This window comes from Manis pentadactyla, chromosome 8 (genome assembly GCF_030020395.1).
Source record: "Manis pentadactyla isolate mManPen7 chromosome 8, mManPen7.hap1, whole genome shotgun sequence".
Taxonomy (NCBI): Eukaryota; Metazoa; Chordata; class Mammalia; order Pholidota; family Manidae; genus Manis; species Manis pentadactyla.
The window spans coordinates 111,232,169-111,304,257 of record NC_080026.1 but is presented as its reverse complement, the minus strand read 5'-3'; the positions used below and the strand labels follow the sequence as shown (position 1 = coordinate 111,304,257).

General features: G+C 46.8%; 2 long non-coding RNA genes across 2 annotated transcripts; both read right to left on the bottom strand.

Moving 5' to 3' along the window:
* Positions 1–28,815: 28,815 nt before the first annotated feature.
* On the bottom strand, positions 28,816–34,244 carry LOC118919147 (uncharacterized). The gene is made up of 3 exons (XR_005027380.2): positions 31,638–34,244; positions 30,175–30,263; positions 28,816–29,078 (listed from the first exon to the last, which is right to left on the bottom strand). It is a non-coding gene; the product is annotated as an uncharacterized LOC118919147 (long non-coding RNA).
* Positions 34,245–37,823: 3,579 nt separating this feature from the next.
* LOC118919153 (uncharacterized) lies at positions 37,824–70,932 on the bottom strand. Its single transcript, XR_005027383.2, has 3 exons — positions 70,087–70,932; positions 69,155–69,276; positions 37,824–37,869 (listed from the first exon to the last, which is right to left on the bottom strand). It is a non-coding gene; the product is annotated as an uncharacterized LOC118919153 (long non-coding RNA).
* Between the last annotated feature and the right edge of the window lie 1,157 nt (positions 70,933–72,089).

Below are 72,089 nucleotides of genomic sequence, written 5' to 3'. Positions count from 1 at the left end.
GCAACAAAGTGCCAAATGGTCCCAGGATGGCACAATGTGTGGGAGCACATACATATGGGCTGTTGGAGGGCAGAGCATGAGAGCTGGAGAGAAGCAGGCTTTGATTGACAGGTTAATGAAGCGCTTTATACTGGTGGTGTAACTGCAGAGGCAGGCTGTGAGCAGGCGGGTGCGTGCGCGCACACACACACACACACAAATATATACACCCTGACACAGGCAACACCCAGCAGGGCAGAAGCCAGGCTGGCCTACCCCCCAAGTGGTCTCCCCACATCCAGAAGGATGCCCTCCCTGCACCTTCTCCCCTTACTTTCCAGGGCTCATGTGGGTTTGATGCAGTCCTGCAGTCAGATCGACTGAGTTCAGGCTATGGTCATGCATGGATGCAGAGGTGGTGGAACCAACAGAGACCTGGGACCCCTGGTTCTCTGTTCTCAGTGTTGAGGTGACATCACCCACAGAGGGAGTAAGGGCAAGTCTCAGACTCCCTGCAAGACTGAGCCAAACACACAGGCAGGCTCCTTGGTGGGAATGGGGATGGGATGGGCTTAGTTAACTTCTGGATGGTTATGCAGGTCCTCAGCCTATGTTGCGTTGACCCACAGGACCACACAGCCTACCCTCCTCCCACCTTCGCCCTTCTTTTGACCCCGCCCCCCTTGGAGCCAACACTGATTGGCTGCCATGCAGGCAATGCCGGCCAACCAGCCCCCACAGCGCCAAGAAAAGTTAATTTGGAGTTCTGGTCTCCTCCCAGGATGCATTTGGGCGGCCGCCCGTAATGAGATGCATAATTGCAGAGGCCTGCCAACAAAAGCAGGCTGGATTTAATTGAGTCAACGCATGGCCATTAATAATCTGACGGCAGTCCTCCCCCACCCCACCCCACCCCACCCCCATCCACCATCATCCCATGCTCTGCAGGCCCCTCTGGGCACACTGGGCTCCTTTCCCCAGCCGGCCCCAGTTGCTTAGAGGCTGAAGGGATAACCCAAACTCCCCTAGAAAGTGATAAATCTGCCCACCCCTCCTCCAGGGTTGCAACACCTTGGACAGCACCTGTCCCCCACCAATCCTTTTCCCCATCCAGTCATTATTAGCAAATACATCCTGATCTCCTACCGTGTGCCAGGCCCTGAACTTGAAATACAGCAGCCAACACTGACACAGCCAGCCTCTTGGAGCTTAGTGTCACCATTCACCTGTCCTCTCCTATCCTCTTCATGTTCCTGGCCCTCATACCTGTCCTCATGTACCCACGCCCGTACTTGACTCCACACACCAGCCTGCATACACCTTCTCCATTAGTCTGTCCTCTAACACCTGTCTTCATGCTCTTTTCCCACACCTGTGCCTTACGGGTCTTATTTAGACTCTTATCCACAGTATGCCCTTCCCAGTGATCCTGTCCCCAGCACCAACCCCCATACCACATGCCCTGCATACACAATCCCCATAGAGAACCCTGTCCACACCCTGCCATACGTCTGCTCCTCCTTTCACCCAGGACAGGCTTTCAGTAACCCCATCATGACTGCTTTGCTTCACTGGTGGCTCTCTTGCCATTTATCCCTCTCCCTCCCCCACCCAGCCATCCCTACCTCAGTCAGCCTCCCCTCACAGGCCCACGAACCTTATCAAACTCTCCAAGTGGGTCTGTCTCGTAGAGCTGTTCTTGCATCTGTAAAATGGGAATAATTAATACTAGTAAGTGCCTCATGTGGTCGTTGAAATGATGATTGCCAAAGGCGATCCAGGCAAAGGGCACCTGGAAGAACTTCCCAGTGCTGAGTGACCTTTTAGGGTAATCTGTTTTTTAATAAGATTAACCTGGAGTGGGCCTGGCCTAACCCCAAGGGTTGAAGCTCAAGAAGGCGTGTCCATATGCATCCTCACCTGTTCCACATACACCTATTTATCCCCAGTTTCCCCGGGGCAGTGCAGAGCCTTACTCTCTCTCAGAGTGGGTATGGAGGTTGCAGGAGGAGAGAGGCGGACACTCCTCTCCAGCCACTCTCCTCTTTTCAGTGAGTCTCAGTAGGGTGGGGAGGGGTCAGGCTGGCTTGGGAACCTGGCATGGGTTGAGTCTAGGGGCACTGGGAGGCAGAGTTTATTCTAAAAAGACAAAAAGAAGGCTCCCCTTTCCAGATACTCCTCAGTTTCCGCTGTGAGGTCAGAGGAGGCAAAACAAGGTAAAAGAGCCCCTGCTTGGGGAGAGGGGGTGATACAGGGAGAACTGGATCTGGAGCCCTCCCCCCCCCAACTTTCCAGGCAGTGGTGGTGGGCTGGGGTCGGTTCCTGGGTGTGAGTGCTGAGGAAAGAAAGATACCCTCCGCCCTCTGGCCCTGAGCTTTTCCTCCCAAACCAGAGTCAGGCCCAGAGGCTTCCCGGAGGTGGTGTCGGGGCCGCGCTTAGCTGGAGCTGACAGGCGGGAGCGCGCGGGCACGCGACTCCTCAGAGAATCCCCGTCACCGCCGAAATCGCCTAAATTGGCTGCAACTAGTAAAGATGCCAGGAATTTGCACCTTGCTCTGTGACCTAAAGCAAAAATGACATGAACATTGACAAATTTGACAAGGAAATTTGTGCAAAAAACAACTTCTATTTGGCTAGCCAAGCAGCAAATATGCCGGATGATACGCTTTATTAAGCAATCCATTTCTCAGCAATAGCGGCGCCATCTGCAAAGGTTACCGCGCATCAGGCTCGGCACAGAATTTCATCTGCGTCTGCAGTCGGGGCCGCACGCGGACACATTTTTCATGTACATGCGATTCCGGATGCAAATAGAATCCGTGATGAAGGAGGTGACCTTCTGGGCCGAGCTGCGCGCGCTAAAGTCACGCGCGGGCCCGCGGGCGGCGGGCTGGGTAAGCAAGTGCGAGGCTCCGCGTGGGGCTGGGCTGGGGCTGAGGGTTGGACGTGGAGCGGGTGTGGGAGGGGTCAGGGAGCTGGGGGTCTGTAGAGGAGGAATCACAGATTGTCCTGCTTTGGGTGGGGAAGAGGTTCAGGAGAGTGTTGGCCCAGTGCTCTCACTTTACAGATGTGGAAACTGAGGCCCGGATCTGGGAAGGGTCTTGGCCCAGGTCTTACTGCATGGTGGTGGTAAGACTGGAGCTAGGCCCTGGTGCCTAGTTGGCAGTGGTGGGGGGTCCCAGTGCAAGGAGTAAGAGGATCCAATGGGTTTACCACTGTTAACTGTGTGACCTGAGCAAATTAACTAAGCTCTCTGTGCCTCAGTTTCCTGTTTGTAAAATGGAGATATGCTATTTATCCATCTCACAGACTTGTTACGGAGGATTGAGTTAAGATGCAAAAAGTGCTTGAAATAGTGACTTGTGTAGAGTAAGCGCTACAAAACATTCCTTGATTAGATAAATTTGTGTTTCCATCTTTCCTGAGCTGATGGGGGTGGAGGACAGGCCTGGAAGGGAAAGCTCTTGTGGAGACAGAATGGATGTGGATGGAGAAACGAATGGGTGAGCTAGCACCCTTCTCACAATAGGGTTGAGGCATATGTCTCATCCCTCTCAAAGAGAGGTCCCCTGCTCCCTTCATCCCTCCTTTCTATCACCCCGTTTTCCTGACCTCCACGCCCCCTTCCCCACAAGAAAGGTCATCTTCATGTTCTGCTTGTTATCCACTGGGACCCAAGGGTCTGTCTTACAGGATTTTCTGTCACACTTATGCCCTCAGTTATGCTCATTCCCTTCTGCTTTCTATTGGGTGAGGGGTTACTTAGGGAGGAGCTATACTTCTCATTGATAAAGTTGTGCTAATGAAGTCTGTCTGCCACCGAGTGACCTCACCCTCACACCCTTGGCACTTAATGCTTAGTCTCTGAAGAAAAAGCTTTACCTCTTTCACTGGGCTACATCCTTCACCCCCATTTCTCCTTCTCCTGAAGTCTCCTCCACTCCCCCAAGCTGCACTGATAGCAGCACCTGTAGAAACCATCGTGATCAGTTTATTTTCTAGTAGACCCCCACATGTTCACATACATTGGACATAGTCCCTTCTCTACAGTGTCTGAACCCCTAGGGAAGTTTCAAGCACCAGGTCTGTTTCCTTTTCTGTCTCCACACCACCACTCTCCAGATCTCGAACCCACAGGAGTCTCCCCCAAGGCCCACAAATATGGGAGAGGTTTGTAGTATGACACCCCTGGCATCAAAGTTAGGGGCTTCCCAACCGACAACCCTGTGATTTGAGTTAATCACTTAACCTCTGGAACCTTGATTTTCTCATCTGCAAAATGGTGGCCATTAGTCGTAATAACCTCCCTAGATTGTCAGATGGATTCTTTGAGATAAAATATGCTAAGTCAATTATTAAATACATGGTTTTCTTTTTTCCTCCATTTCCCTTTGGGTCCCCTCACTCACAAGGGCTGCTCAATTTCTCCATTCTTTTGCCATCCCAGCCCCCATTCGGGGTGTATTCCTTCCAAAGGGCCAACTAAAAATCCAGTCCTGCCCCAAACTCTCACCCGGGGCTCTGAGCCTGGATTAATTACAGAGCAGAAGTCAGAAGCTATGTTTGTTGGTATTTTAAACCTGTAATGAGCACCTATGACGTCCAAGTTGAGCTCAGCTCCCTGAGTACTGTCTGAAGAGGCTCTTATTTCCCCTGCCTGGGGAGGAAGTGATATTGCAGTGCCCTGCATTCCTCCATGTACGCCCAAAGCTGGCAACTGAGGCCTTGCCTCCGTAAGAGAATGACTGGGCAAGGAACCACCCTAAAGCATTCTCAAGGCAGGAGAGACCCCATCCGCTACCTTTACTGTCCTTTCCCCTCCTCACCTCCTCTTACCCCTCACCCATAGTCCCTGTCCTGGGGTATGTCCAGTTACAGGAGTCCTTGACCGCCGAATGCAGCTGTTCCCAGGGTCGGAAGATGGCAGGCCCACCTTGGGGTGCTGATGCATAAGGAGGTGCCCTGTGCTGCAAAACGACCCCCAGCGGAACCTCCTGGATAAGAACCAGCCCCCCAGCCCTGGGAAGTTTCTGGCCTAGCCTAGAGGCCACAGGGGCGGGGCCTGGGCCGAGGGGTGGAACCATCCCGACTCTGCCCGCCCCCCTCCACGCTCCACCCCGCCCTTCATGGCCCTCGCAGGCCGGCCCGCCCCTTCCCCCGGCCCCGGCACGCTACAGTAATCCAGAATGTGTATTTCTGTAGATGATTAAATCAATACAATCCTGACAGGACTTGTTGGAACATGCTTCTTTATTTTGCGCAATTCCTTCCCCGCGTCGCCGGCATTTATCACCCGCTCGGCTGTCAGCGCCGAGATTGTGCGGGGCGAAGGCGGGGTGGGGTAGAGGAGGGCACCCTGGGTCGGGGGGCGGCCCTTAGGCAGCCGAGCGACCCGCTGCCACCCTACACTAACACAAATAAACTTAGGGGTCGGACTGCACCCCTACCCACACGCGGCCCGGGCCGTTTACCACCGTTCGGGTTGGTGGGGGTGGGGAATAGGGGGCTTTGGGATGGGGCTTTGAGATAGGGGAGGCCGCAGGAACAGACGTGAGGACCTCAGCACCCACACTCCCGTTTGCACACCGAGCCCGGCCTGTAGGTCACAGCCCCAATGCGTGGGGCTCCCTCAAGGCCTCTCACTCCTCTGACCTCGGTCCTGGCAGCTGGGGACCCTCCATGGTGGGATGGGGGAGGGTGGGAAGCAGGGACCGTGGCCCTACCGCAGGCCGGGGGAGGAGGGGAGAGACGGCTGGGAGCAAGGAGGAGGAGGAGGGGGGAGAGAAGGTGGGGGACGAGGAGGATGAGTGGGGTGAAAAAGAGCAGGAGGAAGGTGAGGCGGAGGGAAGGGGAAGCTCGGAGGGGGAGGAAGGCTCAGGCGGTGGCGGCCGGTGACAGGTGCCTCGCGGTGGCGGCCCTCGGCAGACGTGATTGCCGCCGTGGCTGCGCGCCGGAGCGTGACTTTACAACTAATCCTGTTTGTAAGTTATTATTTATCTTCAGGAAAGTTTGTCAAACTTGGGCTTTGATTTTTCGCCCTGATTTCCCTCTTGTGGCGCGCTCTCGCACGCGCTCCCATATAATTTATGACTGCCTCTGGTCCTGATGACAGATTATTAAAAGTAGAATTAGTTTTTCGCGCAGAATTTTTCCACTGGGAATTGGGAAGGCAGCGCTCTCCGCGGAAGGTCTCCGGCGAGGTCTCCATTACTAATAGAAGTTTTTTGATGGGGTGAGGAGACTAATGATTTGAATTTACTGTGGCAGCAGTCACGTGGGCGGGAAGGCATCAGCCGAAGAGACAAGAGGTTAACTTTCTCCCTGTGGAGAGGTTTATTGGATTGTTTAGCAGCAGAAGGATAATGTTTTTGTCATAGACTGCTGGTGCCGCGCTGCAGTGCGGTGGCCGCCAGCGCCGGGAGAAGGGAGAGGGGAGAGGGGGAGCCAGGGGAGCCAGGGGGACCGTGAGAGACGGACAGACAGACAGACGCAGCCGGGGAGAGCCAGAGAGGGAGGGGCACACACAGGGACACAACGAAGCGGGGAGAGCGAGAGAGGCAGGGAAAGACTCGAGAAAGGAGATGCAGAGTGACAGACAGAAAGAGAAGAGCCCCAAGAAATACGACAGAAAGAGAGGAGGGTTGAAAAGAGAACCAGGGCGAGAAGCCCAGCGAAACGGGAAGGACTGAGAGGCGGGAGGGTGCTCCCAGCTCCCAGGGCGGAGAGGCGGACCCAGGAGGGGGGCGTGCGATCCTGCCGAGCCCTGCCAGGCAGGGAGGACGAGGGTGACCCCGGGCCACCCTCCCCCGGCGGGCGCGTTTGAGCTTCTGGGAGGCGCAGGCCGCGCGGGCGCCCCCAGCCGGGCCCGGCCGGGCCTGGCGGGACCCGGGGGAGGGGTGTCGGGGGGCGCGCGGCGGCGGCGCGTTCACCTGGCCGTGCGCTCGGAACTTGTACTCCCAGCATGCCTCGACAACATGGGAACCGGAGGGGAGTCGCTGCGCAGCTGAGAGCCTCGGCTTAATCTTATGCACCATTAAGCACTCAGCAGCAAGCCCGTCCTGTTCATATACATCATCCACGCTTAATAAACATAATGATGACATAAGATGTAATTCTAGATGAATTTTCATTTTATAGGGAAATGGAGAATTCCTGTAGAAGGGAAAAAAAGTAAATTATCTGGGAAGTGCAAAATAAATGATGTTGCTCCCAGAGATGAATAGAGGTGTTAGAGGGAGAGAGGGAGAGAAGGAGGAAGGAGGGAGGAGGGAGGGAAAGAGAGCGCGCGCAGAGACCGAGAGATAGAGTAACAGAGACAGAGACCGGGACCAAGACAGCCAAGCGGGCGTGAGGGTGGGGCGGACTGCTAGATGTGGGGGAGGAACCCGAAAGGTGGAGGCGGCGGTGGGGGTGGGGGGTCTGGGTGGGAGCTGTGCGGGGTCGAAGCCGGCGTGGAGTGCAGGGGCCCAGGCTGGGGGCGCCAGTGGCCCGGGCCGAGGCGGGGTGACGGTGACGGACGGGGCCGGGCCAGGCGGCTCATTCATCAAGGGAAGGATCAGGGGCCCGCGGAGTCACTTACCGGCGGAAATTGAATTCTGATGAAAGCACGGAGAGGCGAGGGCGGGGGAGCGAGGACCAGGCTCGGGCCGAGTTCCCAGACTTGCTAAGGGGAGGGGGAAAGGGCCCACAGAGACCTTCCAGATTGAAGTCCATGCCTCCTTCCTGTCTGGAACCCACCCCGAGCGCCAACCCCTGCCCCAGGCACCTAGCGAGCTCTGCTTGGGAAGGTGGCAGGGCCTGAAGGTCTATCTAGAAATGGGGCTGGAGACCTCTCCCTGTGGATTTTGACTACACGGTGCTCTCTGCTGGCTGGGGGATGGCTGTGGGGATCGGGGCAAAGGTCTGAGGGAAGGAGGTTCCCTGAGAGAATTAGAGGGAAGAGGGGGTAAGGGTTGAAGGAGATTTGGTGGTGGCTTTTCAGTGAAAGAAAGGGTTAAATGGAGGGGGTACAGAAGAGCCAGGATGGTTAATGAACCCCTCACTGGAGAGGATGTTGGGGGTTAAAAGGATGCAGTGGTGGGGCTGGGGCTGGGCTTGGGGAATCCCGGGTGGGAGGAATGGTCTGGAAAGCTAATGTGGAAGGCAGGCCAGGAGAAGAAAAGTGGGGCTGTCATCACATTAACTACAGTGTTCCCCTATCTCTTAGGAAGGACCTCACTAATGAAAGTAGCAGCCTGACAGGCTCCCCGAGAGCAGGATTTCCCCCACCACCACCCATGGCAGCATGGAAGAGAGTCAGTTCCATCCAGGGTCTCCCTCCTGGGGATGGGAACTTCTCAGCTGGCAGAAAGCCCCCAGCCTCTCTACCAAGGGCAGGGAGTGGACAGTTCCTGCTGCCCAAGAAAGAAAAACAGAATAAAGATGGGGACCATGGAGAACTCAGGTGGGGTCTAATTCTGCTGAGTTGCAATAGGGCAAAGAGTTCCAAACATGACCTCTACCTCTGACACATGCACACAGACCCACCCTAACTCTCCACACATGCTCTGTAGTCAACCGTTAGCTCATCCACAAAGTCTTTGTAAGGAGCTTCCTACCCTTGCTCAGGGTTGTTCAAAGCCTGGCTCTCAAAGAGACTGGAGTCCAGCAGATCTGGTGCCCAGCAGGCAAGGAGAAAGGATAAGAAGTCCATTACCACGGAGACAGAGAGACCATACTCCAGAAACCGCTGACTGTAGTCATGATGAGGACTAGCATGAAAGTTTGCTTGGAGAAACTGAGCAAATCTAGCCTTGGTGATCCTCAGGATCCCACCAGTCAGAAACTGTGATGAGAATGAGACTAATGGCATTTGAAGCAGAAGGAGGAGCATGGACAAAAGTGGAGAAGAAGGGAAACATGGAAAAGGTTGGGAAAATATCTAGTTTCCTTACTTGCCTAGATGGTGCTTAGGAGGTGTATTGAGGAGGTAGGGGGGCATCACTGGGAGCCAAGGCTAGAAAAGCAGTTTGAGGGGGAAGGGAGTGACCTACTGTGAAGGGTTTGCTTTGCCTGATGACAGAAGGAATATGGGCTTTATTCTTTGGGCAATAGGGAGCCACAGATGTTTTCTGAGCTGTGGAAGCAAAAGTCAGAACTGTGCTTTGGATTGCTTTCATTGATAGAAGTGGGGAGGTCATAGCCAGAATGGCACTTTGTCCCTGTGCCTGGATGTCCCACCTCCCCAATGACATCAAAGGAGTGTGGGAGAAGAAGGCCTCTCCAAGGAGGGCAGCTCCTAATCAGTTGATCCCTCTCTCAATCTTCCCGAATTCCTTTGCCTCAGGATTTCACTGCTGAATGATTTTCTCCACCAGACTTCAGCAAACAACCTGAACCTCTTCCAATCATTTCATCAGTTTCCTTTAGTGAAATGTCGGGGAGAAGGTGGTGGTCTTAATATCTGTGAATATGAGGGTGATCATGTCATTATGGTCATGTGACTTATTTGTTCTGTCCTATTTGGGCTGAGTGGTAACCTGGAAGAAGGTGGGCAGCAGAAGATGCTTAGACTGGTCAAGGTGGTTATGTCCGCAGACTGAAGACACACAACCTCACACAGCGACACGGTATCATTCTTTTACCTCCAGAGCCTGGGCTCTCAGAATTCAGCCCTTAGTGGGGATTCCAGGGGTCACTAGGAGACTCTTGTGGATAGGAACATCTTTTCCTGCTCTCTCCTCAACCCCATTTCACCCCATTCCCATCACTCTTATAGTTGAACCAAATAAGGGCAATCTGCAATTTGCTGCAGGCTCCATGTCATAGTGACTGTGGCCATTTGGTACTGGGAAGGGGTGGAGCATTGATGGAGTGGAGCCTGCCAGTCCACTCAGGAGTACCTTTGTTCAGGTGACACACGGGAGCTGAAGCTGGTCCTCACTGGCCTCATCAAAGGCCAAAGGGCTATTAGGTGTGGAGGGGAAGGAGGAAGTTCCTCTGGGCTTGTGGTCCTAGTGCAGTCAGCTCTTGGGTAGGTGAGGGATTGACTGTGTACCTTTCAGAAATGAGTAGGGCTTAACAATAGATCTAAGTAGTCCATTCTGAGCAACTAGAGAAACTACACAAATACCACGATCTCCTCTCCTGTCCTCTCTCTTTATCTGTATCCGCTATGTAACCATCCATCTTAGATATACACGGTACACCCAACACATAAAGCTGCATACATATGCAAATCCACATACATATATAGGCAGGGATGCATATGTAAACAAACACATACTGATTTGTGTTTTTGTTGTTACACTGTGTGTTTGTTTGAATCATTGTGCTTCAGTTGTCACAACACATAATTGTATATCACAGTTTCACAAATACACATGACCATGATTGTAAATGCATATAGAGGTGCATTTACATATACATGAACAAATACATCATACCCAGTTCCTGTACCCCAGGGATTCACTTAAAGAAGGGGGAGGCAAAGGAGAGCAAGAACATGATGGGGGCAAGTGGGGGTAGGGAACACAGTGGGGGAAGATCTTGAAATTGCAAGAACTACAGGAAAGCAATGAGCTGAAAAGCCCAGGCCCGGCTCCTGCCTTCCCCCAACCCCTGCATAGGCCCTCCCCGAAGGGCCCAATGCTGCTGTCCCCTCACCTCCCTCAGAGCCTGAGTTTTAATTTGGGCGGTGTAATTTTGGTGCAAACGGTTGGGCGCCTTTCGTTGGGAAATTGGGAGGAATGCAAACAAGATTTCACTTCATTAAACAGGGGCAAACAGTAGAGAAATTGCACTTACTTATGGAAATGACTTTTAAACATGCACAGCATTTACTGGCACTGCCCGCGCTGAAATTCTGCAAGGATTATATGTGTGAATAATTCTCCTTGGGCCAATTAGAGCTCACTCTGTCCCTAACCCCCACCAGCCCCCATCCCACCCCATCTTGACTATGGCTCAGCCTCCTTCTTCTTCCAGCTTCTCCTCTTTCCCTTCAATTTGTAGTCTTTCACTTTTGAATCCATGCTGAGAAGCAGGTTGGCACACACATTTTAAGACACCTCAAGCATGCTGAAACACAGGTACTGTAACACCTCAAACATATTCAGATACACACAGACACAAGTGAGCAAACTTGAAATACTGTGAAGCCTCAACAAGGTAACACACAGATACATTCTGACAACCTAAACATGTTAATACACTCAACAATTGTGACAAACAGGCTTTGTAACACCTCAAACATGGCAATACACATTGTGACAACTTAATCATGATATTCATAGACACGTATTATGACACTGTAATATAAATTCTGATGCATAACTCATAGATGGTGATATACAATCAGACACTGTGACAACTGAAACACAATGATTCAAATAGACACACATTATAACATCGACATTTGATAATATGCTGATATGTACATTGTGCCAATTCAAACAGAGAGATACATACCATGTTGTTAACATGCAAATACATTGTCACGCAAAGATAACCTGCAACAACTCAAACTTTGAGTCACATGCAGAGATACATTGTGACCATTCAAACCTGGTGATACCTCACAATTTGACAACTAAAGGAAAGGTGACATAATTAACACATAACAACCCCAAACTGATTATATGCAGTGATACCGGGGATACAATGATACCCCCTGATAATGGGGTGTATCAACGCACACAGCCTTACAGTGTGACAATTCAAATACAATGATATACTTGTGGTGACAGTTTAAATATATTGACTCTGCCTGCTAAAATATGTTTGCTCACAAGAACACACAATGACAATTAAGCATGGAAACACACACTAGGCCTATTCAAACACAGTGAAATAGATTTAGGCACACCTTATATTATCTCAGACACCATGATACCTGCAGTGTGGCGACACCCACATTTTGACAACTCAACACTGAAAATCCCAACGTGATGATACTCACATTGTGACATATCAAGTGTTCATTTATTCATATGTTACATGAAATAGAGCATAAGGACACACATTCTGTGACAATTCAAGCAAGGCAACACACATTGGGGATATTTGAACAAGGTTAGACAGATTTAGGTACACATTATATCTGCTCAGACACCATGATAGCTCCAGTACACATTCTGACAGTTCGAACATGGTAACACACACAGAACACATTGTAAAGATTCTAACACAATGGTATTCACATTGTAACATATCAAGGATTCGTTTATTCACCTGTTTTATGAAATTAAGCATAAGGACACACATTCTGTGACAATTCAAACATGGTGACTCACAGGAGAGGGTGAGGCATGTTCGCAGAATATGACACACAGAAAGACTGTTAAATATTCTGATGTGTTGATACAGAAATGATAAACTGAAACAGCTAACACAAAAATAACCCATGGACATGCAAATAACACAATGACAGATGAATGACAAGGAAAAACACTCAGAGACATAATGCCACTCATAACAGACACACAGTAATACCTACACACAAGTACACTGCCACTGCCACACACTCTGTTGAATACACCCTGGTCCCTAACTTTCTCCACTGCACCAAACCCCAGGTCCCTCTACCCAAAGAACAGCACAGAGGCGGTCTTGGTAGGAGCTGGCCTCAGACTCTAGGCTTGAGGGCAGGCCTTAAAAAGTTAGAGAGAGAATGAGACATTGTCTGTAAGCCCAAGACAGAACTTACATGGGAAAGGAAAATAATAAGCTTCATGATGATGATAGCTATTACTTACAGGGTGCTTGTCCCAAATACTTCACAAGAACCCTTGAGGATTCATGTTGCTACCCCAGACAGACCTTTTCTCTACTTCCACTGCTCAGGGAAGAGGGGCCCACCATTGTTCTGCCTCACCCACACGGACAGGGCCCTGGGCCAGTCTGTGATGGCTGGAGTGGTAGGTGGGGACTGTGCAGGAGGTGAGGATTTGTGGAGAGCTGGTCCAAACCCGGATGGAACCTCCTGAAATGTCCCTTCATGGCTCTCACCAGCATCCAGAGTTTGGGGAACAGTTTCATGGCCAGGGTGGGCTTCCCCCCTCACTTTGGTGCATCTCACTGTAGTGGCACTTCTGTTTAGGGTGTTATGATCTTTGCTCTACTCTAGACAACACTGAGGTCAAGGCTAAGTAAACACCAGACAGAGCCTGACAGTAAAGAGAGGCATTGTTTCAGCTGGGGGTTTCCTGGACCACTCACTGAGTTTACTCCGGGAGTCAGTGAGGGTGTGTCATCACTAGGGAGCGCACCTTGTATATTCACATGTGAGGGCTGGTGTGTGTTTGGCCATGAGCATCAGCATGCATTGAATCAATGTCCCTTGGGCCTAGATGTGTCCGGGTGACAGTTTAAATATTAACGTATTGGAGTGTGCATCTGAGTGTTTGCACCTATGTAGCCTTTTTGCCAGTTCCTGGGAATAACTGGGTCCAAGTTTGGTTATCACCATGTCTATTTGTAGGGTCTTAACAATATGTTTGTGACTATGTCATCTCACACATCAATGCATGTGTCAACATGAGTGCATGAGCACCGCCATATTAAGGTTGTCATACTATGTGCCTGGGAGTGGGTCAGCAGGTTTTTACAGTCACATGGTAGATGGTGCAATTCCTTCTGCCAGGACCTCAAGACCACTAAGACAAAAAAGACAATCATATTGCCTAGTGCCACAACAGGTCACCTTGCCATGGGGCGGGGGACTGAGAAACTGAACTTTCGGAGGACCAAGCTATGCCAGGAGTCTCTGTCCCAGAAGCGAATAGCACTTTTTGGCCACTCCCATTTCACAGAAGGAGATGTTGAAGATGGTGACCAGCAAGGTCGTGCAAAGTGGGCAGGGGAGAGGGAGCACTGGAGCCAGAAAGGGGACAAGGAGAAGGTGGATGTCCTAGACCTGTCTGCCTCCTCCCACCCACGGTGGAGAGCTCCTGGACCACAGCTGCCCTGCTGCCTTCCACACCCTGCCTTCCTCTCCCCAGGCGCAAGTCCCAGGCCACCCCCATCTTTCTCCCTCCCTCAGTCCCAGTCCTAGCCTCCCTCCAGCAGCCCCTCCCCACTTTCTCCCTTGCTCTCTCTCTCTCTCCAACGGGCACATGTCAGAGAACATTATGTGCACTGCAGATTTGCATAATTCAAGAAGCATCAAATTAAATTTGCATAATTCCTTTGATTACACTTGTTATTAAATGTAAGTGACATTGATTTACAAAATGGCCCAATATAAGGTTAATAGCAAATGTCACCTTCCAACAGGGTGAGTGTGTGTGAGTGTGTGTGTGAGTGTGTGTGTGGCAGGGGCAGGGGGATTGCAGGAGGATGGCCCTGAGTCCTAGCATTTCTTTTCTGCCAGGCTCAGCCCCTCCCTGCCTACTCCTTCCTGTCCCTCCCCTTAGCTGCCACAGTCCCCAAGTCTCCCCTCTGTCAGTTCTGAGTCCTGACTCGAGAGGAACAACTGGTTGCACAGTCCCCCTTTTCTTCTCCTTTCTTCCAGGACTAAATCCAGTGAAATTAGTTGAGGAGCAGATGCTCTAAGTCAAAGGGGAGACGGTCAAGAGTTATGGGGTTAATGGTTAGGGTGGTTAGGGATTAGAAGCTGTAAAGTGTGGGGGTGCTTTGGAATTTTCCCCAAACACATTTATGCCACAGGGCAAGTCACCAAAGGATGTGGAATGACTTCTGATCTGAGTGGGACTGGGGATACGCAGCAGAGGTCGGAGGGCAGAACTTGAAAGGTTCTGGGCACAGGCAGTGAGGACCCACTGCAGATTGTGTGGACATACCTTCTGAATAACAAAGAGACCCAGGTTCAAGGCCATGAGGACTCAGGAGCCCAGCAGGGAGGGTCCCGGTGAGTAAAAACTGGAGATGGCACCAGGGATCCACAACCTGGTGCCCGAGTCACCACAACCTCATTTTGAGGTTCAAAGAAAAGGTGGGGGTCGGGGGGATGGAAGCTTCACTCACTACCCCTTCAGCAGGAGAGCCCAGCTCCTTCCCAGGATGGCAGGAAGGGCATTTAGGCCCCAGAGTAGGATGGGAAGAGAACCTCCCTTAACAACTGTGAAGGACAAGGACAAGGAAGTACAAGAGCAGATCTCAGGCACACACATCTGCATCTGCACACCCATACACACTCAGACACGGAAGTGCCCCCATGGGTGTTTGTGGGTACACACACAGGCGTGGGCGTATACAGCCACATATGATCATGGAGGGACACAGGGCCCCAAAAGGTTTATGGACTGTGTTACACATTTGGAGGCAGGGTGGTCAGTCACCAAAGCACATGAAAACAGAGACTCACAAAGACATAGAAACACCAACATGAGCACTTCCAAGTAAAGTCAATGAGAACTTGGACAGGAGTGCCCTCCCCCATCGAGGAGGGCCTCCCTCTCCAGGGGGTTTTCCCACTGTCTCCCAGAACCTGGAGGCATTGGGGAGGAGAGGATTTGGGGGAAGGTGTGGTTGGAGGGGGCCCATTCTGCCTGCAGGCCACCGCTTTTGTGAGAGCCATTAGAGAACCATAAGGAAAGGCCCTTCCTGGTCCCTGCAGAGCTTCGGTCCCCCAAAGCCCCTTGCTGAAGGGTCCCTTCGCTTCCCCTTAATCTGCCACAGAATGTGTGTGTGCCAGGGGCAGGTGCAGCACCACGACACTCACCCTCTCCCTGGTGAGAATATCGACAAGGCAGTAACTAATCATTAAACCCACTGGTTTAAACAGAAGGGGAATTATGGGCAGAACCATGGCGGGGAGGGACCCCTCCTTAGGCCCTCTGAGGGGGAGGTGGGCTCAGGGCTGAGCTCTGAACACACCTGAGAGCTGAATTCAACCATCACTGCCTCAAGCAGTAACAAACCTGGGGGTGGGATGTGGAATCGTACCTGTACTCCCAAAACCACAGGCACACCCCTCACACAGGAACACACACACACCCCTACAAATGCAAAGGACCCACACCTGTGGACACCCACAAACACGCGCAGAATAGCCCAGAACACACACAGGCTCCCCCAACCCAGATTCATATATTCCTGCAGTATGATGACCGCGGTCAAGACTGAGAGTCCCAGGGTCACACAGAACTGGGTTCAAGTCCTGCTGCTACCATTTCCTAGCTCAGTGGCCTTCAGAAATGTACTAACTCATCAAAAACTCCTATTTCTTCATCTGTCAAATGGGGACGATAATAGTACCTATTTGTGGAGCTGTGAGTATTCGATGAAAAAATAAATGTAAAGTGCCCAGCATATAGTGGGTGCTTAACTGATCTTGGTGGTGGTGATGTTGTCACTGTTACTTCCAATCACAAGTACTTACCGTGCATCATCTTTGTGATTTGGGGCTCAGGGACACAGTGCTAAACAAGACTAATGGTAGTGGGGACTCTATGTAGACTAAAGGGATGGCGCAAGGCCCTGCTCCCCTCCCCACACATGGAGGGGCAGGCAGGCACCGCAGAAACCCCACTGGACCCACCGCCTAGGGATCTGAGGGCGGGGCTGGGTGCTGTTTTCTCGTCAGCCTGGGGCTTCGCTGCCCTCCACCTTCTACCTCCCAGATTCCTCTTGCAATGAGAATTACTCTCCCTTTTCCTGAGCAGTCTCTTTGCTCCCCCCACTTCCAGTCATCTACCCGCTTACAGACTCTCCAGTCCTGACATGTGCACACCCCCACCATGTTTTTTGCTTTTGTTTTTGCTCTGTGCCTCATAGGCTGACTCAGTCCACGCAGATGTGGAGTGCAAGAGGGTGTGTGCACACATGCACACACGCATATGTACACATACTCCTTTTCTTAGGTTCTTTGCCCCAAGTGGGCACCCCTCACCTCCTGCTGCCCTAACCAGGCGGGGACACTGCTGCTGGTCTCCTAATTAGCAAATCCACAGGCTCCTCTCCGTATTTCTTCTCTCTGACCTCTGCAGCATTTGGCAGCAGCTCCACCCCTCCTCCTTGAGATGGTCTCATTCTTGACTTCCATGACATTGCACCCTCTTACTTCCCCTCCTCCATCTCTGGAGTTCCTATTCTGGTCTCCTACCAGCTACTCTGCTTTCTTGCAGTCCCTAAATGTAACTGTGCCCCAAGATTCTGCCCCCAAACCTTTTCTCTCCCCTCACTGCATTTTCTTAAGCTCTATCAATTCCAACTTGACTGTAATCTCTTTGGAAATGAATATCCAATTGAGATTTCAAACTCTAAACTCCATCTACCAAATGGCAGGCTTGAATTTCCACCTGCCTGTTTCAACTGGCATTTCAAATTCACCATGTGCAAAACAACATGTTTATTTTTCTTTAGCAAACATTTAGCAAAGCTTGATTTCACGCACTTACGATGTTCAAATGCTGTGCCAGGCACTGAGGCTCCCAAGTGAAGGACCCGGCCCCTGCCCTCCAAGAGCCTAGGGTCTAATAGGCCCTCCTCCTATTGACCTCCTTCCTCGCGCCTCCACCCTTCCAATTGTAAAGGCTCTGGATCATCTGGGCACTCCCTTCTCCCTACTTCCTCATCCTTCCCCATCCTAGCAACTGTCAGGACCTATACAATCTTCATTCCCATTGCCACTGGCCCAAATCAGGTCACCTCATTTCTTGCTTCCTGAGCAGTCTCCTTGCCATCTCCCTCTCTGGGATAGTTTGTCCCATTCCCCCCTACTCAATCAATCTATCCAAAGCATAGCTCTGACCATGTCTGTTAGGGTTGAATTGTACCTCCCCCAAACCAAAAAAACAAAAAAAAGTTTTGTCCAAATAAGCCCTAACCCCTGGTACCTGTGAATGGGACCTTACTTAGAAATAGCCTTTGCAGATGTAATTTAGAAGAGAGTGAAGATGAAGTCATCCTGGAGTAGGGTGGGCCCTGAGTTCAATATGGCTGGTGTCCTTATAAGAAGAGAATTCCGTGGGAAGACACAAGATACAGAGACACAGACGGAAGATGGGTGAAGGAGGTGGAGATCTGAGTTATGCTTCCACAAGCCAAGGAACACCTGGGGCTGCCAGACGCTGGAGGAGGCAAGGAAGGAGGCTTCAGAGTAAGCAGGGCCCTGCTGATACCCCGATTCTGGACTTTGAGGTGCCAGAACTGTAAGAGAATACATACATTTCTGTTGTTTGAAGCCACCCAGTTTGTGGTGCTTTGTTATGGCAGCCCAGGGAAATGAATGCAATGTCACAGCCCCACTTGGAAATCTTCAATGGCTCCCAATATGCATTAAAATCTAACTTACATTAGGATAATACTTCTCACTTCAAAGCATTACTTTCATATATTATTTCACTCAATTTTCACCACATTCCTAAAAAGTAGCTGTTTTTATTTCACCCTATCCTACAGATGAGGAAACTGAGATACAATGAGCCTAAATAAGTTGCCAGGATCATTTATCTTTAACCTTCTAGACAATTTTATGTCCAGTCAAGAAGGACCATAAAACTATCATTTTAGCTTCATTCCCACTTTCTTTCCTGTTGAGATGCTCAGCTTTGGCCAAATTGGTTTATTTGCTGCTCCTCAAATTCATCTCGCACTTGGGCCTATCTTGTCTCTTTGCTCACACTGGTCCCTTTGGCTGGAAATACCTCCCTGAACCCCAATATCTCCATCTGCTGAAATATCACTCACCCTTCAAGGAGCAGGTCAAATGCTACCCCTTTTGCTGATCATCTAATGAGACCCGTTTGTGATTCCTTTCTCTCTGCCTGTAACCCCTGTCTGGCCCTTCTCTGACTGCCCCACACAGCTTAGCAGAGTGCCTGGCATGCCACTAGTCTACTAGAAATATTTTTCGCATTGTCTTGGTGTTCCTTCCCTCAAGGAAGGCAGCATTATATTATGTCAAGAGCATGGGCTTTGGGGTCAAACAGTCCTGGCTTCAGATCCAGGCTCTAGCCAACTAGTTTGTATCCTGAGTCTAGTTTACTCACCTCTAAAATGGGGATGATAACAATACTTACTTCACAGACTTGTGAAGCACTGCTGTATTATAGTAGATATCTGCTACTGTTGGCCACACCCCGCTGGGAATGGTGGTCTCTTCTTTAGGAAACCAACATGTAGTCTCAGAAGAGAGTCTCCTGTCCCATCCCACCCCTGGCCAGAGTCACCAGGGCCTAGACTGAATCCCTGACCTGTGGAGACCAATCAGAGTTCTTCTCTGGGATCCTTCACACTGGAATGGAGAGAAGAGTTGATCCTTCCCTGGTGGTGGGAGCTACAGCGGAATCCCCAGCAACAGAGCATCTTGGTGTCCACGTAGGTCCTGTTGTGGATGTTCCTGAAGCTCTGTACCAACTCTGCCCTTCCTGCTCTTTGATTTTTTGTTCCTTGACTTGATTGCCCGAGATGTCTACATCCCTTCCAGTAGATTCCCTCCTCTCCCTAAACTGGTTAAAATTGGGTTTCTGCCACTTGCAACCCAATAAGTCCTGATTGACACAGCATATAAAGGGTCTGACAGATAGTAAGGGGTCCAATAATTGCTAGTTTCCTTCCCCAATGAAGAGGCCAGTGTAATCCTGAGTTCAGAGAGGGTCCTTTTGGGCTGTTCCAGAAGGAACAGAATCTCTACTCAATTTTCAGATTTTCACATCTGGACCACAAGGGAATAGCCTGGCTGGGGCCTGATGCTCAGAAGGCTCCCACCCTCATGTCACTGGGAATTCTAAAAATTTCATTCATACCTTTTGGTTACTAGTAAAAACAACTTACTAGTAAATTGTGACCAAAGACAGACAAGCTGAACTAAATTTTAAAGAGGGAGAAATTTATGAAACTCAAAACAGGGCTTAGAATTCATAGATAAAAATGGAAGATTTTAAAATAACTTAAAGAAGGTAAAGTTGGGTAGAAACAGAACCGTTCCAGATGCTTTACAACCCCGGATCCCAGGCAGAGGAGTTTTGTGTTGAGTCTTGTCCCATCCATCCTCCACAGGGCTCCCCTCCAAGGAAAGCCTGGCGTTGAAGAGAATGTGACAGGCGGCAGATCCACACGAACTTACAATAGAAAGTGACCTTTGCCTAAAAGCAAGTATTCAAAATAATTGCTTCTGAAAAAGGAAGTTGGTGGGGTTGCTGGTTATAGGGGAATTTCCATGTTTTACTCTCCATGCTTCTGTATTGTTTACTCTGTTACTTTGGGCATGTATTATGGCATAATGTTAACATATTTTGAAAAACCCAGAAGTGGTTACTGTGTACATGTGAGTGTGTGGGTGCACTCCTGGCTCCATGGCCTCCTGCGGAGTCCTCCACGAGGCACTTGCTGAACTGAGAGGTCTCTTTCTTCTGCTCCTTTTCCTGATGCAACTCTGCAGGCACAAAGTCTCCAGGCCCAGACGTTTAGACATTTAGCTGAGAGTGCTGCTTGTCGACACAGAGGCCCCAGGACCAAGGGAGGGGAGGGAGGGCGGGGTGGCTCCGTCTGCTTCCCATATGGGGACTTTGTCTGTCCCTGCCTGAGGGCCGCCCCCCTCCTGCCTCACATTGTCCCCTTGCAGTCTCCTGCTGGCCCAAACCCCAGCCTGCCTCTTCCCTTTTCATTAGCCTCCTAGTGGCAGCCCGGGGCAGGACACAGGGGGCTGTGAAGGGGGCTGGGATTCAGCCTGCTCCTCTCCAGCCTTGGAGCCCCTGGCTAGCTCACCCTGGACTCTCCCCAGCGCAGAGTCTCAGCCTCAGGCGCACACATGGGGTGTATGTGGAGGGAGCGCCTTGCTGGGCAGGGCCTGCACAGCACTTGAGAATCTGCTGGGCTTGGCTCAGGCCCCAGAGGAGGAGTGGAGAGGGGAAGGCCACAGTTTCCCTCCATTCCCCTTGTACAACACCCCTTCACTTTATGATTCTGGAACTGATGGGAATGAGGCTGGGGTCCCCTGTGGTCATTCAGGGCTGGGGGGTGTACAGTGGGAGAAGGACACCCCTAATTCTGGCAATGCTCTGACCCGCAGGAGAGGGTCCATTGGGATTTGTCTACAGAGGATAAATACCCACAGAGCAGCTTGCCAGGTAGTGAAGGTCAAGCACTTAGCTCGGTACGGTGTCCAGGAAAGACCAAAAGGCACACACTACATGGCTTTGGCCTCAGTTCCCACACATTCTCTACCTGGAACCCACACTTCAATAAGCCACGCTCCTCCCTTTCTCACCAGATAGTGTTCATTCCAACCTCTTCACAGTTCTGTCCTATAATCACTCAAGGCCCATGTCTCACCTCTCTTCTTCCAGAACCTTCCCCCTAGCCCACCTTATCTTCCTGAACTTCCATAGCACTTATTGTTGAGCCCACCCTACCCTGCAACCATTTCTGATTCAGTTATTGGAGGCAGCTAGAGAATTTGCATTTCCAACAATTCCCAGATGATGCTGGTGCTGCAGGTCCAAGACCACACTTTGAGAACTGCTGGTTTGGGCAGTTCCCTAGGGGTGGAGACTCCCTAAGGGAAGATGGGAGGGGTGAAGGAGGGTTGATAAAAAGGCAGAGAAAGCCTCTCTGGTAAACATACTTACACATGCACTCAGGGTATATGTTGCTTAGTATAAAGAAGTTGGAACTAAAAGCCAAGAGCCTTGAATTATCTACCACTCCCTTGCTCACTTGAGGGCAGGCTTTATACAAACACTCATCTCTTGTAGCCTCAGTTTCTATAAATGGAGATGATAATGATCCTAACTGAAAGTTTGTTGAGAAGATCTAATAAGATTATACATGTGAAGTACTTTGCAAATTCTAGGAGCTAGTCAAGTATTAGCTTACAGTGTTGTCAGATTTATTTGTGTTTATCAAACAGACTGTGTTTACTATGTGTCACACAGTGCTTTAAGTGCTTTATAAGCATTAATTCATTTAACCTTCATATAATCTGATTAAGGAGGAAACATTATGATCCTCATCTTATAGATGGGAAAACTGAGGTTGAGTAACTTGGCCCAAATCACATAACTAGTAAATGGCAAAGCTTGGGTTTGAACTGGCTCCTGAGTGTGTACCTAACCACAACTCTCCCACCTCTACACACTGGCCCTCTTTCAGCTGGCTCAAAAAAGACCTGAGTACTTTTTTTTTTTTTTAATTAAGGTATGATTGATATACACTCTTATGAAGGTTTCACACGAAAAAACAATGTGGTTACTACATTTACCCATATTATCAAGTCCCCGCCCATACCCCAATGCAGTCACTGTCCATCAGTGCAGCAAGAGGCCACAGATCCACTATGTGCCTTCTCTGTGATCCCCCACACCATGTGTACTAAACATAATACCCCTCAGTCCCCTTCTCCCTCCCTCCCCACCCGCCCTCCCACACCCCTCCCCTTTGGTAACCACTAGTTCATTCTTGGAGTCTCTGAGTCTGCTGCCATTTTGTTCCTTCAGTTTTGCCTCATTGTTATACTCCACAAATGAGGGAAATCATTTGGCATTTATCTTTCTCTGCCTGGCTTATTTCACTGAGCATAATGTCCTCCAGCTCCATCCATGTTGTTGCAAATGGTAAGATTTGTTTCTTTCTTATGGCTGAATAGTATTCCATTGTGTATATGTACCACATCTTCTTTATCCATTCATCTACAGATGGACACTTACTTAGGTTGCTTCCATATCTTGGCTATTGTAAAAAGTGCTGCGATGAACATAGGGGTGCATCTGTCTTTTTGAATCTGAGAAGTTGTATTCTTTGGGTATAGTCCAAGGAGTGGGATTCCAGGGTCAAATGGTATTTCTATTTTCAGTTTTTTGAGGAACCTCCATATTGCTTTCCACAATGGTTGAACTAGCTTTCATTCCCACCAGCAGTGTAGGAGGGTTCCCCCTTCTTGGCATCCTCGCCAACATTTGTTGTTCTTAGTCTTTTCGATGCTGGCCATCCTTACTGGTGTGAGGTGATATCTCATTGTGGTTTTGATTTGCATTTCCCTGATGATAAGTGATGTGGAGCATCTTTCCATGTGTCTGTTGGCCATCTGAATTTCTTCTTTGGAGAGTTGTCTCTTCATATCCTCTACCCATTTGTTAATCGGTTTATTTGCTCTTTGGGTGCTGAGGTATGTAAATTCTTTATATATTTTGGATGTTAACCCTTTGTCAGATATGTCATTTACAAATATATTCTCCCATACTGTAGGATGCCTTTTTGTTTTGTTGATGATGTCCTTTGCTGTACAAAAACTTTTTAGTTTGATGTAGTCCCATGAGTTCATTTTTGCTTTTGTTTCCCTTTCTCAAGGAGATGGGTTCAGGAAGAAGTTGCTCATGCTTATATTCAGGAGATGTTTGCCTATGTCGTCTTCTAAGAGTTTTATGGTTTCATGACTTACATTCAAGTCTTTAATCCATTTCAAGTTTACTTTTGTGTATGGGGTTAAACAATAATCCAGCTTCATTCTCTTGCATGTAGCTGTCCAGTTTTGCCAACACCAGCTGTTGAAGAGGCTGTCATTTCCCCGTTGTATGTTCATGGCTCCTTTATCATATATTAATTGACCATATATGGTTGGGTTTATATCAGGGCTCTCTAGTCTGTTCCATTGGTCTATGAAAGACCCGAGTTCTTTTCATGTGTTCCTTGAGTCTAGAGTGCCCGTGAGGGACAAAGCCCTGTCCGAGTGTGTAGGGGGCAGAGGTCTTACCCAAAAGGTTCTCATTCCCTTAACCAACCCCCACCAATGGGCAGACAAGGTACCAGATGGGCACAGGGGCACCTCATCACACTCCTCAAAGGCAAATTGGGAGCTGATCATACACCTGTCTACGTCAGTGCTCATCCAGAGACATTGGGTTCCAAATCAGTTTGTATCCTTAAGAGTGATTTCCTTCATGTTTTTCCTTAAAACTTATTAATTTGGGGGTGGTAGTAGTAAATCTGGTTTTAAACAGATAAAGGGAAAGCTGAAAGGCAGAACTGAGTTGATGTCTCAAGGAAAGTGGGACTGGTGGACAAACGAATAAAAAGCTTTGGGAGACAAGAAGGGGACAGACCAGTGTGACTAATAACTTGTTTTCTGGGGTGGGGGCTAAATCACCTGGATGTGATGGGGTGAGAATTATTTTCTATCTTGAAGAAAAATGTGTGGTTTATACTGTCTCAGAACAAATAGGCCTGTGACTGATGGATAGTTTACCATTCATGTAGCTGGTTTCATGTACCTTTGACAGCTCTATCTGGATTGCAACAGTTACAAAGAACGATTTTCTTCAAAGGAAGTTACAGGAGGGGAGCGTGTACCCCTCGCCCCTGCCTTGGGCCCACTTGGCGCTGCCCCTCTGAGTGAGGGAAGATGTGGAAGTGCAGAGCAGGACTGGCATGGAAAGCCCCCAGGTGCCCCAGAGTCTTCCTGGGTTGGACACGGGTGTCACTTCTCAGGGGCTGCCTTGGGACTCTGGCTGAACTGAGGCCCACAGAGCCATTCAGAAATGTCCATGACCCTTCACTATCTCTATGGCTGGGAAAAGGAGGGGACTGTGGACATGAGGAAGAGGAAATAAGCCCATCAGAAGCCCAGGAAAATCAGATCCAGGCAAAGACCGGCCTTGAGGCCATGTGGAACATTTGGGCTGAATGTGGCTCCTCCACCCCAGACCCAGCCTATGACTAAGACACTGTCTCAACTGACCCACTCCCTGGGCGAGAAGGGGACCCTGAAGACAAGGAGAAGGGCTGTGGTGCTCCTACCCCTCAAGTGGTGGCAGCGAAAATGACAGTGACCAATGCAGGAAGTTGGCGAGTAGGAGACAGTACTTCGCCATGTGCATGTGACACGCCGAGGAGCACTTGGGGTTTGGGTCCATCCTCTTTAAGGCTATTTCAAAGTAGAGAAGTCCAGAGTGGCGCCAAAGAGCAGCTAAAGGTTGATGAGCTGGGGAAGTTGGAAGCCTGGAAAGGCCTCAGCCAGATTGGGAGACTTTACCCACACTGGGGCAAGTGACAGGTCTGAGGGCAACCCAGGGCTAGCACTGCCCATGTATTCTGTACAGACCTGCGGCCAGAAATGTCTCCAAGCCTCTGGCCTACGACTTTGAAGGGATTAGTAAGGCCTTCAAGCTGACTTTCAAGGAGGCAGCCTCAAGGTGTAACTGGCTCTGCCCCAGGCATACATGGTTCCCCCTGAAGAGGCAGGCTGTTCCTGCTTTTTTTTTTCCCTTCAGCATTACCCACACCCCAAACAGACTCTAGAATCTGATGACCTGAGTTCAAATCCCTTCTCCTCCACTTAGCAGCTATATGATCTTGGGCAAGCCACTTAACCTCTCTGTGCCCAGTTTCCTCAATTGCAAATGGGTATATAGTAGAACAATCTCACAGGTTTGCAGAGAGAAGTCAATAAACTACTGTATCATTTAGCACAGTGTAAACACTAAGTGGTCATTGTTTCTCTTTTTCATTCTTCTCTTTTTCATAATTACCATTACATTAATATCAACTATGTGCTAGGCACAATTTAACATACATTTACTTTAAAATATATGTCAAGGACTACGGTAGGTGTTGAGGATACAGTGGTGGATGACCTTTATGATATTATCCAGCATTTATTAAGCACCTATTTTATGCCAAAGCTCTACCTAATACTCCCCACACATTACCCCATTCACGAAGGTCCTGGCCTTCATGAAGCTCACGGTTGAAAAGAGCTTTACGTACGTTATCTAATGTTGTCCTCCCAAGTACCCCATGAAGGAGATGTTGCTCCAGCTCCACAGATGAGGAAATTAAGACTGAGAAAGGTCCAAAAGATTGGAAACAATGAGACTTAGATTCAGATCCCGCTCTGTGGCTCAGAGCCCATGCAATTTCTACCATGACATGCCACTACCCGCACATTGCCAAATATTCATGAATTAATTGTCATGCCTATAGAAATGTGGGTCTCATGTCCAGGGTATGTGCTCCTGTTCGAGTGGATGTCCAAGCCTGCATGTATTTCTAAGACTGGATGCCTTCATTAATGAGTATAAGGGATCTGTGTAACTACGCCTCTGCATCTTGCGCCTGAAAGGGACTGTCTGTGTGACACTGTAGGATTGTGTGGCTCAGTGCAGCCATGGTCTGACCAAGGTCATTGGGACTCTGTGTGTGCGTCGGGGGTGTGTCTGCTCAGATGACTGAGGGTCTGTGTGGCTTGGATGGCTCATGCTGGTGATTGTATTGGTTTGAGGGGCTCTTCTGACTCCCCTGTAAAGGAAGGGAGAGAGGTGCTGGGAGCTGGGAGTGGGCAGTCTGCTGGACAGACCTTTCTGGTTGGGGGCCTCCACTGTGCCCAGGCTTGGGCCTTGCTGGCTGGTTCCTGAGCCTGGTGCTGGATTTCAGGCTGAAAGATGGAGAAGCTCATTTCCCCTTAAACACCGCAGACTAAGGGCCCGCAGTGGGCAGAGGCGGGAGGGCGCCATGTCGCTCACGTTACAAATCAATTCATTACTGGTGCTCGCAGTCGCCTCCGATCTTCAAGGATCGGGGGTTTGATGAAGAGGATTCATTTCAAGAAATAAACCTTCTAAATTAACCACGAGATGAGGGAAATTTCTTTATTTAAAAAATGCTCAGGCCCTGCCGGCTTTGTTTTCTCTCCCTTGTTAGTGTTGTTATTAATAATCCCACCCTCTCTCCAGGGGATGGTCCAGCCTCCCCTGGGAGGCAGTGAGCCACTCGGACTTGGGGACAGACCCCCAGCCCCAGGGAACCTCTGGCCAGGCCTGTCTGCTCCACCAGGTCTCAAGGTCCAACAGTGTGGCTGCACCGAGACTCCTGTGGCCCAGGTAGACTCTCAGGCAGGTGGCTGTAAACCTGATGTTGGGCAGGTTGCCTTGGGAAAGTCACCTGACCTCTCTTTCCTCAGCAGCAAAATAAACAGAATCACCACTTTTTACAACCTGACCTTAAAGGTAGGAGTGCAGCCCTTGCACATTATCAGTGGGAAACCTGGCTCATCTAGGGCAAGGGATTTATCCAAGGTCACACAAAATCTGCATAGCAGAGATGGTTTGGACATCAGCCTAATTCCTGGTTGTGCTTCTACCTGGAAACACGCATTTGGATCTGTGATCTACAAATTATAATGCACCTTGATAAACATGTACTCATGGGATGTGTGCTAATAGCTTGTCACCTGTATATTATCATCCCTGTTTCACAGGTGAGGAAATCAAGGTGCTCTGGGAATGTACCAGCCAGAGTTCTGACAGGAAACATGACATATTCTCTTGGGTCACGTGAGGCGAGCTTAGTAAAACAACTCTTTTCAAAGGTATGGGCAAGGATTAGGGAAAGTACAAGTGATGATGCAGTATCCCTGGTCTAGGGACAGTGGGACGCCATGGCCAACCCAGGGCTAAAAGGGAACAAAGATGGACAGCAAAAAATGACAGAACCAGGAGGGAGATCTGTGTGGAGAGCTGTGGCCTTCAGTGGGGAGATGCAGCCAATTGGCAGCAACCTAGACGGGAGGGAGCTGTGGAAGTAAATGCCCTGACCCCCTCTTATCTCTTGCCGGTGGCCTGCTGGTCAAACCCAAGGAGCCAGTTGATACAGACTGTGCAGGCCAGCTTCCCGGGCGCAGAGCAGAATGGAGAAGGGTGGGAGGAGGTTTGGAGGGCAGACACCCAGCATGGCAGGAAAGGAGCTTTCCAGTACATGGCAGAGAAAGGATATAACCTCAGGACCCCAGAGTCAAAGGATCTAAAGCCATAGCCTTTTCTGCCACCCTGCTCTGCCCCAGTGATACCTGGCCCCTGGCCCACAGCAGTTTTGCACAACTCAAGTGAAATGCTGGGCCTGGGATGTAATTTAGCAGGAGGAATGACATCCCTCCCTATGGCCACTCCAGGAGGAACCCAATACTGGCATTGAGCGGTGACAGGTAACAGCATCTCACCTCCAAGGGAACATGCTTACATCCAAGCCTCTGGAAACCCAAGGCTTTCAGCCAGCAGAGGGGGCCATGGGAAGACATTGGGCTCCTTTCCCCTGGGGTCCACCCTGAGGACAAAGGTCTGACCTAAATGAGCCTGCACACCACAGTGCTGGCAGAGGAGAGGTGGGGCAGATGCCACCCGCCAGCTCCAATCTCCCGCAACACACAGGACCCGTGGAGGACATCATCCACTTCCTTTGGGGTTCATTCCCCATCCAGATTAGAGCCCCCCGAAAAGGAAAGGGAGGCTGACAGATTACAGTCATAGGGAAAATCAAGGCAAGGGGACCCAGAGGATGTAGAGCTCACAGCTTTGAAGCACTGACAGCCAGGGGACCCCAGGGAGTCTGGGGCTCTGTGGCCTAGAAGCAGGAGGGGCTGGAAGCTGTTAGAGGTGAGGTACAACCAGGCTGTTTAAACCCTACTTTCCAGGTCCATCAAATTGGCATTTACAGAGTCATTTCTACTGTGGGGCCTGTTTTCCTCCTTAGAACAGGGGCTCCCCAAGGTTGGGACAATGTTTTTAATCAGACCAGGGGCCTCTGGGAGTGGGGCTTAGCTCATCCTCTGTGTGGCCTCTTAAGCTCAGCCCAGGGCTCTGATGGCAGGTGGGAGCTTCCGCTCAGCAGGACCTCCCATCCAAGAAGATGAGAACCCCACGCTCCCTCTCCCTTCTCAGACCTCTCCCCAGCCCACCCCTCTGAGACTCAGGGAAAGAAGAAGAGGAGGAGAAAAAGGTCTTCCCAGTCTAGGCATAGACCTGCCCAGGTGTGTGGGGGGGACCAGCTCACCATCTCATTAATGTGGAATTGTTTTTAGGTTAATAATCTTGCGTTAATTTTCCCTTAAAATATTGTCTTTGACCGTTAAATGCTCACACTGTTATAAAAAGAACGTAATAAATGATCTTGAAGCAAATTCTCCTGCCAAATGTCATAATTTATTTGCATAATTAGCTCTTAATTTTAATTCAATATGCAAATCCATGCTTCCTTTCCATTGCAGCCGCCTGTTTCCCAGCCGGGCTGCCATGAATTTACTGTGATGCTCTCTCCACGGCTGTCAGAGGCGGGGGTGGGGAGGCAGGCACCTTCTGGGGCTGATGCCTGGAGGAGGGGTCCAGACACCCAGATTCAGATGGACAGGCCCATGGGCCCTGCTACATAGATGCAACTGTCCATAGATAGACCTGTGTGGACACCAGAGCATCGACATACAGACGGACATGTACAGAGACGCCCCAGTGCATACCACAGGCAGAGACCTAGAGGGGAAGGCACATGAACTCAGACATATTAACTGACACATAAAGAAATCCATGGGCTCCCACGGAGACACATCACACAGGCAGAAACACTGGCACGCATCAACACATGAACACACACTTCCGTGAAGTCCCATGGTCTCACATGCACTGACATTGTGAGACATGGGCCTGCCCACATATACCTACAATGCAGACAACCACCCAGAGCCCAGCCAGTGAGCAAAGGTGTCTAGGCAGAAACGAGACACAATAGAGAGATTTATGAACTTAGATTCAGATGTGCAGAGACACACAGAGTGTGAGACCACAATTCTATATGCACACACACATAACAGCAGGCACTGTCACACACAGAAACTTAATAGCTCTTCAGAAAAGCCAGAATGCTGTGTGGACACCCACACTCTCATAGGATTTGGCTTTGAAGTCTTCATGGCAAGATTTCTGAGGCATTTCGAGCCTGTAGAAGGAGCACTGAGTTTAGGGTCAAGGGACCAAGTTCTAGGAGCAGCGCCAACTCCTGCTTGCTGGGAGATTCTGAGTGAGTCGTGTCCCTTTTTTTTAATAACAGCTTTTTCAAGATATATTTCATTTACCACACAATCCATCTATTTAAAGTGTATAACCATCACCATAAAACATATAAGTCATCTCCCCTCAAACCCCACACCCATTAGCATCACTCCTGTTTTCCCTCAACACTCTCACCCCTGCCTCTGACCTAAGCAACTTCTAACCTATTTTGTTTCTCTGCATTTTGCTTATACTGGACATTTCGTATAAAGGGTCCCAAAGACTGCATGCTCTTTTGTGTGACTGCTTTCTTTCACTTAACTCAGTGGTTTCAGTATGCATTCCTGTTGTCGCATCAATCAGTACTTCGTTCCTTTATATGGCCAAATAATATTCAGTTGTGTAGATATACCACATTTTATTTATGATTTCACCAGGTGATGGACATTTGGGTTATTTCCACTTTGGGGCCATTATGAATAATATTGGTGTGATCGTGGCTTACCCACGTTTGTGTGGGGGCCTATGTCATCATTGCTCTTGAGTTTATTTCCAGGAGTGGAACTTCATCTTTTTAGAGTTTGGGTCTCCCGCCTATAAAATGAGAGGGAATTCATTCCATTCATTCCAAAGGACTCTCACGGGCTTGTCCAGTTGCATTTGTTTATGATTAACGTGGTGCTCCCCAGCTGAGACTATGGTTCTCTTCACACAGCCAGGGACACACACATTCATACACACAATCTCCAACACAGCTCCCCCCCCCTCGCGGCACATACCATAGACACAGGCACAGATGCATCCCAAGTGGCCTAAACCCCCTCAGGGACCTGTTCCTGAGCTTGGGGCCTGGAGAAAAAGATAGAAATTCACTCAGAGAGACTGTGATAGCCATAGGGAAGAACCTCCTGATCCAGGGAGGGTCCTTCCTGGTGAAAGGTGGGAAGGCCTGGGGTTTGTGAGGAAGGAGATCTGCCCACTAAGGCGTGGTGAGAGGGTGAGGTGTCAGGGGTGGGTGACTGGGCCAGGGTTTGGTGTGAACACCAGACACTTGGGCCCCGCTCCCCCAGGGGTTTCTGCCCTACCTCCCCCTGGCCAGGCTCCCCTTGGTCTCCCTGCCCCCTCGGCCCAGAGGAAACACGACTCCTCCCCACCCTTCAGCCCCTCCTCCACCCCCAACCAGCCAAGGAGACAAAAGGGATCCTTTTCCAGGATAATTAAGCCTCAAAGACAGCAGCTCCTCCCAGGAAACTGATCGGGTTTGCCCTGAGAGAGCCCTTTAGTGTGGGAGCCGAGGGGAGAGGAGACAGGGAGAGACAGGGGACCAGCAGACAGGAAAGTGAGCTCCGGAGACCACCGGGCTGACACTGATTCCTGTGGCCATATATTGCCTGTCAGAAAAGTTTGATCTTTGATTCTCTTTCTTAGAAGAGGTGGTTTTGAAGTTGGAGCACAATTAGCTACAGACCCGTATACACTGTCTCTGCATAAAGTCCTGGGTATGGATGAGTGGAAAATGTCTGAGCATGTGTGGGCCCTGTGGATGCCCACTGTTGTTATGGATGTGTGTTTATGTTGTTGCTGCGTATCAGTGTGTGTGTGAGTGTGTCTGTCCCCAGTCCTCTCAGGCCCCCACCCCCACCCATGCCCCCCTGCAGAAGACTCACTGTGCGGCCTCAGCGGAGTTTCTAACCTGGAGTGATCGCTTTCCTGATTTGCCACTTTAGTACTCTTGTTAATGAATTTTTAATCTTCTTAATGACATTAAACACGGAAAGTAATTAAGGAAAACAAGTTTGAAACTGCTGACTTCAACCCTTTATTCACAACTATTTAATGTAGAATTAATTTGATTTTGCCCATTATTCAAATGAACGCACTACCTTCTCCTCGGCCCCAGGCCTGTCCCCTTGTTCCCTCCCCACATGCCCAGAGACCGCCTGTCTCCACCACCAAGTTACCGCTGACCGAGTGGGCGATGGTTTCTATGTGACGCGTCTGAGCTGGGGGCCCGGGTGCCATGAGCAGGCCAAGCTCCTGGAGGGTGAGGGATGAGTAGCGTCCTCTCCGGGTGGGGAGGACTGCAAGGACTCTGGAGGGAGTGGGGAAGCTGACGCTGGCCTGCTGGACTGGCGCCTGCTCCCTTCCATCCCAGACTTCCAACCCTCAACACTCAGCCATCAGCTCCTTGGTGTCCTGTGACCTATGCACACAAATGCTTGGATGTCAGGGGACATTCGGATTCACAGGTATTTGGTACTGGAATGTTTAAATCTGTAGTCTTCAAGATAGTCGGGTGTTTGGAGCCTCAGACGCTGAGGTCGTTCCCATGACCAATTTCAGTCTATTTTCCAGAATTTCAGAGAAAAACTCCTTCCCCTTAAACCCTGGGCCTCAGGCTACTATTTGGTTGAGGCTAAAATGGGCAGGTCATAGCTGTTTGAGACTGGGCTTGAAACTGATCCAGGTCCTTGGAGCAGAAGCCAGGCCGGCCCCAGGGCAGAGCCAGCCTGCCCATGAGCCTGAGTGGGTTCGGCCTCCATCCTCCAGGAGTCCTTAAACAAACCCTACGCCCTGGGTGAGGAGCTCAAGGTCCAAAGGACCCCAGGGGACACTCAGGCCCTGGGCCTCAATGTCCTCATGGCCGGGGGTAGCCAGGAGAACAGCTTCAGCAGGTCACCCTCATTCTCTTGACTCCTCCCCACTTTGGCCCTGGGTCCCAGATCTTGTTTTGGGTGGGAGTGTGTATTGTACCTGTGCAGCGGCAAGGACAGGAGAGGTGGGGTGGATGTGACCCTAGAAGGCAGTAGAGGGGAGTGGGGCAGTCTCAGCTCCTGGCTTCAAGCAGATGTGACTTAAATCCTGGCTCTGCGCTTTGGGCAAGCCCTGACCTCTCCTTCCCTCCTCTCTGAAGCAGAGAGATGATTCTTACCTCAAGGAGTTGGTATGAAGATAAAATGGGATGTCACAGGCATGACCCCAGCACAGTGCCTGTGTGCAGGGGCCTTGCCCTCAGCTCCTGGCCCATTCCCTTTAAGTCCCTTCAGTGAGAAGAAGAGACTGGGAGAATGTGCCAGAGAAGGAAAACAGGCTTCTAGGGCTAGGGGCCAAAAGAGGGTCTCAGCAAACCAAGGATTTGCCCAGATGTGCTCGAGTGGGAAGGCGAACTGTCCTTGAGGACCTTCCTCTCTCTTGTTCCTTGAACAACCTCAGAACTTTTCCTTGGAGTCATCCCCTTGAATTATATTCCCAGGAGGGCTTTTCTCTCTGCCCCTCACATCTTGCTCTTGCCTCTTCTCTCCCAACAAGCCTCCCAGGTTACTCCACTCATCTCAGCTCCTGGACGAAAACCGCCACCCCCCCCACAATCACTCTGCACTGAGCCATGACTGGGCAGGGCTGAGGCGGGAGTCTCTCGCCCCTTCCTCCCATTCCAAGGGCTTTATGGGCTGAGACTCTGCTGGCTTGCTCACTTCTCCCTCTCTCCTGTGCCTTTCCCCGGGATTCTCCATGTTTCTTTCCCCCTCTTTTTATACTCCCCAGCCGCGACCTGCCGTGCTCTTCTCTACCTGCCTTTCTCTGAGTCTGCCTCACCTCCTTTGGTCACTCTCTTTCTTGAGAGACCACGGATTCTAGAACATTTCTAGCTACAACTGATCAGGGCACCCTCTCAAGAAAGGAAAACTGGCAAGGGGTAGTAGAAGGACCCCATCTTGAGGAGGCCCCCCGGTGGGGGTGGGGGAGGCCTTGAACCCAGCTGTTCAGCTCAAGGAAGCCCAGAGTTGGCATGTCCCAGGTATCCTGTCTCCCAATTACACTGCCCACTTCCCTCCTTGTTGACATCCGGGCAGGGCCAGGAGGGCTCTGAAGCAGAGGGCCTGATCAATTTCGTGCACAGTCCCACAACTGCTCCCCCACCAGCTCTCTCACACTCATAAAGCCTCTCACAGAGAACCCTCTTTCTCTCTCATGCACACACTCATATACCTAATGAACTTGCACCTCCCTCACATACAGACACAAGCATGCGTAGGCACAGTGCACACTCACAGACACGCACCCCCCCCACAGATGCATGCGCACACACACATATATACATGCCGAAATCCCACAGGCGCCCAAAAGCACAGGGCAATGATTAATGTCCCCTCAGAAAAAGAAATTATATCGAATAAATTAAACTACTGTGGCAGCAAATTGAAAAATAAGGATGTAAATGAGGTTTGAATACTTAATATCAAAGACAAGGGGGGAACAAAAAGGGATCGCTGGGTGCCCTGAGACGGGAGAGGATGCTCCCTCCTGCCCCCCGGGTTGGACTCTAATTCTGTCTGGAGCCCTCAGAGCTGGGGGCCTGGGTGGTATGCGGGCTGCAGTTAGCACAGGGACCCTCTCCCCAGTGCCATGGCAGGGAGGTCCCAGAGCTTCTAGAAAGACTCAGGGTCGGAGGATGGGGAAGAGGTGGCGTGACCACCTGGTAGCACCTCAAAACCCACCCCCAACAGGCCCTAATATACAAACTTGCTTTCAGATACAGCACACGTTCTTTTGAAGGCCCATCCTGGCCTACCTCAGCCCACTATTCATCTTCCCCCAGGCCCTCATCCACCCAAGATACCCAGACACACCTGATCACATATGCCTTGCTGAGCGTCCACAACTCCATCCCAAAGCTGCACGTGCTCTCAGAACTCACCTGCCTCCTCACCCCCGACGTATCCTACCCCATACACACGCCCTGGGCCCGCCACACACGTTCTGCCCAACGCCAACCAACACCCCAGCACTCAGCTGGCACAGTGCCACCCACAGCAACACCCTAAACACAGCCCTGCACACACATATGCTTTCACACACCCACAAACTCTTCCCTTGGAGCACATCATGACATAACCGTGACACACACCCAGCAAACAGACCACCACACACACACATGCGCACACAGACCGGTAGCCCATCCCTGGGTCCTAGTTTTCCAGAAATCATGAGGAGGAGTGGAGGTAGGGGTGGAAAATGCTTCTCTTTCTCAACTTTGAGGGAGTTCTCCCTGCACACACACACACACACACACACACACACACACACATGTCCTGGGTGGGGCACTTCCGTTCCATTTCCATCCAGCTTCCATCTCTGCCTCTCTGCCTCCATCTCTGGTGCTGTCTCAGTTTCCCTCACTTTGCCTGTCAACTGCTTTTCCCCTGTCGCCTTTGTCTCGGATCGGACACCCCGATATATCCCTGCCCTCCTCCCCTGCAGTCGCCGGGGCTGGGCTGCTCCCCACCCCCACCCCGCGGTACCCCCACCCGGTCCCCTCCTCCGCGTCTCTCGCTGTCGTCTCTGTTCATATATATTTAGTATTTATTTACAAGGCTGGGTTTTTTCCCTGGGCGGGAAGCCAGCCGTGCACAGAAATCCTTAAGATGCTATAAAGCTGGTGAGGTATAAAATGGAAAGTGGTTAGTGCGCTGTTTGGAGATATCTCACCGGCGGCCGAGGGCCCGCGCCGCCCAGCCGCCCGCTGTAAATCTCCCGGAGTTTAGCGCGCTTGTTTGTATCCGGCCGGGAGGGGAGGGACCGGCGCGGGAGGGGGCACGGGGCGGGCAGGACGGGCGCCCCCCAGCGCTGGGACCCTTCCAGAGAGGCTGTCACTCCCTTCTCAAAGGGAGAAGTGGAAGGGGGCTGGGAAGACTCCTTTTGGAAAACAGAGGCTCCTCAGCTGTGCCTCTTCTGAACTTCCTCTTGTCCCCAAGAGGGACTGAAATAAAAGGAGTGAAAACCCGGAGCCCAGAGGTTCTCCCGTCAGTGAGTGTGAAGGGATAGGGACTTGCAATTCGCGCCGCCCATCTGTGACCCTCCTCCCCCGGAGTCCGCTTATCCTACCCCCAGTCCCCAGGGGGCTGGTGTTTGCTTGGGGAGGAGATACCTCTGCAGCAGGCCACTCAGGAACAGCGGGGAGTTTAGGCCAGGGAACCGAGGCGGTCACTGATAAACTGGGTGATTTCAACTAGTTCCCCTGAGGACCTGCAGTGGTATAATAACAGTTCCAACTCCCAGGGCTGGAGGGACGATTAAATGAGTCAGGGCAGGTGAAGGATTTAGCACAGGGCCTGGTACACAGTAGATGCTCAATAAATGCTGACTAGTATGATTTATGCCAATCTGTCCAGCACTTTGTTCATCCATATGTTTAGTTAGTTGCTCATTTACTGGCTTATTTCATCAACTATTCACTGCCTCCACCCACCCATCCATTCAGCAGCCTTAAGCTTTCTGGACTGTGTAGCCTGGAATTCTGCAGAAGGTGGTGGACCTCCCAGGGGAGCTCCATTCTGGATGGAGCAGTAAGCTGTACACCAAAAGCGTAAAGGGCCACTTCTGGATCAAGTAGTGTTTCAGGGCAACTTGGAGGACAGGGCTTGCCCCACCCATCAGTGTGCCCTTCCTGGTCTGCAGTCCTGGTCTGAAGGTGCCCTTCGAGTTCCCTGGGTCTGAGAGTCACAGGAGGAGTGAAGGAGCAACTAGACTGTGAACCCCCAGAGAGCAGGTCTCATCCCCCACTTGACCCCCAACCCCAGGAGAGCCCAGAGCTGGTTCTCAGGAGCTGTCAGCAAGTGCCCTTTGACTGATGAGTTGGGAGGGCCGAACTCTACCACACTCCCCTCTCACTCTGGAGGGAAGCCACCCCTGTCGTATATCCTGCACACCCAGATCACCCAGACACATGTCAAGAGTACTGACAAAAAATTCCTAGGTGGTCACTAACCAGAACAGGAGTCTCAGAAGAGCCACATCTCTGTCACACAGTCATGTCCAGTTTTGCTGTATTGGTTCATTTGTTCATTCATTCATTCACTCATTCATTCATTTTTCAACAAGTGTTTGCTGAGTCTCCTGGGCTAGGGGCTTAGGGGGACACAAATGAACATTACTTAGTCCTGACTCTTAAAGAGTTTATAGTCCAGGACAGCTGTAGGGCAAGCATACTAGTAAGAAGAGAATCAGGAAAGCTGTGATAGGAGCCAGGAAAGCTGTAGAGAGGACTAAAAGGTTCAAAAGGAAGAGAACCTACTTCTGCAGGTGGTGGTGGGGAATAATGATAATAATAAAAATTATTGGAGGAAGGGCTCACCCCCCCAATCAGCATGCCCATCCCCATGCCCAGCATGCCCATTCCCGTACCCAGCATGCCTATCCCTGTGCCCAAGCATGTCCATCCCCGTGCCCAGCATGCCCAACCCTGTGTCCAGCATGCCTATTCCCGTACCCAGCATGCCTATCCCTGTGCCCAGCTTGCCCAACTCTGTGCCCAGACATGCCTGAGACACCTTGCTAAGCATTTTTCAGGGCCCATTCAGAAGATGGCTTTACTTGAATGGTGTCTTCAGAGGACAGGCAGAGATGAGTTGCTGCAGCAGACCTGATGCCATTTCAGGAGGATGGCATCCAAGCTGAGGAAGAGCACCAACAGTACACAGAGGTGGGAAATTGTTAGGTGGAGAGTGTGCAGGAGAACCACTGAGCATCCAATTTGTTTGGCAAATGTGAGCATGAAGGAGAGGAATGGGAAGGCTTGGAGAGAGGGGTAGATAAGGGGCCAGATCACAAAAGGCCATGAACATCAGAGTAAGGAGTTTGTACTTTATTTAGTAGGCAATGGGGAACCATTGAGGGTTTTTGAGCAGGGGAGTGACATGATCAGAGCTGTGCTTTAGGAAAATTAATCTGGCAGCAGTGTGCAGAACAATTGGAGATGTGGAACTTAAAGGCAGAAAGCCCCGCTCAGAGGAAGATGCCTCACCTGGTGACTGGTGCATGGTCAGTGCTCAATAAGAGTTTGTCTGAAGAGACTCAGGAGAGCTGTAATAAGGGCCTTTCTGGGGGCAGTGGTGATAATAAGTCAAAGGTGTGCAAAAGACAGCAGGAAGTATCTGATTTTATAAACCGTTTGAAGGTAGAAATGAGATGAGGGTGGGAGAAGGACTAGAGGGTAAATGTGTGGGTGACAGATCTATTAACAAAGTAGGGAGTCACACATTGCTGACTCTAGGAGAGACATGCAACCTTGTTTTTTACTAATCATCCTTGATCTGCCTGGATGGTGGGCTTGGATCTCAAGAGAAGCTTAGAATTAGAGGTCAACATGTCCATTACCTGCAGGGAGGTGAGAGCTGGAAGTTCCTCAGTTGGTTGAGCTCTCCTAAGACACAATAAGGAAGAATAATGAAGAGCAGAAGCTTGTAGTTGCATTTAGGGGAGTATGCAGGAAGTGAAAGAGACAGAGGAGTGTTAGGGACATGTGCAAAGCAGGCAAGTGCAATGGACAGGGCAGTTTCTGGAGTGACCAGTATTCCAAAGGTTCTCATGGGATGGGGCCTGAGAATCAGAAGTGGGGTGTGTTGGTCAGGAGGCTGGACAGGAGGCCCTGTGCAACCTTTTGGGAGGTGTTGGTGGAGTGGAGGCTAGCAGGTGTTCCTGGGAGCAGGGAATACTCCAGGACATAGCATTCAGGGGCACTCCATCGCCTACCCATGGCTCAGACCAGCTCCCAGACTTGAGGTTCCCCCAGAGGACCTCTTGTCCTACTCCTGGATGGAGCAAAAGTGGGAATCAGTGGAGAGGGAAAGGGGTATCAGTGAGGCTGACTCGGGATCCCTGAGACCCTCAGACAACACACTTAAGGCTTGTTCGGTTGCTGCTGTATTATTTGCCTGCAAACCATACAACCGTGCTTTTCTCCCTGTGATGTAGATGACACCTTTGTCTGGTCGTCCGGCCGACAGGCTTGGCCGTCCTCTACCTCAGCATTGGAGAGCTCCCTGGTCCACAGCCTGCTCCTCGGTCCTGGGCCATATTCCAAGCTCTTGGGCTGGTGATGCTCAGGCCCCCGAGGATCCTCAGAACCGTGGGACACAGGAAGTGGCTGGGACTTGGGACAGCAGAGGGGGCAGGACCCAGAACCTTGCTTCCCATTTAGGAGGAGAAAGGCAGGGGAGGTGGTGTGGGCCCCCACCCTCCCAGAGGGGACCCACAGTCCTAAATGCCCCCGCGCCTTCTCCATATTGTGGGAAAAGCTGTCGCATCCATCACTGTCAGGCGCCGAGTTTGAATAAATTTGAATGCACTGAGCCGTGGGCTGCAGTTTCTATAATATCACTTTCCAGTTTGAATATTTCACTTACTTTTTTTTTCAGATTTCTTTTTATCCAACAGTTTCTCCTCCTTTTCATCTACCCCCTCTGCAGCCAAGCTCAGGATGTAGAGAGAGGACAGTGCCTCGAGGGTGTATGAGATGGGAAGAGGCCAGGCCTTTACCAGCTTTGGCATTTCTGTCCTCCCACCCCCCACCCCCACCCAGCACATGTGCTCCCTGGGCTGGGAGCTCCATCTATCCCAGCTCGTGTAGCTGGGGGAGCAGCAGCTGGAGAATGAGCCACCCTTCTGCATGGGCAGACCCAGAGTGCCAGGGTCCTGCTTCCCTGCAGGGGCCTGAGCCCCTCACCCACAGAGCCTCATCATAGGTACATGTGCACGTGCAAACACACACACTCCCCACCTGATATGCTAACTTATCCCTAGAGGTTAATAGCAGATTATAATTTCCCTGTGGAAAGTTTGCTCTTAAGTCCCTCCAGCCACTGTCCTGCCTTCTTCTGTAAATAGCGACCCCTCCTGGTTCTGGACCCTCTTCCGCTATCTCTCTACATCTTTTCACTCTCCATCCATCAGTGTGGTACCAATACAGCTGTGCCTTCTGCCTGAGGGCTCCTGGGAGGGAGAAAGGACTAGAGTCCTGGCAATGTGCTCCAGAGAGTCCCCAGTTCCTGGCCACAAGCCCCACTATTTGCTGGACTGTGGTCAGTGCCGTCCCCACTCCCCACCCAGAGTTCAGGGACTGGGGAGATCCAAGGTGTAGGCAGGGAAAGAGGCCATTCAAAACAAAGGAGGTCACGACTGCTTTTGAAGTTAGGTCCAGATAAGGATGGGGAGGTGAGCACGTTGAGAAGGGTATTCTGGGGTCCATTTGCATCTGTATCTTTTTATAGCGACATCTGACCACACTGCCCTTTGGACCATCCTTAAGGTATCCTCACCACGCGGACAATGTCTAGAGGGCAGTAACCACCCAGGAGGCTCAGGGACACTGACCATCAATGAAGACACTCTTCTTTATGGAGCACACTAACTGGCCAGGGGGGCACAAAGTGCCCCGTCCATCTGAGGAGGACTCACATCGACCACATGTGGGTCCCTGACCCTCCAATGAGTCACCGACCATCTAGGCTGTCTCCCACGGAGCCATTCCTGTCAGAGCACATTCTCCTCCCTGCCAGAAAGCAGCTCTTCCTTGGGATACTAGTCACCCCCCAACAAAGCCCACATGTACCACACAGGAGGTAGGGGTGCAGGGGGAGGCAGGAGGGGAAGCAGGAGCCAGAGGCTCAGTGGGTCTGACTTCTGGAGGTGATGGGCAGTGTCCCGTTCTGTGCCAGGTCCTGTGTACTCACAGCACAAGAGGCAGGAGATGGGGAGGAAGTGGTCAGACTTTGGGGAGCTCTCCATGTGGTTGGGGAGATGAAATTGTCATTAAGAATAATATTTATTTCTACTTAAATTTTGCCTGCTTTAAGAGGGTTTGAGCAGATTTAGGACACACACACACACACACACACACACACACACACACACACACATACACACAAGCACAGGGACCAAAGCAGTTAAAGAAAAGGAGAGAGGACAATTGGAAACCATTTAAGGCAGGAGAAGGATAAATGGACAGGAGATCTGGTCCGAATGAGTGCCTGTGGTTAGCATGGCCATGGCAGGAGGGGCCCGTGCTGTATTTGTCCACCTCTCAGGGGCTCACTCTCTATGGGTTCAGGTAGCCAGGGAAGGCTTTGGAAGGAGGTGGAGCCAATCTGGGGTCTGACAGGTAGCAGAAGTCCTGAACAGGAAATACAAACAGGAGCAGCATTCCTGTGGCAGGACTGCGGGGAGGAGAGTCCAGAGAAATGCAGCTATGAGGGCGAAGGCTGGGTCAGGGAGGGGTTAGCAATGGGAGTGTGAGGCACCGTGAGCAGGTGGGAAGAAACAACACGTCCAGGGGACAATGAAGAGATGACAGTCCTTGTGGGCCACTGATGGAGAGGTGGTCAGTGTGCAGGGAGCTCTTAGAGGTGCCCCAGACTAGCTTGGCTTCACCCCAATATATCCTAAGTCTAATTCAGGCCCCTCAGCACCCTCTTTTCACAGCTCCTATTCCCCCAAGAGCTAAAACTCAATATCCCAGCAAAGACAGACCTCACCAAGGGAGGGCCCCCGCTAAGGAGGGGGCACACACCCCTTGAGGGTGGAAGCCCTGAGCCTCCCCTCCCCTCAGTGTGCCCTGGCTGGGCCTGCAGTGGGAGGGAGTGTGGTGTGAAGGGAGAGGCTCTCCTGCCGCACCATGACAGATGATTGACTCGAAACAATATCTAAGGCGATCAGGATAAAGTGCTGGCCATTTCAAGGCTCAGCAGAATTCAGATTCTAATTAGACTTCTCACCACATTCCAAATAAAAATGGTTCCCCTGGTATCCTCTTTGCCTATCAGGTGTCTCTCCCTGATCGCTGGAACAAAACGCATAAAGAAAGTGATTAAAGCCATAACAAAGGCATAAAATTGGAATTATCGCTGCCACCACATCTGGGAGCACGGAGTGTCACCACCCCACCCCCTCCTCCCCAAACCTGCACACACACGGAAACGCTGTCCCACCTTGGCTCCTGGCCAGGCACCCTGCAATGACAGCCATCAGGAGGTGGGGGGTGGGAGTTCAGGGGGGCAGGGTTGGGACTAGGGGGGGTCCAAGGAGCCCTCAGGGGTTGGGGAATGGGAGGCAAGTAAAGTGGACAAGTGAGGAGCTCCAGGCCTGGGGACCAAGAGAGCGTGAGTGGACCAGGGAGTGAGGGCTAGGCAGACAACAGTCACGGTCTCTAGTGATTAGATACGCACTAGTGAGGAGGGGCCTTGGGCCTCTTGCCTTGATGACCTCACCACCCCCAGGACATACATGCTCATGTTCACACACATGCAGGCAGGACTCACAAAGTGCTATATTTGTCCCATGCACTCCACACGTTGTCCATCTCTGCTGGGGGATGCCCCTCTCCCAGCCAACTGACCACCAGCCCCCTGACTAACCTACTGGCCAGGCCACTGGGCCCAGTGTTGGTTTTCTGTCCCCTTTCCCAGCCTACTTCCAATAGGGGCACCCTCTTGGAGAAACTACTAAGCCCCCATTGGTCCCCAGCATGTGTGCACAGCCAACATGCAATCCAGAGACCTTAGTCCCCAATGTCACATATCTGCACACATGCACACACGCACATGTATACCATGCCTATAACAATACCCTCACACAGTGCACCACCCTCTGGGTCTGTAGGAAAGGCCCCTCATCTTAGTGGGGTGCCCTGGCCACAGAGGCATCTCTGGCCTCTCCAGCTCCTTGGCCTCCCTGACTGCAGCCGCTGTTGCCCCTCACAGCTAGCCTGGTACCTGGAACTGGGCAGCCTTGTTCCCTGCGTGGGGTGGGTAGACAGGTGGGAGGTCCAGAGGAGGGTGAGGGAGTGGGAGCAGGGCTCTGAGCGGGGACGATATAAAATTAAAAGGTAAAAAGCAGGAACGCAAATGGAGGGTGCTTTCAGCTTTCACATTATTAATGACTCTTCAAAAAATCGGCGAGTTTTCCAATCTTCTCTGAGAAGCGCTTGAAGGAGCTCACAGATGAAACTGACCTTCAAAATGTTCTTTGGTCTTTAGTTAAGAAATTCGCTCGCCATTATGGCATCATTAGGGAAACAAGGATAAAATTACTCCATGGTTAATGACCTATAGTATCTCCCCACCAAAATTTGTTTCAGATCTAATAAAACTGTGCTTAACACACTCGGATGAGTTATGAGGACTGTTCTGCAGGGTATTAAAATGTGGAAAATAGATTTTCCGAAGCTGGGGGGACTGGACTTTTTGAATCAGATAGCAGAATGGAATTTTCTGGGCAATAAATTCTTCCATGTCTCAATTTCATCTCGCGCTCTCTCTCTCCTGCCTGCCTCTGCCCCTCTCTCTCCCTCACTCTCTCTCTCTCCCCCACTCTCTCTCTTTCTCTGTCTCCCTCTCTGTCTTTCATCTTTTCCTAAAATACTGAAGCAACACAAAAAGCTTTAGAATTTGAAGACTATGTAAACTTTGAAAAAAACAGAGTGATAAGTGTTGGCTGTGTGTGACAGTGGGAGACTTTGTGTGTGCGTGTGTATGTTTGTGGGTCCCACCGGCCTCACACAAGTGGAGACAACGCCCTCCATCACCTCACCCCCGTGGCTCTATGCACCCCCAGGGTAGGGAGGGATACCCTCCATCTGTCTATTGCCAGCCAAGTGGTAGATCTTGCCCTCTAGGCCCAAACTGGAGGGCACACCCATGCTAAGTACCCTTCCTACTTCACCCCCTACCCACATACCCAGGGCCTCGACACACACCAATGCCAGGTGTCAGCCTGCAAGAGAACGTACCTGTCCCTGTCCATCCCAAACTGCACAGTGATGGGAAGGGGGCTGCTTTGGCCTTGTGAAGGGTCAGAGCTGCCCTGTTTTGCACACGTGCGTGCACAGCAGCTCATGCTAGCTCTCTTCATGGGGCACACCCAGATGCCCCAGTCAGTAGGACTGGAGGCTGAGACCTGAGCCCCGGCCCAAGCACTGGCCGAAGGTTTTCGGGGGCTGGATACTGCCGCGGAGAGAGGTGGCTGGCGAGGTAATGGCATTTTGCTCTCTTTAAACTTTAATCTTTCCTATTAATTCCCTGCAACTGGAGAATGTGTGAGAGTTAATGTTCCGTGAACGTGTTTCGCACTCGGCAGTCTCTTCGAGCTAATTACCTTCAGGTGCTAAATGGAGGGAAATTGCAATCCATTTGGATGTGAAAAAATTTCGCCTTCCCGTCCCCTGTGAGACATCCTTTTTCCTGAGTGCTGCAGAAAGAATGCTCTCTGGGTGGGAGTTTTTTTCCTAATGTTTTTTTTCTTCGGCCCTCTCCTCCGCCCCCTTTCTCCAAGAGTCTGGCTTTTGCAGGACGCTGGTGGTTGGAGACTGGAGGAGGCTTAGGCCTTGGTATGAAGGCCAAGCCTGGGGTGGGGCCAGGTGGGAAGAGACTTACATGCAGGGGAGACACCCAGGCTGAGAATCTGGCCCCTGCCCCTTGGAGGCCCTGGAGTGGAAGTGTATTTACACGCTTAATATCATGCTTATTACCAGTGTTCCTCAGCTGCTAGGTTTTGAATACAGATATAATAGAATTTTACAAGCCACAATAAAAGCTGTCCTTCTCTTGGACCCTGAGCTGAGGTATCTGGTAGGGTGGAGGACAGGGAATGGAGAACAGAGATGAGGAGGGGGCTTGAGGAGGGAGGGAATGAAAATGGGCCCGAGAATTATATGGAAAGGAAAGAAGAATGGGTGGGATGGAGACGGGCCAAGGGATGAGTGGAGAGAGATGAGTGGTCAGGACCTGTGTCTCCATCCCAGACAAGACCTGGAGCACCGAGAGGGAAGGAGGCCAGGAGAGCCCGCTCTTGAGGCCCATTATGTGTCAGCAGAGCACACCTGCTTGAGGGATGCCTCCAGCCCTCCAGCCCTGTCCCTGATCTCTGATCTCAGACCTCAACAAAGGCTCACAAAAAGAGACATCTCATTTCACCTCCTTCCTTTGCCCTGGGTCCAACCCACTAGCCTTTGCAAACCTCATTCCTTAGCCTAGGTTGGGGCAGGGAGCTTCCCAGATGTATTATTTTGTTTCTCCCACCCAACAGGGAACAAGCCTGCTTAAAAAATACACAAGACAGAGCCACCCAGAGTAAGCAGTGCTCCATTTAAGAGAAGGTATGGACCCCCAGGAGCGCCCTGAGTCTTGAGCTTGGACTTCTCTCTCTGGCCATATCTGTGCCCTACTTGTGAGGGGATAGCTGTTTTTTCTAACACTGAAGAGCCTATAATGAGAAAATATTGGAGTGGTTTGGGTTTAATTATTTGTTAAACCTTATTCTAGAGATTTAAATACATTTTAAAAAAATCCATTTACCTATCACCTAGTTTCAACAACTATCAACACATAGTCAATCTTAGGTCTTATATAACCTTTACTTCCTTCCCCAGGATTATTTGGAAGCAAATCACAGACATCAAATCAGTTCACTCAAATATTTTAATATGCATTTCTAAAAGTTAAGGACTCTTTTAACATAACTACAACACCATTATCTCACCTAAATAAAAATTAACTGTAATTCCTTACTCTCATCAAATATCCATTCAGTATTGAAATTTCCCTGAAATTTTGTGGTTGATGTGGCTCTTAAATTTCTTTCATCCCACAAGTTGCACTTTCTTCCTTTTTTTTTCTTGCAATTTATTTATTGAAAAAATTGTGGGCCACTTGTCCTGTGGAACTGCCTTCATTCTGGATTTTGCTGACAGCATCCGTGTCGTATCATGTAACATGTTTCTTTGTCCCTTTAAATTGGTAGAGTCTAGAGCTGCTTGGCTTCAGGTTAGACTTCTTGGCAAGAATACTTTACACATGGTGAGAACTTTCTATTGCATCACATCAGGACCACATAATTTCTCATCATCTTTTTTTTAATAAAATTAAGATTAATCAATGGGTTCAGTTGCTGACAGCCAGATCTATCCATTATAAAGCTCCCCTTCAGCTTTTTTCCCTCTATCAGCTTTATGTTTAATGGTATTAACACTCATTTACTATCATTGACTAGATCTATTATTTCATTAGGAGTTATATTTGTCTTTGTTTCTTTTCTCCAGCTTTTTATTTTGAACAATTTTAAACCTACAGAAAAGTTCACTGTGGCAATAAACACTCATATTCCCTGACACTGATGACCAATTTGTATCTATTTCCTACATTTTGTTTCTCTCTCCCTTTCTTTTTCTGAAACACTTGTATGTTAGTTGCTGACATAACTGACACTTCACCCCTAAATATATCAGCAGTTATCTTTTAAGAGCAAGGACATTCATCTGTACTGCACAGTGCAATGATCACTTCTAGGGAATTAAAAATTTGCCTAATGTATGAGTTCATATTCAAGACCCCTCGGTGGTACCAATGGTGTTCTTTATAACTGCCCGCACCCCCACTCCAATCCAAGGTCTTCCATTTTGTCTTTTTAATCTCCTTTATTCTGAAACTTTTTGTTTGTTTGTTTTACATGAATTCGTCAGTTTGGCAGCAGAATATTCCTCCCTAGAATTTAATGAACTGTTTGTTCATGATTATATTCAGGCTAAACATTTGGGGCAGGGATACCACATAGGTGATGTTTCAGTCTCAGTGTATCATATCAGGAGGCACATACCAGTTTCTCCCATTATTGGTAGTGATAAATTTGATCATTTTTAGGTGGCATCATCCAAATTTCTCCATTGTAAAGGTTCCCTTTGCTCTTTATGAATAATATATTATCTATGTGTGACATGCAGGATTTAAGACTGGAAATATCCTGTTCTCTAAGCATCTTTTATCTAGTGATTTTAGTATCATCTCTTGATGATTTTGCCTGAATCAATTATGACTACAGTGGTTACAAAATGGTGAAGTTTCTAATTCTATGATTCCTTCTACCTTTATTAGTTGGCACTCTTCTATAGTGGTGTTTATTTTTAATAAGGGAGGCTGTTCCCACGTAGGAAGTCTTGTTAAGAATAGGGAAGTTGTGCTGGTCAGGACCAGGTATGACCATGGTCTCTGGAGATAACATGCCCGCAGAAGCAGTGCCATTAACCAACAGCCTGGGGATACCTGTGGCTGAGGGACACCTTCCCATAGGACTAGGTATCCTTATGCTCTATAAGGGACCCCACCTCATACAACCAGACACAGCCATGGTCTCTGGACAACTACCCGCAGGATCACATATATCAATGGTCTCTGAGAAAATCACACACAGGAACAGGTAAGCCATGGTATGTGGAGAATACAGGTAGAATGCAGGGTCATGTACACCAAAAGTTTATAAGGAACACCACTGCATAGGATTAAGTATATAGCCAGTGTCATAAAGAACCCTGCCCTCGGATGCAGCTCCAGAATGCACAATAACTGTTATGGTTTCTTGCCCTGATTCCCTGCTTGGTTCTTTCAATACACTTTAAATCCTTGAGTAGTTTATTGGTTGCTTGTTCCAATGTGTTAGATGGGACACTTTGGTGTACCTACAGCCTCTGATGTAGTGGAAGGCCAAGCTGCCTGCTGGGCAGGGAAAACCCAGGTCAGAGCCTTCCAGCTTCGCTGGTGGAATGAGACAAAACAGTCCTACTCAGTGGATGAAAGGCAGACCCAGGACCTGTTCTGGAGAGGGCTCACCTGCCACCGTCTTAGAGCCTTTAGGCCATAATGAACCAGAGCTTCTGAACTGGCAGTTGTATGAGCTGCTAGGAGAAGACCCTTCCTACTGAAGAGGAAGTCCCTTCCTTAAGCCATGTTAATCAGGCTGCAAATGACAATAAAAAAACAAAACATAATTTAAAAGCCTGCAAATGGCAGAAAGAAACCTGATCCAGCTTAAGCACAAAGAGATGTTTGCTGTGAATATCCAGGAATATTACACATCCTGGCTTGGGAAGGGCAGACGCCAAAAGCAGCTCTGTGTCCTGGAAGCTGAAGCCCATTGGCCTCCTTCCTACTGCCATTACTGTGACTCTCCTTGTAAGCATCGCAGACTCTGGTTCCATCATAAATTCCCAACTCCCAAGAGCAGGAATATGATTGGTTTACTCTGTGTGAGACATCTGACCTTTCCTCAGTGAACTGTGGCCAGATGTGGCTCCTAGGAATCCACCCTGGGGTGGAGAGAGTAGTTCCTAAAGATGCTGGGAAGATACTTCCAGAAGTATATCACAGAAATAAACACATGAACTCTCCAAAGGATGGGCAAATAAAAACTCCTGAGGAGAACAACTCAATCATAAAGGACAAGGCCTTGTCCCTAGGGTGTGCTGGCCAGGGTTGCAAGATGGAGTCAACAAGGCCGCAGTGCCAAGTCCCAATAACACTGTTATAGGTCTGAGGGGACATGATATATGAGGGGAGTAATGTCTAGAAGGTGCAGTTCTGAGTGTCTGTAGATGTCTGGTCAGGTTGAGGCTGGAACCCCAGATGCTGATAGAGCTTCAGAAGTAGGGACAGACTCTGGGTCTCCAGATGATGAGCCTCATCCAGCTTCCTGCCACCTTGCTTTCCTGTCACATGATCCACTAAAAGCTGTACGCCAAACCCTCTACTTTGGTCTCAGATCCTAGAGCCTCTTAGGTTCCTCCCACTCACAGAAGTGAGCCTGAGAGAAACACCAAGGACACGTCAGTGGTATTTGGCATTTTTGAACCTCATGGAGGAGTCAGTTCTTTCCTAGCCCGGGTTGTTACCCCTGCCCACTTTGGGCAAATTCTAACTTGTGATTTCTTCTTACTCCTAGACTTTGGAAAATCCAAACACTAAAAGTTTATAATCTGCAAGTAACTAAATCATGCAACAACTATAAGCTATCCCTGAGAAAAGAGCATGTTCCCAGAAGTACCCTTTCTCCCTAGCCCAGGCAGGTGCAAGTCAAAGTAAGTGTAGTCAGAGCAGGGAGCTGTCGCTCAGCTCCCAGCCACAGCAGAGGGGCCCGCGGAAGTTGACTCCAGCTGCTCAGGCAGGACCTCCCCAGCCCGTTAACAAGCAAATCTTGTTGGGTTGTTCCCTCTATCACTAAGTAACATCCTGTTTTACTGTTTTCCCTACTACTGCTTTTGCTCTTAAATTATTGTCGGATATCCATATTGCTAGCCCAGCTTCCTTTTGGTTAATATTTGCTTAGCCTATCTTGTTCTATATTTTCATTTTTAGTCTTTCTGTGACTTTATGTTTTAGTCAAGTCTTTTGTGAACAGCCTATGCCTGGATTTTTAAAAATTCAAATTCAAAGTCTCTTTTAATGGGAAAATTTGATACATCCAGTTTAATCGTGATTAATGCATTTGGACTTAATTCTATCATCTTACTTTGTGTTTCCTAATTTCCATGCTTTTTCTTTGCTTCCCTCTTCTCCATCTTTGCTTATCCCTCTTTCTTGTCTTCCATAACATTGATAAAGTTTTATTTACTTTCTGTCTTTTATTTCCTTTTCTACTGGTTTGTAAGTTATATATTCTATTTCTAGACAAACAGAATTACTCATAATTTTTTTTATTTTTTATTTTTTAATTAATGTAGTATCATTAACACACAATTACATGAGCAACATTATGGTTACCAGACTCCCCCCATTATCAAGTTGCCACCACATACCCCATTATAGTCACTGTCCATCAGCGTAGCAAGATGCTGCAGAATCACTACTAGTCTTCTCTGTGCTATACTTGCCTTCCCCCTGTCCCCTCCTACATTATGTGTGCTAATCATAATGTCCCCTTTCCCCCTTATTCCTCCCTTCCCACCCATCCTCCCCGGTCCCTTTCCCTTTGGTAACTATTAGTCCATTCTTGGGTTCTGTGAGTCTGCTGCTGTTTTGTTCCTTCAGTTTTTTCTTTGTTCTTCTATTGCACATGATGAGTGAAATCATTTGATACTTGTCTTTCTCTACCTGGCTTATTTCACTGAGCATAATACCCTCTAGTGCCAACCATGTTGTTGCAAATGGTGGGATTTATTTTCTTCTTATGGCTGAATAATATTCCATTGTGTATATGTACCACATCTTCTTTATCCATTCATCTACTGATGGACACTTAGGTTGCTTCCATTTCTTGGCTATTGTAAATAGTGCTGTGATAAACATAGGGGTGCATATGTATTTTTGAATCTAGGATCCTGCATTCTTAGGGTAAATTCCTAGGAGTGGAATTCCTGGGTCAAATGGTATTTCTATTTTTAGTTTTTTGAGGAACCTCCATACTGCTTTCCACAATGGTTGAACTGACTGACATTCCCACCAGCAGTGTAGGAAGGTTCCCCTTTCTCCACATCCTCACTGACATTTGCTGTTGTTTATCTTTTGGATGGTGGCTATCCTAACTGGTGTGAGGTGATATCTCATTGTGGTTTTAATTTGCATTTCTCTTATGATTAGTGATGTGGAGCATCTTTTCATATACCTGTTGGTCATCTGAATTTCTTCTTTGGAGAAGTGTCTGTTCAGATCCTCTGTCCATTTTTCAATTGGATTATTTGCTTTTTGTTTGTTGAGGTGCATGAGCTCTTCATATATTTTAGATGTCAACCCCTTATTGGATGTGTCATTTATGCATATATTCTTCCATACTGTAGGATGCCTTTTTGTTCTACTGATGGTGTCCTTTGCTGTACAGAAGCTTTTTAGTTTGATACGGTCCCACTTGTTCATTTTTGCTTTTGTTTCCCTTGCCCGTGGAGATATGTTGATGAAGAAGTTGTTCATGTTTATATTCAAGAGAGTTTTGCCTATGTTTTCTTCCAAGAGTTTTATGGTTTCATGACTTACATTCAGTTCTTTGATCCATTTCAAGTTTATTTTTGTGTATGGAGTTCAACAGTAATCCAGTTTCATTCTCTTACATGTACCTGTCCAGTTTTATCCACACCAGCTGTTGAAGAGGCTGTCATTTCCCCATTGTATATCCATGGCTCCTTTATCGTATATTAATTGACCATATATGCTTAGGTTAATATCCGGACTCTCTATTCTGTTCCACTGGTTTATGGGTCTGTTCTTGTGCCAGTACCAAATTGCCTTGATTACTGTGGCTTTGTAGTAGAGCTTGAAGTTAGGTAGCAAGAATCCCCCCTGCTCTATTCTTCCTTCTCAGGATTGCTTTGGCTATTCGGGGTCTTTTGTGGTTCCACATGAATTTTAGACTATTTGTTCGAGTTCATTGAAGAATGCTGACAGTATTTTGATACGGATTACATTGAATCTGTAGATTGCTTTAGGCAGGATGGCCATTTTGACAATATTAATTCTTCCTACCCAAGAGCATGGGATGAATTTCCATTTATTAGTGTCCTCTTTAATTTCTCTTAAGAGTGTCTTGTAGTTTTCAGGGTATAGGTCTTTCACTTCCTTGGTTAGGTTTATTCCTAGGTATTTTATTCTTTTTGATGCAATTGTGAATGGAATTATTTTCCTGATTTCTCTTTCTGCTAGTTAATCATTAGTGTATAGGAATGCCACAGATTTCTGTGTATTAATTTTGTATCCTGCAACTTAGCTGAATTCAGATATTAGATCTAGTAGTTTTGGAGTGGATTCTTTAGGGTTTTTTATGTACAATATCATGTCATCTGCAAACAGGGACAGTTTGACTTCTTCCTTGCCAATCTGGATGCCTTTTATTTCTTTGTGTTGTCTGATTGCCGTGGCTAGGACCTCCAGAACTATGTTGAATAACAGTAGGGAGAGTGGGCATCTTTGTCTTGTTCCCGATCTTAAAGGAAAAGCTTTCAGCTTCTTGCTGTTAAGTATAATGTTGGCTGTGGGTTTGTCATATATGGCCTTTGTTATGTTGAGGTACTTGCCATCTATACCCATTTTGTTGAGAGTTTTTATCATGAATGGATGTTGAATTCTGTCAAATACTTTTTCAGCATCTGTGGAGATGATTATATGGTTTTTGTCCTTCTTTTTGTTGATGTGGTGAATGATGTTGATGGATTTTCGAATGTTGTACCATCCTTGCATCCCTGGGATGAATCCCACTTGGTCATGGTGTATGATCCTCTTGATGTATTTTTGAATTCAGTTTGCTAATATTTTGTTGAGTATTTTTGCATCTATGTTCATCAGGGATATTGGCCTATAGTTTTCTTTTTTTGTGGTGTCTTTGCCTGGTTTTGGTATTAGAGTGATGCTGGCTTCATAGAATGAGTTTGGAAGTATTCCCTCCTCTTCTATTTTTTGGAAGACTTTAAGGAGATACTCATAATTTTTTAACATGTATATTTTACTTAACAATGACTAAAATAATCTATATCCTGTTCTCCTCTTAAATAATAGAAGATCCTAGAATGCAAATCAACCTCTTCCATTTTTCATGTCATTTACTGATAAGTATTTTAGTTCCATCATATTTTTATACTTTTTCAAAACAATCATCATCATTATTATTATCTATGTATTTACCAATTTCTTTGCTCACTATTACTTCTACTAGCCTAGTTCTTTCTTTTGGATTCGACTGCCTTCTCTCTGAAGTCTTTTAGAAATTCCATTAGCAAAGATTTGTGAGGAGTAAAGAGTAAACTCTTTTACCTGTATCTGAAATTGTCTGTATTTCACCCTTTCTTATGTTGAATGATAATTATCTGAGTTATACTATTCTAAGTTGACAGTTGTTTTCCTTCAGCACTTTGAGGCTGCAATTATTTATCTTCTGGTTTCTACTGCTCCTAATGAGAATCTTGCTGCCTGATTGTCATTATGCTGGTAGCTTTTAAGACTTTTGTCTTTGATGTTCTGCAGTATTACTACAATGTGTTAGGTGTAAAGTTGTTGTTTTTTTTTTAAATTCTGCTCAGCAATCCAGCTGTGTTCCGTCTTACTAAGAATTCATTTTTGCATTCAATACTGGTCAATTTCCTACCATTGTATCTTCATATATTGCTTCTCTCGCTTTTCTCTCTGTTCTCCTCTTCTGGAATTTCTAACCTCATTTCATTCCTCATGTCTCTTAACTTTGCCTTTATATTTTCCATGACTGTAACTTGGTGAGCTGCATTTTGGGTACTTTCCAATTTGTCTTCCAGTTCACTAATTCTCTCTTCAGCAGTGTTATCAACTCTTTAACCCCTCCACTGAGTTGTTTTATTTAAATATTATTTTATTTCTAGAAATTTTGTTTAGTTCTTTTTCAACTCTATTTTTTCTTTTCCATTGTGTCTTATTCTTGCCTTTTGGATTTTATTCTTTCTTTTTAGGGGGTAAAATTTAAATAAATATACTTTGAAGTATTTTCCATATTATTTTGTTACCTATATAGTTATTTGAATTTTCCAATGTATTGTCTTTGCTGATTCTCTTTCTTGTAGTGGTTCATTTGTTCTTGTGGTTTGTAGTTTTTTACTGTGAACTCACCTCCAGTAGGACTTGGTTTCTGTGGGAGGATTACATGTCCTTGGCCATGGAGAAGGCATCATGTCAAGCAGTTTTGACTCTGTGGGGATTCTACAGATTTCGCCATGTCTGGGCCAGATTATTATTTTCTTGAATTGAATTTCCCACACCTTCTGGGTAGTGCAAATTTGTGCTGCACATCCATGTCTGGCACAGGCTTGGGGTTCTAATTTCACACAGACAACTCTTATTCCATCTTCAGCCCCAGATAGATGGCAAGCTTCTCTACTGAATCCTCATCAGTGAGTGGAGTTTTCTGGTTCCTGTTACATGGATAAGTAACGCTTCATGGCTCCTAACTTTAGGAAGGAAGCTCAGTTCCAGCTCCCCAAAACGCAAAGGACTAGGGCTCACTTGTCTATCCACATCACTATTAAATTCTAGCTGTTATGACATGTTACTGCCTCTTAGGCCAGTAACTACTGTGAGCAACAACTGGCCACTTTGGCTCTGAGTTTTCTTTATATTCCTGGCACTTAGGGACTTCCATTTATTGCTTTAAAATGTGGTTATATACTTTTCAATTGTTGTATTTTATATATATATATATATATATATATATATTTTTTTTTTTTATTGGTTCTTCAACTGTCTTGCCATTCAGGAATCCAGCCTTTATTTTATATATATTTTAATTTACCATATATAATAATTATAAAGTCTGTGTTTTTAGTGAGGAATATCTTCCTATATTAGCTCAGTCTGCCACATTGATCTGAAATCCCCTTATAGTCTTGTGCTTATGATCTAATCTATCTCTTCTATTAGGTTATGAACTCTTTTAAGGGCTGAGAGTATTTACTATTTATGTTTTTAGCCTGCTCAAGTACCTAGCCCAGTTCTCTGTACTGAGTAGGTTCTCAGTACATGTTGTTGTTATTTTTCTTATTGTTCTTATTTTTACTGTGTTCAACCTCAATGTTCAGAGGTGACATAAAACCGGATTCTAAATCTGCTGTGAGCATTTAAAGTATACAGTCAGTCTGTTCAGACTTTGGCATTGCTCATCTGAATTACATTATTCATGAACAACACCTTCCTCAATCACCTTCAAGTACAAGTCACCATCTATTAGACCGATGTTCTCAAAGTGCAGGTTGAAATTCATTAACAGGTCATGAAATCAATTTAATGAAATAGAATAAAATAGAAAATAAAATAATAAGGTGCATCCCATATGTAAGTATAGGTACTGCTTACTGAAACTGTTTCAGGGGTGTGTGTGGGTGTGTATGCTGGGTCACCATGTAAAATGTACTTTAAGCTGGAAGTCAAGGTGAAATATTTGGGAGTCACTGATTAGACATTTCCCTGAGGCCCCACTTAACCTACTACTCACTTCTAGTAGGCCAGTCTTCAAGAGCAAAGATTAATTGCAAAGCCAGGAAAACTCAAGGTCTATGTTTTCCATATGAAATTCTTAAGTGTATGACCTCATGCCCCAGGGAGGATTTCCGGTTCCACCAAGGTCCACACTGCCCTGGATTGGAAATCTCACAAGTAGTCAAGGATACCCAGTGAGTCCTGTGAATTACAAATATTCCCTTTGTTTCACACCCCTGTATGTCACCCCACAACCTCTATGAGCTCTCTGGGTAGGCCTTTCAGCTGATAGTTAACAGGCCTTTGAGACACTTAAATGCTGCTTCTCCAGGGTCTAGACCCCTAGACAGCCTTGAAGTGGCTCTCAAAGCCAACATGTAATATATACCTGGGAAAATGCTTGGGCAATTACTCCCCTGCACTCAGCTCTCAGGGAAATTATCATCTGAAGAACTCCCCTACCCAGTCTAAAAAGTAGAAGTGTCAGTGCTAAAGACTACTTGGAGCTCAGCATTGTTATCAAGAAAGGCCCCAGCATTTGTTCCTACTGTCTTGAATGTCTGCAAATCACACAAGGATTCAACCCATTTAATATACAATGAACCCTGGTATGAAGGGATTTGAGCCTCATTTAACTTTTACATTCAGTATATCTCAAGATTCCAAAATAAAAGAAAGAGCCAGCTATTGCTACAAAAGATAAAAAATGGTATTTGTTGAGCTCCTACTACATGTCAGACACTTTCATATGAATTATCTCTTTTATGTTTTACAGCAACCCTATGAGGTTACTATAGTTGTACCCATTATACAAAAAAGGAGTGTGAGGATCAGAGAGGTTAAGCAGCTGGCTAGAGGTCACCCAGATAATAAATAGTTGCTGAGCTAGGATTTGAACTTCTGTTTGGCCTGAGCACTTAACAACTATTCCATACAGTCCTTCAATAAGGGGGTTTCTCTGCCTGTAAGGACATGATTGCAAGGCAGACTCTTACTGAGCCAGTGCTTTGTCTACATGTCTGGCCTAAGAAGTGAAATGTGGAGGTCTGCTCTCTGTCTAGGTGATTGTGTGTCCTTCAGTGAGCTATTCACCTCTCTGAGCCTCATATTCCCCATCTATACTAATACTTGGACCATCTCTCTTAGAGGGCTGCTGTAGGGAAGAGATAAGATAATTACATAAAATATTTTGTGAAGAGATAGGATAAATACATTAAGTATAAGTGTTATGCCAATAAAATATTTTATAAAAAGCCATGTAGCTAGTTAGCTGAATGTGTCTGCATTTTCCCTGTTGGACTGGTAGCCCTTTCATTGGTTCCCACTGCTCTTAGAATAACACTCAAAATGCCAACCTGACCTGTGGGGCCTGCATGATACGGTCTTTTGCTCACTGCCCCCTTCTCAATGTGTTCCAACTTTACTGGCCCCTCTGTTCCTACCTCAGGGCCTTTGCACATGCTGTTTTTTCTGCTTGGACCATTTCCCACCTCTATCTGCACCCTCTACTCTCTACGCCCATTTTGCTTGAATAACTGCTTATCTTTTAAAAAGCAGATTAATTTCCTTAGGGCAGTCTAACATGGTTAGGTAAGGTCACCCCATCACACACTCTCATAACATATCCTGTGCCTTTCTTCCATAGCATATTGGAATCTATTTACTTTGTATGCATAGTAAGGGTAGATGTTTGTGGTTTAATATGTGTCTCCTCCATTGGAAGGCGAGCTTGATGAGAGCAAGGATCATATATATTTTAGTCTCTAGCACCTGGCATGAAGTTAGATCTCAGAAGATATTTGTTGAACACATTAAAAAAATCATTAAATGTGAGCAGAGACTGCTTTACTCATATTTTATCACCTATTAGATATGCCATAATACCTATTGTTATGCTATAATCCCTTTAGACTGGCATTTCTGAGCATGAGGCCCATAGGATAGAAATAGATGTTATGTAAGAAAATGCGTTCATTAGTCAAACAGTTTGGGAATCAGAAGGTTAAACAAACATGAACAGGATCTTGACATTTTTTTTTAACTACAGGATTTCTTAGAGCCATGATTGCATCCCTGAGAGATAACAGTACAAAGCAGAGTCCTCAGCCCAACCATGGTGCACACATGGGGTGAGTGAGAAATGAGCCTTCTTTGTTTTAAACCAGTAGGGCCGGGGGTTGTTACAGCACATAACCAAGTCTATCTTAGTTAATACATTGTCCAAATACAGTATTTTTTATATTGGAAAGTCCCTAGAAATAGGAAGCCAGAAGGTTTCTGGGAAGCTGTGAAGAATGAGTCCATTGAGGAGGTGGGTGGCTGGGTGACTACACTTGCCCATTTACCAGGGTCAAGGGGTGAGAGTCATTCTGCTCCGCACCTGGCCAGGAAGACAGAACCATCCTTATATAATAGTTGAAAGTTGATAAGTAGTAGGTTAGACTTTCAAATCAGAAGGGTTCAATCACTGATTAATACATTAAGTAAACAACACTCATTCAGCACCTACCACATGACAAACACTGTCAGGTGCTGGGACACTCTAGTGAACAAAACATAGGTTCTCAGGGTTCAGAACCCAGAGAGGGAGACATACAAGCAATGAGTCAATTTCAGTATGGTGTTCAAGAATTAAAAAAGGCACCTAAAGCAGAGAAAAGACAGGTGTGGGATTGGAGGAGCTTCTTGGAGGAGGTGACATCTGAGTTGTGATTGAGAAGATAATTAAAAAGTAGCCAGGAGAAATAACAAATGCTGGCGAAGATGCAGAGAAAAGGGAAACCTCCTACACTGTTGGTGGGAATGTAAATTGGTTCACCCATTGTGGAAAGCAATATGGAAACCCCTTATCTCAGAAAACTAAAATAGAAATACCATTCAACCCAGGAATTCCACTCCTAGGATTTACCTGAAGAAAACAAGATCCCTGATTTGAAAAGATATATGCACTCCTATGTTTATTGCTGCACTATTTACAATAACCAAGATATGGAAGCAACCTAAATGTCCATCAGTAGATGAATGGATAAAGAAGATGTGGCACATATGCACAATGGAATATTATTCATCCATAAAAAGAAAAGAAATCCTACCATTTGCAACAAGGATGGAGCTAGAGGGTATTATGCTCAGTGAAAAAAGTCAGGCAGAGAAAGACAAGTACCAAATGATTTCACTCATTTGTGGAGTATAAAAACAAAGCAAAACAGAAGGATCAAAAAAACAGTAGATTCATAGACATCAAGAAGGGACTAGTGATTACCAAAGAGGAGAGGGTGGGGAGGGCAGGTGGGGAGGGATAAGGGGATTAAGGGGCACTGTAATTTGCAATCACCACATAGGTAGGTCACTGGGACAGTAGTACAGCATGGAGAATACAATTAATGACTCTATAACATCTTACTACATTGATAGACAGTGACCGCAATGGAGGGGGTGAGGTCTTGATAATATGGATGACTGTTGAACCACTGTGTTGTCTAAGTGAAACCTTCATAAGATTGCATATCAATGATCCTTTTAAAAAAAGTAGCCAGGTAAGAAAGGAGGGAAGGGCATTCCAGGCAGAAGAAACAATTTTCAGGAGTTAAGGATTTGATGCTCCAGGCCATGGGAGGGATCCAGGAGGAGACATTGAGGTGCCAGGAGCACAGTACTGTCTCCAATGCACAAGGCAGAGGACAGACCAGACCCAAAGGCCAGCCAAGAACCTGAGTAAGGAAGAAAACTGGCTTAAATCTCAGCCAGGAGGTGTGCTCCAGATAACAGCATTTAACAGGGCAGGAAGAAATGGGCCCGGAAGTGAGAGCAGGACCTCTTCCTCTAAGGATAAGAGTCACCCAGGCAGCAGGAGAAATGTGGACAGATGAGAGGGTGCCGGGAGAGGGACTGAAATCCAACATAGGATTAGCCAGATCGTGGCTGTTCTTCCTCACTAGGATGCCAGGACCCCTGTATACCAGGGTTGGGCAGCTCTGAGGTGCAGAGGTATCCAACTGGCCAGAGGACAGATGCTCAGAGGGAAGCTAAGGAAAAGAGCTAGGGAAGAACTGAGGCTCCACAGGTCCAGCCACAGTGCCAGCCTGAATCCATTATTATTGATCCACCCGGGGCTGAAGTGAGAAATTGATATGGGAAGGTGTTCGGAAGCCTTGGCAGCCAAGCTGGTCTGTGATTCAGTTGCTTGTATGTTTGGGTCCAGACTGAGAGTATGGCTTTGTTGTTTCCCTTTTATTTTGTAGTTAAAAAATGTAAACTACCAACCAGATTCACTTTCTACACCTAAAAGATAAAAGTGCAGTAAACTCTTGAACATCAACATTAGTCAATAGTCATTTTTTCTAGATATATCTCCCCAGGCAAGGGAAATTAAAAGCAAAAATAAACAAGTAGGACTACATCAACTAAAAAGCTTCTTCACAGTAAAGGAAACTATCAACAAAATGAAAAGGCAACCTATGAGTGGGAGAAGAAATTCGCAAATGATATATCCAATAAGGGACTAATATCATATGTATATATATAGCCTCATACAACTCAACACCAAAAAAACAAAAACAAATGCCCCACAACCCCCTCTAAAATAATCTAATTAAAAATGGGCAGAAGACCTCAATAGACATTTCTCCAAAGAAGACATACAGATGGCCAACAGACACATGAAAAGATACTCAGCTCAACATGACTAATCATCAGGGAAATGCAAATCAAAACCACAATGAGATACCACCTCACATCAGTCAGAATGGCCAAAACACAAGAAAGAACTATCCAAAAGACAAGAAACAACAAATGTTGGTGAGGATGTGGAGAAAAGGGAATCCTCCTATACTGCTGGTGGAAATGTAAATTGGTGTAGCTATGGAAAACAGTATGGAGGTTTCTCAAAAAACTAAAAATAGAAATACCATACAACCTAGTAATTCTATGTTGGGGAATATATCTGAAGAAAACAAAACCACTGCAAAAAAATGCATGTACTCCTGTGTTTATTACAGCATTATTTATAATGGAAGCAACCTAACTTTCCATCAATAGATGAATGGATAAACAAGATGTGGTACATATATGTAATGGAATATTACTCAGCCATAAAAAAGAATGAAATCTTGCCATTTGCAATAACATGAATGGACCTAGAAGGTATTATAGTAAGTGAAATAAGTGAAATAGAGAAAGACAAATACCATATGATTTCACTTACATGTGGACTCTAAGAAAATAAAACAAATGAACAAACAAAACAGAAATAGACATATAAACACAGAGAACAGACTGGTGGTTGCCACAGGGGAGCAGTGTGGAGGATGGGGGAAATAGGTGAAAGGGATAAAGAGGCACAAATTTCCAATTGTAAAATAGTCACAGGGATGAAAGTACAGCATAGGGAAGATAGTAATATGTAATATCTTCGTATGATGACACAGTAACTACACTTATCTTGGTGAGCATTTGGTAATGTGTGTAATTGTTGAATCTCTATGTTGCATACCCAAAATCAATATTATATTATATATGTCAACTATACTTTAATGATAAATGTGTTAAATAACCATTAATAAAAGAAGGCAAGATTGAACTAAAGGGAGGCCAAAGCTGACGGTGGTCAGAAGTCTGGGATAGATAAAGGAGACAGGGCCAAAATGTTCTAGCACCAGGTGTAGGCTTCCTCCATCACTTTCAGTGGGCCTCCCCAATTCCCAGCCCCTCTAAGAACATCCAACCCCCTCCTTGAGAACCCCATCCACCCCAGGAAGCTGCCAAGGATGAGCCAGTTGGTCTTTAAGGGACACTTCCCTGACTAAGGAAAATGTCTCCCAATCTCCAGCCTTTCTCTATCCACTGTATATTTGCCTTCATTCATTCAATCATCCACAAGACAAATACTATAAGTTACAGTGTAGTGCATAAAAGCACAGATTTTGGAATTGGGCAGAAATTCAGCTCTGCCACCTAATAGCTATGAGAACTTGGGAGAATTACTGAACTTCACTGAGCTTCAGTTTCCTTATCTATAAAATGGGGATGATAATACTTTCTTCTGATAATGATTAAGATATGTATAGGAAGCATTTAGCATGTTGCCTGGCACAAAGCACTCAGTAAGTGTTAGCTATTATTACTGATATTATTAAAATAGACCTTTAAACAACCTGCTCTTATCTGGCTCACTGGCTTCAGTGACACCATCAATTCTTTTGTAAAACATTCCAACTTACACTCATGGCTCATCAAACCTTCATGGCTAGGACGTTGTGCACTTGCGCTTGCCCATTTGGTTGAATTGCATGCTTACCAAGAGTCGTTTGTTTTTAACTCAGCCTGTTTATGCCAGCTGTGCATATTATTCTTATTATATAATTTAACTAAATGTTATATAAACCAATAAAATATGAGTGCAAAACTATGTTGTTGTTTGGAAAAATTCCATAACAGCAAGTTGCTAAAAAAAAACTTGTTCTCAAATTATGTATTGGCGAGACAACTAAAAAAGAAGGGGAAAAATCATAACAAATCTGGGATTCCTCATTCAGATTGTTTCTCAAATGCTTTTCAGTTTTCAACCCATGTTAAAGAAATCAAAACTGAAAATGGTAGTCAATGCATTCTGGATGTAGCTCATGCAAGAAAGACAATGGTGGAATGCCAACCAGTACACCCATACACAAAGAAAGGTCTTGGTCCTGCATCTTAACACTGGAGAGTTAATAGTCTTGTATTTGTTTCACCCCAAAAATAAAACATTTAAGGTATGCAGAGGCAAACTGAGAGGTAATCCCAGCCCTCAAGAAATGTATAGTCTAGAGAGAGAGATATAAAAGCAAGTTACTTATCACAGTAGATTGCAGTACAGGTAAATGAAGCACAGGGGGGAGATACTTAACTTGAGTAACTGTGCAGAGGATTCCTGGAGAACGTGGCTCCTGAGCTGGCTCCAGCCTCCCTTACATCTGCCCCTTTCCTTGCATATCTTCCTGCAACATAAAAACCTGAAACGTGCCCTCCAGCTTTGCTGTATCATTCCCTTAACTTCAGGTCCCAGTATTGAAAAAATCCCAAAGACTGTTAGAGGGAACATGGCTGCCCTCCCTGACTTTAAGGGGGAGCCCCCCAAACTACAGAATACCTTAGAGACCTATCATACATGTATTTACTTAGACCTTCTGTGATTCTGCATATATATTTTCGGCTGTGCCCCATTTCCCAGGGTGGGGTCTATGAAGGACTTGTGTAAAGCAGTACAAATTTTCTTTGATGATTTTTAAAAATGAAACTTATTTTTGGGTAATTCACATATACTATTCTTTACCCAGTTTTACTCAGGACTACTATCTTATAAAACTATAGCACAATATCACAACCAGAATATTGACATTGATATAGGCAAGGTACAGAACATTCCCATCACCACAAGGATCTCTTATGACCCTTTTATAGCCATACCCACTTCCCTCCAGCTCCCATTCCCTCCTTAACTCCTGGCAACCACTAATATGTTCTCCAATTTTAAAATTTGTCATTTTAAGAATATTATATTAATGGAATCATACAGTATATAACCTTCGAGGATTGGCACTTTTTAAAAAAACACTTTATAATTCTCTGGAGAGTCATCCAGGTTGTGATTTCTATCAATAGTTCATTCCTTTTTTTACTGCTGAGTAGTATTCTATGGAATGGGTGTACACAGTTTATTTCCTCACAGTTCTTTTTGAAGAACATTCCCCCATTGAAGGACAACTGAGTTATTTCCAGTTTTTAGTTATTATGAATAAAGCTGCTATGAACAATTGTGTACAGGTTTTGTGTGGACATAAGTTATAGTTTCTCTGGCATAAATGCCTAGGAGTACAATTGCTGGGTCATAAGAGAAGAGTATATTTAATTTTCTAAAAGAAACTGCCAAACTATTTTCCAGAGTGACTATACATTCCTACCAGCAATGTATTAGTGATCATTTTACTGCACCCTTGCCAGTATTTGGTATTTTCACTACAATTCATTTATAATATCATTGTCTTAAATATTTCCTTTACATCATCAGACAGTGTTATAATTTTTGCTTCAGTCATCAAACATAATTTAGAAAACTCAAATGGAGAGGGTAAGTCTATTGTATTTACACATATTTTTGCTTACCATGTTCTTCCTTCCTTCCTGATGTTCCAGGGTTCCTTCTTTTATTAATTGCTTTCTCTTTGAGAATTTCCTTCAGCCATTCTTTTAGGGTAGGTCTGCTAGTGACACATCCTTAGTTCTCCTTCATCCGAAAATGTCTTGATTTTTCCCTCCATTTATGAAGGATATTTTGACTGCACTCTGGGTTGATAGTTCTTTTCTTACAGCACCTGAAAAACATGCTACTTCCTTCCTGCCTTTATGGTTTTCAACGAGAAATCCACTGCATTTTCAAATAGATTTTTTCCTATAGGTGTCATTTCTCTCCCACTACTTTATGTTTTGTCTTTATGGCTTAGAAATTTCACTATGATGTATCCAGGAGTGGATTTCTTTGGGTTTATCCTGTTCGGAATTGACTCAACTTCTTGAATCTCTAGGTTTATATCTTTTGCCAGTTTGGGGCAGTTTCTGCCATTTTGGAGTACTTTTTCAGCCCTGCTCTCTTTCTCTTCTCCTTGTGGGACTCTAGTGACAAAAATGTTAGGTCTTTTGTTATAGACCTGCAGTCTATTTTCAGTGTTTTTTTCTCCTTATTCAGATTGCATAATTTTTACTGTTCTATCTTCCAGGTCATTGATTTTTTTCTCTGTTCTTTCCATTCTGCTTTTGAGCCTGCCCATTGATGCTTTTAGTTCTTTTATTGTATTTTTGAATTCTAAAATTTCCATTTGGTTCTTCTTTGTATTTCCTACTTATTGGCTAAGACTTTCATATCTTTGCTGAGGCTTTCTATTTTTTCATTTGTTTCAGGTGGGCTCATAATTGTTTGTTGAGGTATTTTTGTTGATGGTTGCTTTACAATCTGTCAGATAATTTCTAAGATTTTTGTCGTCTCAGTGTTGGCACTTATTTATTGTATTTTTCTTTCATTCAGTTTGAGATCTTCCTGGTTTTTGGTATGATGAGTGTTTTGTTGTTGTTGTTGAAACTCGGACATTTTGGGTATTATATGACTGTTGATTTCATTTAAAACATCTGTTTTAGCTGGCTTCCTCTGACATTCCTCTAGCAGAGAAATAGGGAGAGGACTGCTTTGCTACTACAAGGTGGGGTAGAAGTTCAGATACCCCGTTTGGCCTCTCTCCTCACTACTGCTGGCTGGAGGTAAAAGTGCCAGCTCTCTACTCAGCCTCCTCTGGTGCCTCCCTGGCTGCAAGGGGCAGGAGTGCTTTGTTACTGCTACCCACATAGCTTCCATTGACACTGTTGGGGGGAGGGGTGGGGATGAAAGTCCTTACTCTCCAATAAGCCTCCTTTGATACCATCCCAACGTGTAGGAGAAGGGATGCCTCATTAGTGTTGGGTGGGGGTGGAAGTCCAGGCTCCCCATGTGGTCTCCACTGACACTGTGGGTTAGGGTTGGGGAGCTTGTTACCAATGGCAGGACAAACATCCAGTCTCCCTACTCTGCCTTCTCTGACCACTATCTTGCAGGGGTCGAGATGCCCTGTTATGCCTGGTGTGGGTTGAAATCTAGGCTCAGTGCTAGCCTGTACTGGTATGGATGGGAGTGGGGCCACAGGTTTTTCTGTGGTATTTGACTGGAGTAGAGCCATTACTGTCTAAAACCTATCTTGCTAGTCTGCCCATTTCCTAGTTCTTTGCCTAGAAAGAGAGACTTTCAATGAAACTCTTTTTTTTTTTTGTCTGCATTTATTGTTTCTGGGTTTCTGGCTTCTTCAGCTCCAGGTCTGAGGTAAGACAAAAAGAAAACTCAGGGAACTCACCACCACGTTGTTCCTTGGGTTCCAAGGTCCCTAGCTGGTCTGCCTTCCTCTCTCCACCTTTCAGAGTCTTCTGATATTTGCTTTATGTATGATGTCCAGGGCTTTTAGTTATACTTAATGGGAGGAATAGGGAAAAGAATGTTTATTCTATTTTCCTAGGATAGAAACTTCTTCTTGATCATTTTGATATCAATCAATTTGCTGAGCCTTCAGGACATAGCAGGCACTGTGTAGGCACTGCAGGGTAGGTATAATATACAGCTCCTGTATGCTAGGACCTCACCACTTAGTGGGACAGATAGCCATATTTTATATAGTCTGGCACATGGTTAAGAAAATGGCTTGGAATCAGATAAGACTGAGTCCCAAATCCAGATCTATCTCTTCTATGCTCTGGGACCCTGGATAAGGGAGTTAACCTCTCTGACCCTCAGTCTCCTCACTTGTAAAATAGGGGAAAGATTAGTTCCAATCTCATAGGCTTCCAGTGGCTTATACAAAATAGTACATGTAAATCACTTTGCATGGGGCCAACACATAGCAAGTGCTTACTTAGTACATAGTAGAAGTAATAGTAGTAGCAGCTGTTGTTGTTACAAGGTAGGCTGGGCCCAGCATAATAATTCTCCCTTAGCCTTGTTCTCTCCAGAGAGAGGAGGTCTTTTGGCTTTGTACCCATTGTCTCTTTCTTCTTACCAATTGTGGGAACATTTCCAACCTCATGCAGTCCCTTTGAAGGGGTTAAGATGGATGTTGCACAGGATGAGAAGGGAACAGATGTTTACTATTTGTTTTCCTTCCTTCATTTATTCATGACTTCTTTCAGCAAATCTTTGTTGAACAATAACACTGTGCTTGGCACCATACAGGGAATTTATAATCTAGAAGGACAGGCGTTTAAATAATGATAATTCAGGGCAGACTCTGAGTGCCAAGAAGGACAAAATTAGAATACCCTGAGAATTCAGAACAGAAAGAAATCACATTTAGTTAAAAGAATCAGGGAAGGATTCATGGAGAAAGGTCCATTGGAGCATGAGTTCAATAGATAGATATGGAGGAAGAGCAAGAGATGAGCTAAGAAAAAGGGAAAGGGGTCACAAATTGTCCTTAGAAAACAGAAAATAATATGGTTTGGCTAGAACATAGTGTGTTTGTAGGAAGGGTAAAATCAGAGATTACTGGAAAGTATGTTGGGATTAATATTTGGATAGCTTTCTATATCAGGTGTATCAGGATTAGGGTTGACTGCAAGCAGCCAAATGACAGCAGCTTAAACACATAAGGGTTTCTTTTTCTATTAAGTAAAATAACTTTAGTTTGGTGACCTGGGATTGGTCCCAGTGATCAACAGGGATCCAGGCTCCTTATATCCTCAATGAGTGCTTCCATCTTTAAAGTTATCTCAGAGTCCAAGACGGCTGCTTGAGCCCCAGCGTTCCAGACATGGAGGAAAAGGAAAGGGAACATGGCAATGTGTCTAGCTATCTGCCTCTTTATGGAACCTTTATGGAACCTTCCAGGAAGTGGCACCCAGCAACTTGTATTTACTTATATCTTATTGGCCAGAATTTAGTCACATGGCCATTTATCTGCAAGGGATACCAAAAATACAGTTTTTAAAACTCTAGGCTTATTTCTACTCTGGATAAGATATGAATTCTATTACTAAAAATGAAAGGGGAATGGATACCAGCTAGGCAGAGTAAGGGGTTTAGACTTAATTTATCTGGCAGTGGGAACGCTGTGGGGGATTGCTTAGCAGGAGACTGGCACAATCCAAGTTGCTAACTAGAAAGATTAGTCTAGGAGTGTGGCGAACAGATTGTTGTAGACAGAGATTAGGAACAGAGAGATCAGTTAGGAGGTGATTTCACTGGTCAAGGAAGAAAGTGATGAAGATAAGAGCTAGAAGGTGAAGGGGACAGAGGATAGACATATTTCAAGAGTGTATTATTAGTTTGGTAACTGATGTGAGGTTGTTAAAATAAACCACAGATTGGTTTTGCAATAGGAAACTCAGTTGACCAACAGACGTGGAATTGGATAATGGGGCCTCCTCTGGAAAGAAAAATTGGAAGAAGAGTTTAGTTGGGGCCAGGTGATTTGGTTTGGAACAGGAGATTCAGGCAAAACACTATGTCAATGGTTCTCAAAGTGTGGCCCCTAAAGAGCATCAGCAGTACCTGGGACCTTGTTAGAAATGCAAATTCTGGGATTACATGCCAGACCTACTGAATAAGGAACTGCTGGGTTGGGGCCTAACAATCTGTTTTAACAAATACATATTATATTTTTATGTACTAGCAATAAACAATAGGAAATAGAAAAATTTAAAACATATCATATAAATAACATAAAAATTATAAAATATTGAGGCATTATTTTGACCAAAGATACGCAAGACCTGTACTCTGAAAACAACAAAACGATGCAGAGAGAAATTAAGGAAAACCCAAATAAATGAAGAAATAGTGTATCAATGTATTGGAAGACTCAATACTGTTAAGAAGTCAATACACCACAAATCTATAGATTCAATGCAATCTCAAAATTCCAGCAAACTTTTTATTTGTAGACATTGGCAAAGGGATTCTAAAATGCATACGGAAATACAGAGGCATATGGAAATAGCTAAAATAACTTTGAAGAAGAACAAAGTTGGAAGGCCTATACTATCTGGTTTCAAGACTTATAAAGATACAACAATACAGTGTGGTACTATTATAAAGATAGACAAACAGATCAATGGAGCATACTAGAGTCCAGAAATAAACCTACACATAAATGGTCAATTGATTTTTGACATAAGTACCAAGCCAATTCAATGGGGAAAGAAGAATCTTTTCAACAAATGATGCTGAAATAATTGGATAGCCCTATGCAAAAATAAATGGACCTCAACCCTTACCTCACACCACACACAAAAGTTAACTTTTAAAGGATTGCAGGCCTAATAGAAGAGCTAGAACCATAAAAATTCTATAAAAAAACACAGCAGAAAATCTTAGTAACCTTGGATTTGGCAAAGATTTCTTAAATATGACCCTCAAAGAATGCAAACTATTAAAAAATCAATAAATTGGACTTCATCAAATTAAAAATGTTTGCTCTTCAAAAGGTACTGTTTTTAAAAAGTGAAATAATAAGCCATATACTTCTTTGCAAAACATATATCCAACAAAGCAGGTGTGCTCCAGAATACATGAAGGACACTCACAGCTAAAAAGTAAGAAGACAATAATCCAATTTTAAAATAAGCAAAGATTTGAACAGACACTTAACCCAAGATGTGTGGATGGCAAATAAGCAGCTGAAAAGCTGCTAAACATCATTAATTAAAACCACTGAGATACCACTACAGGCCCACTGGAATGGCTAAGGTGTAAAGATGGACTGTACCAGATACTGGCAAAGATGTGGAGCAAACTGGAAGTCATATATTGCTGGTGGCTATGTAACATGGTGTAAGCAATTTGAAAAACAGTCTCTCAGCTCCTTAAAAAGTTCCTTTAAAAGTTAAACATACACTTACCATATGACCAGCCATTGCACTTGCAAGAGAAATAAAAACATAAAGATTTTTATACAAATATTCTTGGCAGCTTTATTTGTAATAGCTTCAAAATGGAAACCCAAATGTCCATTAGCTGGTGAGAGGGGAAACAAACAACTGTATTCATGCAATGGACTACTACTCAGTAATTAAAAGGAATTAGCCATTGCTACATGAAACAATATGGATGGATCTCAAAATAATTATACTGAGTGAAATAATAAGAAACAAAATAAACAGGATATATTTTATGATTCCATTTATGTTAAAAGCTAGAAATGGAAACTAACCTATAGTGATACAAGTAGGTTAAAGGGTGCCCAAGGCTGGGGTGGAGCCTAGCAACCTGTGTCTTCACAAATGCTCCAGGTAATTCTGATGCACACCAAAGTCTGAGACCATTGGTTTAAGGTGATAAACTCCCAGCAGGTGGTTGAAATAAGGCTCTGGACTGGAGTATAGCTTTGAGAGTCACCTGGTTGGAGGTCGTAGCTGAAATTATAGGATGAGAGGATTTAAAGAGGAGAGAACAGAAAACAAGAGGTGGGAGAACAGAAAGCAAGAGGTGGAGACTAGAGAAAACCTACCATCAAGAGACAAGAATAAAAGGAGGAGCAGGTGACAGAAGCAAGGACTAGCAGCCTGAATTCATGGGGAGGAACAGATGTCAAGGAAGGGACTTCAAGATATGTGATTGATAATGCTGATACCAATGTGGTGCCTTATGTTTGCATTTTCATGAATATTAGTACATTAACCGTGCCAGGGATGGGCAGACATTGATAATATTACATAGTGGTATGTAGCATTATCTACAGAGACAGCCCAGAATTTAGAGTCCGACAGACCCGGGTGGACTCTAACTTACTCATTCACTTACTCATATGCATCCTCCACTTACTCATATGCATCTGGTCAGGCTTCTTGAACTGAGCCTCCGTGTCCTTAATTCCATGAGGTTAATTCTACCCGTTAACAGGGTGGAATATTTGTTATGTAAAATACCTGCACCGGATGACTCACAAAGTTGTTAATTTCTTTATGCTCTCCACCTCTACCTCATAATCCCTCATCTTACAGATAAAGAAACTGAGGTCAAGAATGAGTAAGTGATACGCCTATTTTACCTGTCACAAGACTGGTAAATAGTCCATTTAGAAGCACCTTTGACTTGAACCTATGGGCTACTGGGCAGGTCCATAGACAGGCCTCAGGAGTCTGTGAAGCCCCTTAAAGCATATGCAGATTGGATAGGAGTGTGTGATATGTTTTTTCCTGGAGGAAGTATTCATTATTTACACTGGCAATCTCCAAGGAGTCCAGAATCTAAAAAGGGTAATAACTTCTGCTGAAAGGTCAGCTGTATTTCTTCTTCCCTAAGTGCCTTGATTCCCACCTCCCCATATTCTCAGCCTTCAATCTCCCCATCACCCACCTTTGTCCAGAGCAGTCTCCCTACTCCGCTGCCTGAGCAGTCCACAGACCAGGAAACTTGCTTCACGGGCTCACCTTGAATCTTTCATTCACTCCACAAGCAGCTCCTGGTCACCAGCAGATCTGGTCAGCACCGTCTCTGGTACAGAGAAGGACCCAAATGTGGATGAGGAGCCCACCTTGAAGGAGCTTACAGTCTGGCAGAGGAAGAGGGCAGATAGCAATAATTATGACAGATACATGCAGTCTGTGATGGGGAACATGACAGAAGAAACGGAAGCAAAGGTCATCTGGAAAGTGCATTCGAACTGGCTCAGCACTGACCCCTGGAATCGCTCTTTCCAAATGTCTGTCCATTCAGAGATGTACAACCCTCAACTTCATCTTAATCTTCAAACCATCACAATTTGCCTTTTACCCACCACTTTGATGAAATTCCCTCCTTGAGGTCAACCACCAGGAACCCCTTGCCTCCTTTAACAGACTGTCACTTTTATTTTTGTTGCTCTCACTGCGACTCTGAGCTGTGCTGGCTGTTGCCTTTGTGGGTCTCCTTGCCTGGTTTCCATGATGTCAGTATCTCCTCACTCCCTCCTGCTTTGCTGGGATATCTTCCACCGCCCTCTCAAGCTGCCCTTGATTATGGCATCCACCACCATTCCGTCTGCAGCCCACACTCTTCCCTGTCCACACTCACTGTGGTGAGGTGACATCATCTGGGCCCACAGCTCCACTGATCACCTTTACACAAACAATCTCCACACTTTTTCTTTCCATCCAGCCTTTCTTAGAGCTCAGCTCTGAACTGACTAGTACTCCAGCTGATTCCTCCAAAAGCTCAATTCCGATGCATCCACAATGAATTTACCACTTCCCCCTGCACCAAATACATTTGTGTGTTCCCAGAATTAGTCATCCAAACCAGAAGAGACCTGGGAGTCATTGGCAATGCCATCTTTTTCATCACCTCTCTCACCCAAGCAATCACTAAGTCCTGTGAATTTTACCTCTTAAAAGCTCATGAACAGGCCTCTTCTTTTCTACTTCTGCTGCTGTGTCGTGGTTGACCCTTTACATATCTGCATCCTGGGGAAGTCCCCAAATACTTAGGTCTCCCCAGAGCAGCTCTGAGCTCCTTGAAGAGCCAGTGATCCACTCCTGGAACACTCCTGCAAAAAAGGCAGCAGTCCCCATGAGACCCAGCCCCAGGGTTACAGCTCTTTACATATGGGGCCCTCACTGGCAAAAGCCTCTGTCTCCATTGGTCCACCTGGTCATGGCTTCCTAACCAGGAAGTTCATCTCTAGGTGATCATGGATTTCCTGACTTTCAGTGGGTCATTAATGTGATGACTCTTGCTGTCCTCCAGTACTCACCTGACCCCACTCCTGGAAACCCCAAAAATCATACTGTGAGGCTAGAGCACTAATTTTGGAAGGCAGAAAATGGGGGTGTATGACACTGAGGTTGCAATCCCTGTCAACACTGTAACCACTCTGAAAACAAGTTACTCACTCAGACTGCTCCCAGCCAAGACAATGTGGACTCTCAAAGCACCAGCACTCTCAGACCTCACATCCTGGAATTACAAACTCCAAATCCTATATTCCTGATCCTCAAGTCAAAGGAACAGCATGGTGTCTTGGGGAAGGCACAGCTTTGGGGTCAAGTAAATCTGAGTTCAATTCCTGCATCTTCTCTGTGTTGGTTGTGAGACCTTGGGCAAGTCCCTTCGGCTACTTAAAGCCTCATTTCCTTATCCATGAAACAAATATGATGACAATCCCCTCTCACAAGAGCATTTTTTGATTTTGTTTGTTTGTTCGTTTTTAATCAAGACACCACAAGCAAGACTCTGAGCACACAGGGGCCACTTGGTACCTGATAGTTCTCTTCCTCTAAACTTGAGAGTCCTGAATCCCCAGGGCCAGAAGCATGATAGAATAAGAACTCTCATTTCTATAGGACTGACTATGTGCCAGGCACTGTCCTAACACCATACTTCTACCAACTCAATCCTCTCAACAGTTCTGGGAGGTAGGTACCATGATTAACTTCATCTTGCAGGTGAGGAAATAGGCACGGAGAAATTAAGTAATTTGCCTGAGGTCACACAACTAGGAGGAGGTGGAGCCAGAATTAGAACACAGGCAGTCTGGCTCCTGATCGGTGCCCTGAGGGTGGGAGAGGCACACTCTGCACACAGTAGGCTCTCAAGGAAGCTTATCAATATTGAGGAGGAAGAGAGAGAGGAGGGCAGTGATGGGGAGGAAGGAAAGGTCACTGTAATGAGGAAGGTGGATGGAAGAGGTCAAGAGGCATGACCCAGTGGACATACCAGGGCCTGCTTGGGCAGGCGGTAACTAAGAATAGGAAAGGTCTTGGGGATGAGCTGTCCAGAAGTCTGGAGGAGCCTGTACTCTGGCCAGAGCTGCATAGAAAGCACAAGCCTTGATGATGGTGACTTTTTGGTGTTGGTGTCAACATTAGCAGTTGGAGGTCATCGTGCATGTATATAGGGTGTATTTGGTGCCAGTGGGTCTGAGCTGGAGACTCTTGTAAGGGGGATCAGGGAAGGCTTCCTGGAACAGGTGACATCTGAGTGTGGCTTTAAAAGATGTGGAATTTGATTAGTGGAGAAGCATGAAACTGCAGGCCTGTCAAGGAAGGTGGCCAGTCCTGAAGGTTCTGTGGGGGGTAGGAGTGGGCGGGTGGGAGAGTAAGCTGGGGCCTGGGTGGAGACCTCTGAATGCCATGCTAAGTCATCTTTGTCAATGGGACACTTGCTGGGAGTTGTGCTTCAGGAAGAATAAGCAGGCAGCAGGAGAGGAAGGGAAGGATGAGGAGGAGGGTCTCTAACCGCCAGGAGGAATACCCTGGGGCCACCCACGCCTACGTCCTTGTGAAGGCATCCCTCCACTCCCCTGGTCCTCTGACAGACTGCTTATCCTGAGGGAAAGGAGAAGGGGACCTCCCCAGAGTCCTGAACCCCCTGGGGTTTCTGTTCTTG